Source organism: Vombatus ursinus, unplaced genomic scaffold (assembly GCF_900497805.2).
Source record: "Vombatus ursinus unplaced genomic scaffold, bare-nosed wombat genome assembly UNPS02014173.1, whole genome shotgun sequence".
NCBI lineage: Eukaryota > Metazoa > Chordata > Mammalia > Diprotodontia > Vombatidae > Vombatus > Vombatus ursinus.
This window is the reverse complement of record NW_020953951.1, coordinates 1973820-2045908: the sequence shown is the minus strand read 5'-3', so window position 1 is coordinate 2045908 and position 72089 is coordinate 1973820. Positions and strand designations below refer to the sequence as shown.

The window sequence follows — 72089 nt, the reverse complement described above, 5'->3', positions numbered from 1 at the left end:
ACCGAGGCACACCCCACTCGAGGCGCAGACCACCACCCCAACCACAAGCAGAGGGGCCGGATCTCACACCTCCAGAAACAGAGAGCCCTGGGGCCACCCTTACACTCACAGAGTCCAGGTCCAGGGAGGCCCACCCCTTCCCCACCCCATCCCCGCTCAAGCCACAGGGGTCAAACCTCCTCAACCACATATTCCATAACCAGAAGGAGACTCCCACCAAAACCGGAGGGGCCTCTTCCCTCCCAAGACAGACAGACCCCAGAACCAAGACCCCTCACCCACCCAGAGGGGGCCAGCCCAAACACACATACACCCCAGAACCAGAACCCCCCACCAGACCCAGAGAGGCCCAGCCCCCCACACATACACGCCAGAACCAGGACCACCACCACCCGAACCAAAGCGACTCCCCACATTAACCCTAGAACCAGAACATCCTTCACCAGACCCAGAGGGGCCCAGCCCCTCACACAGAGCCTAGAACCACGACCCTTCACCAGAACCTGAGGGTCCCACACACACACCCTAGAACCAGGGCCTCCCCCCAGACCCAGACGAGTCCAGCCCACCCCCACACACACCTTAGACCCAGAACCCTCCTATCAGAACCAGAGGTGCCCAGCCCTCCCACATTCGCCCTAAAACCAGGACCCTGCACGAGAAGCAGAGAGCTCACATACACACACCCTAGAACCAGGACCCCCAAGCCCCAGGGGCCCAGCCCCCCACACACACCCTAAAATCCGGGCGCCCCACCAGAAGCAGAACCGGCCCAACCCCCCCACACACACCTCAGAACCAGAGCAAACCCCCTCCCCGGATCTCCCCCCGAAGCCCCCGCCCCAATGCCGAAGCCGGGGGTCGTCCCCGCCACAGCGCAGCGGCCGCCGGCGCGGGGCTCCTACCTCTCCGCCATCTTCCTCCCCGGGCGCTCGCTCTCACAGGGCCGGCGGGGCGCGAGCCGCGGGGGCGGCGGCGGCGGCGGCGCGGACGGAGTCCCTCATCTCGGCCCGGCCCGGCTCGGCTCGCCCCGGCCCGGCCCGGCCCGGCCCGGCCCAGCCCGCGCCGCACAATGCTCCTGCGGCTGCAGCTGCAGCGGCTGCGGCTCCGGCTGCTGCTGCACGCTGCTTGACTACGCTACCCGGCCGCTGCCGCCGTCGCCGCCGCCGCTGCTGCTGCTGCCTCCAGATCCTGCGCGGAGCACGGAGCCCGCGCGCGTCCTCCCGTCACCAAGCGCAACCCCCCGCCCTCCTACTCCGCCTCTTGCTCACGCCTCACGCCTCCTCCCCGCAGCCGACTCCGTCCACCGCCAGCCACCGGGCGGCGCCAGGAAAAAGTGGAGCAGAGAGTGGAGGAGCGAGGAGAGAACGCGACGGCGTGAGCCCTCTCTGCTGGGGATGATGGGAAATGTAGTTCCAGCCTTTCTGACTGCCAAGGGACTGCGGAGGTCATTTGAGATGGAACAACTTAAACTTTAGATATCATCTAGTCCCAGGGGTTTTTAAACTGGGGTCCACGGGTCCGTGAGCTTGGATAGGAAAACTATTACAACTTTATTTCCACTAACCTCTAGTTTCCTTGCTAATTTCTATATATTTTATGCATTTACAAATATCCTGAGAAGGGATCCCTAGGTTTCGCCAGATTCCCGGGGGGTTCCAGGGCACAAAAATGGTTACGGGTGTTTGGACTCGGCCAGATCTAATCTTTTGGACGAATCCTATCATTGGAGAGATGAGGAAACTTAGGTCTTGGAAGAGAAAAGCACTTGCCCAAGGCCTAACAGCTAGTGAGGGGCAGAGCAGTCAGTACAAGAGGAGAAGGGGGACCGCAACATGATATAAAAGAGCACTGACTCCGAGGTCTAAGACATACGGTGCAGGGGACAGAGTTCTGGACCTAGAATCTGAAGACCTGAGTTTGAGTCACTTACCCTCTCTTAACCTCAGTTTCTTCATCTCTAAAATGAGGGTAATAATAGCACCTACCTTGCAGAGTTGTTGCGAGTGCCACCACATCACCTCAAGGTCGGTTAACCTTTTTGAGTCTCCAGTGTAGTCATTTATAAAATGAGGGTATTAGATTTGATGACCTCCAATGCCCTTCTAGCTCCATATCTTTGACCCTAAGAACCTCCATATTACACAACTGTCTATTTAGCCCCAACTTGGATGGTCACCATCCCACTTGGGATAGCTGTGATTATTAGGAGGCTTTTCCTTAGGATGAAATCTGTTTCTCTGTAATATCCATCCCTTGCTCCTATATCTGCCTTCTGAAGCCAAGAAAGATTAATCAAATCTCTCTTCCATGAGACAACTTTTAAAATCAATGAATAAGAAAAAGTTTTTATTAATCACTTGCCAAGCTCTAAGGATACAAATACAAAGGAGACAGATCCTGCCCACAGGGAGATTATATTATTTATTATAATTTAATTTTTAATATCTTTTGGTTTGTATATATCTCATGTATAGCACTTTTGAGGTAGTAAAGAATTGAAAATAAAACAAGTGCCCATCAACTGGACAATGGCTAAGCAAATTGTGGTGTACTAAGGTAATGAAATATTCCTCAGTCACTGCAAACAACAAATATTCAAGGAATTCAAAATCGTGGAATTCAAAGAAACGTGGGAAGACTTGTATAAAAAGATGCAAAGTGAAGTTAAGAACCATAAAAACAATAGGCACAGTGACTACAACAAAGTAAATGAAGAAAACAATAAAGGGAAATGGAATGCTATGCAGTTATAATAATTAATCTTGGCCCAAGAGAAGTAATGAGAAAATTCAACCCCATCTTTTCACTAGCAAGGTAGGGAACTAAGGAAGTGAAATACTGCATGTGTTGTTGGTTAGCGGTGATCTGTCCTTGGGTCTTGCTTAACTATTTTTTCTCTGCTACAAGGGAAGGTTCACTAGGAGAAGGAAGGAATGAAAATAATTGTGGCATTAAAAAGCATTAACCAAACTTTTTAAAATATTAAAAAATAGATATCATGTTCTCCATCCCACCCCCCCAAGCTTCACTCCCTTGCCAAGTCTTCTCCAGATTCTAGGCCTAACCACCTTGGAAAAGCAGCAGGAGGTGAAACAGATATTTAGTTTGTCAGGCAAGCTAGCCTAGTTTGGCAGTACCCCCCAAGCCACCAGACTTGCTTCCAGCCCAGCCCTTGCAGCCACCAATGAAGGAAGAAATCATTGTGGAGAAGGGACCTACTTTATTCATCCCTACCACCATCACCTTGATCAGCTTCCACCAACAGGCAGATTTGAACCTGAGCCCTGGGAGTGGCAGCACCCCAAAACCACCAGTCTTGCTCTCAGCCCAGCCTTCATATCCATTATCCAGGGAGGCAGCTTCTGTGGAGAACAGTCTAACCAACTCCACCAACCATGACCCACATAACAGGCAAGCCAGTCTAGCAAAACAGCAAGGTATCCTGAAGGAGGGAGAGGAAACAGCAAGTCCCAGGTAAATCAAGCCACCACCACCACCACCTTAACTACCATCACCCCTCAGACCCTGACAGAGATAGCCCAGGACCCTAAAACCAAGAGCCTTGGAAATAGCAATGCTTCTCCCCTGTGTCCTCAGCCATTACACTAGGAAACAACCCAAAGCAGCCACTACCACTGCAGGGGCTTTGGCCAATAGCTACTAAAGACCCAGAAAGGGAGTTCTTGCCACAAAAGTCCCTAGTGATATCATATAATTCAACATCAGAAATTGTTATGATTTTATCAATGGAAATGACATACAAGAGGCATTGCCATCTCCTTTGACATTGTACCCTAAGGACCATAAGACCTTTCCATCTAACTTGTAGCTGAAACTTTCCATATATGTTGACTCCTCCATTAAAATGTGAGCTCCTTGAGAGCAGGGAACCTCTCACTTTCTATATGTATCACCAGCACTTAGCACAATGGTTTACACACAGTAAGCACTTTTCATTCATTTACTCATTCATTCACATAGCAGGTAAGGGAAGGAACTCTAGTTTTTGTTACCTAGCACTCCCAACCATTCAAAGATAGGGCTTAGGATTATGGGATCATAGGATTTAGAGGTAAAGAACTCAGTTGACAGGCAGGGACTATATCCTAGTATCCAGAGCACCAAACAGTGTTTTGCACATAGAAGGCCTTTAATAAATGTTTCTTGAATCCAATCAAATAGAGTAAAGACATGGAGATAAGCAAGTTCGTTTGATTTTTTTCTGATGACTTCTTTTTATTTTCCTCAAATTCATATTTAATTTAACAAATATTTAGGCATCTATTTTGTGCAGAGCCTTGTGCTTGGTGAAAACATGTTTTTGTCCCTTATGGGGCTCATGATCTAGGAAGGAGAATAAGACATAAATACAATTAACTATAAACTCTTATGTTAGAGGCTTCATCCTGACACCAAAGGCCCAAGGATACTTTAGGGACTTTAACTTCTGTGGCGTGATGTCCTCATCCTGGTTAAAGCTGAGAAATTCCTTTTTTTCTGGGGGGCGGAGCCAAGATGGCTGAGTAAAAGCAGTGACTTGCTTAAGCTCTCCCCCAAACCCCTCCAAATACCTGTAAAAAATAGCTCTAAACAAATTCTAAAGCAACAAAACCCACAAAAAGATGAAGTGAAACAAATTTCCAGCCCAAGACAACCTGGATGGTTGATCAGAAAGGTATATCGCACCAGGTGGGGAGAGGAGCACAGTTCAGCATGGGCGTGCAGACAAAACCAGGCCTCAGCGAACCTGGAGCAGGCTTCAGAGGACTGAATCATGGGCAACTGTGGTGGTTTCCAGACTTCTCAAGTCACAAGCCAAAGACAACTTAGAAGGTCAGTGGGAAAAGTCTGACTGTGGTGAGAGAGAGAAGCTAGGTCTCGGCCGCAAGTCCCAAGTGCAGCCCAGGGCTGCGGCTGCCTCCTGAGCTTTCGGTCAACAGACTGAGGGAGAATCAGGGGGCTGATCAGAGGGGGATTGCAGGGATCTCTTTCCCAGGGCTGAAGGAGGAATCTCTTGCTTTGCCCATGCTTGGATCTGGGTCACAGTTCTGAGGGGCTGTCCTGGGGTGAGAAGGAGTGCTGGTGTGGTGGAGCTTGTTGTGGCGGTGCAGAGGAAACACCTCATGCCTTATCATACCACCTTGGAAGAACTGAAAATTTACAGGTCCCTAGAAGTAGCTCTGAAAACAGCTGTACAAACCCCCGAAGCTTGGGACAGTACATTCTCCACATTGGAAGCAGATTCTTACCTTAACAAAGAGTTTAAAACTCAAGTAATTGGCTGGGATCATGAGTAAGCAGCGCAAAAAGAGTCAGACTATATTATCTTACTTTGGTGACAAAGAAGATCAAAACATACAACCAGAAGAAGACAACAAAGTCGAAGCTCCTACATCCAAAGCCTCCAAGAAAAATATGAATCAGTCCCAGGCCTTGGAAGAGCTCAAAAGGGATTTTGAGAAGCAGGTAAGAGAAGTAGAGGAAAAACTGGGAAGAGAAATGACAGTGATGCAAGAAAATTATGAAAAACAAGTCAACAGCTTGCTAAAGAAGAAACCAAAAAAAAAATACTAAAGAAAATAACATCTTGAAAAATACCCTAACCCAAATGGCAAAAGAGGTCCAAAAAGTCAATGAGGAGAAGAATGCCCTATAAAGCAAAATTGGCCAAATGGAAAAGGTAGTCCAAAAGATTACTGAAGAAAATACTTCCTTAAAAATTAGAATAGAGCAATTGGAAGCTAGTGACTTTATGAGAAATCAAGACACTGTAAAACAAATTCAACAAAATGAAAAATTAGAAAACAATGTGAAATATCTCATTGGAAAAACAACTGACCTGGAAAATAGATCCAGGAGAGAGAATTTAAAAATTATTGGAGTATCTGAAAGTCATGATCAAGAAAAGGGCCTAGACATCATCTTTCAAGAAATTATCAAGGAAAACTGCCCTGATATTTTAGAATCAAAGGGCAAAATAGAAATGGAAAGAATCTACCGATCACCTCCTGAAAGAGATCCCCAAAGGAAAACTCCTAGGAATATTGTAGCCAAATTCCAGAGTTCCCAGGTCAAGGAGAAAATATTACAAGAAGCCGGAAAGAAACAATTCAAGTATTGTGGAAACACAATCAGGATAACACAAGATTTAGCAACTTCTATATTAAAGGACCGCAGGGCATGGAATATAATACTCCAGAGGGCAAAGGAGATAGGATTACAGCCAAGAATCACCTACCCAGCAAAACTGAGTATAATCCTTCTGGGGGGAAAAATGGTCATTCAGTGAAATAGAGGACTTTCAAGCATTCTTGATGAAAAGACCAGAGCTGAATAGAAAATTTGACTTTCAAATACAAGACTCAAGTGGAACATGAAGAGGTAAACAGGAAAAAGAAATCACAAGAGACTTATTAAGGTTGAACTGTTTACATTCCTGTATGGAAAGATGATATTTGTAACTCATGAGACCTTTGTCAGTATTAGGGTAGTTGGAGGGAACAAATTATATGTATGTATATAGATAGATAGAGGGCACAGGATGAGTTGAAGATGAAGGGATCATATCTGGAGAATAAAATTAAGGGGTGAGAGAGGATTATACTAGGAGAAGGAGAAAGGGAGAGGTAGAACGGGGTAAACTATCTCACAAAAAAAAAACAGAAAAGAAAAGGCTCTTACAGTAGAGGGGAAATGGGAGACGGAATGAGTGAATCTTATTCTCATAGGATTTGACTTAAGGAGGGAATAACATACACACTCAATTGGGTATGGAAATCTGTCTTACCCTACAGGAAAATAGGGGGGAAGGGGACAAGAGAGTAGGGGGATGATAGAGAGGAGGGCAGATTGGGAAAGGGGGTAATCAGAAGCAAATACTACTGAGGAGGGACAGGGTCAAAAGAAAGAATAGAATAAATGGGGGGGCAGGATAGGATTAAGGGAAATAGAGTTAGTTTTTCACAGCATGTCTACTATGGAAGTGTTTTGCATAACTGTACATGTATAACCTCTATTGACTTGCTTGCCTTTTCAATGAGGGTGGATGGGGAGGGAGGAAGGGAGAAAATTTGGAACCCAAAGTTTTAAAAACACGTTTAAAAAACTGTTTTCACATGCAACTGGGAAATAAGAAATACAGGAAATGGGGTACAAAAATCTATCCTGCCCTACAGGAAAATAGAAGGTGAAGAGGTTAAGAGAAGGGAGGGAGAGAGAGAAGGGAAGGCAGACTAGGGTAAAGGGTATTCAGAATGCATGCCATCTTGGGGTGGGGTGAGATGGGGTGAAAATTTGGAACTCAAAATCTTGTGGAAGTAAATGTTGAAAACTAAAAATAAATAAATTTATTAATTAAAAAAAAAAGCTGAGAAATTCCATATTTACAAGGGCAACCACAATCTCCCCTTACAAGCATCTTGATTCACAAGGCTTCAAAATGCAAAACAAGGTTTGGTTTTGGTTTTTAACAAAGTAAAAATCCTGCATATGAATCCATAGAAAGTCATTAGATTAAATGCAGACCAAGGGGTTACTCAAAAGACCTTTAATACCACCAAGGTAGCATGGTCTTCGTTGTGGGAGAGCAACCTAGGCATTTGCAGGCCTAATGCCCTCTTATGGCCAAAAGAGACATCTCAGCCTTTTAGGAAAGGGCTAAATAGGCTGCAATAGTTTAACACCACCTGGACAGGAGGCTCAAGTAGATCAATTCTCGGTGAGCAATTCAGATATTGCACTAAGTTAATTAACCTATTGGATAACTGATGTAGTAATTCATCTTTCCAGGGGCTTAAGGAAGTCACATACTGAAGCCATATAACAAAGGGACCAATGTCACAAATGTGATGGCCTTTTTTAGTTTTTCTTTGGATCTGGTATGTCTCTCCTTATCACCCTTGATCACCAAGTCTGCCTAAATTGGGTAAATTCTCTTCAGTATTTTTTGGGGGGGTGGGGGTCTCCTTTAGCAAGCTATTGACTAGTTTTTCATGATTTTCTTGCATCACTCTCATTTCTCTTCCCAGTTTTTCCTCTACTTCTCTTACTTGCTTCTCAACATCCTTTCTGAGCTCTCCCATGACCTGGGACTGATTCATATTTTTCTTGGAAGCTTTGGATGCAGGAGCTTTGACTTTGTTGTCTTCTTCTGGTCCTATGTTTTGATCTTCTTTGTCACCAAAGAAAAATTTGATGGTCTGACTTTTTTTGCACAGTTTGCTCATGATCCCAGCAAATCACTTGAGTTTTAAACTCTCCGTTAAGGTAGGGGTCTGCTTCTAGTATGGAGAATGTCCCAAGCTTTGTGGATTTTGTGCAGTTGTTTTCAGAGATACTTCTAGGGACTTGTAAATTTTCAGTTCTTCCAAAGTGCTATGATCAAGGGACAGGTGTTTACTCCTTTCCTGGCCTGTGCTCTGGTCTATGAGTGACTACAAGCACTTTTCTGCCTTGTAACTGTGCAAAGGATTCCCTCTTCACTGTCACTACAAGTTCCATCATGCCAGCACTCCTCCTTGCCCAGGACTACCACCCAGAACTGTGACCCAGATCCAAGCAAAGGTAAAGCAAGGGAATCCTCCCTCAGCACCAGCAAAGAGATCCCTGCAATACCCCTCTGATTAGCCACTCAATTCCCCCTCAGTTTGTGGACCAGAAGCTCCAGAAGTAGCCGCCACCCTGGGACAGCAGCCAGGAATGGGATTGGGATCGAGCTCCTTCCTCACCAAGGTCTGACAGACCTTTCCTACTGACCTTCTAAATTGTCTTTGGCATTTGTGGGTTTAGAAGTCTGGAAACCACCACAGCTGTCCTTGATTCAGTCCTCTGAGGTGTGCTCCAGGTATGCTGAGGCCTGGTTTTGCCTGCACGCCCACGCTGAACTGTGTTTCTCTCCCAGCCTGGTGCAATAGACCTTTCCAAACAACCATCCAGGTTGTCTTGGGCTAGAAATTTGTTTCACTCTGTCTTTCTGTGAGTTCTGCTGCTCTAGAATTTGTTTAGAGCCATTTTTTGCAGATATTTGGAGGGCTTTGGGGGAGAGCTCAAACAAGTCACTGCTTTTACTCTGCCATCTTGGCTCCGCCCCCCCTAAATTGGGTAAATTAAGGAAACATGTTTGTAACATTCACTGCTCATCACACAGATTCAGCTCTTGCTAGGCTTAGAACATTCAAATATTTAATTTGAAGCAGAGCATACACTGTGTCAATAAATGTATATGTGATAATATTTGAAAGGACCAGTTAAGTACTGCTACTGCCTTTGGGAAGACCATAAGAATTTAATTCCTCAAAGATATAACATGGTAAAGCAGTTCAGTCAGACCTGTATGACACCTAGCCTTGAAATCCAACCAATTTGAAGCTAACAATTATTTCAAAAACAAGTAAATAGAAATCTGGGGTGGCTATGAAGGAACCCTAGCTGAGGTTCATACAAGGGGCCACTAGCCCAGATGAGCGAGCCCCTTGGATGGTATTGTTTCAATGCCACATAAGCTTTTCAACACTTTATGAATGGTATTCATATTCAAGAATGCCTAATTCAGAAGGAGAGCTCTGGATTTGACACTTAGAGGATCTGGGTTGGAATCCCAGTTCTGCCACTAAATACCTTTCCCTAGTGAAGGATGCTTAAAGCTTTTTTAGTGCATAGTTGAAGGCTACCACACCCAGCCAAACAATCAATAATAGAAAAGCCCAGATTTTAAAAACTAGGTCTAAGTTCCTTTTTTTTTGATTGCCTTAGTCCTGGTGTTAATACCTGGCCTCTGGCCCCAGAAGAATCAGGATTAGAAAATTTCTTTATCTCCTGTAAAATCTCAGATTATCTTTCTATGGCCCTAAAAACCTATTTCTAGAAACCTACCCAATACTCACTCCAGTTAGATAGAGCACTGGGTCTGGAGTCAGGAAGACTGGTATTCAAAACCAACCTCAGACACTTACTAGCTATGTGATCCTAGGCAAGTCACTTAACCTCTGTCTGCCTCAGTTCCTTCATCTGTAAAATGAGGATAATAATAGCACTTACCTAATAGGGTTGTTGTGAGAAGCAAAAGAGATAAAATTTGTAAAACACTTAGCACAATACCTGGCACTCAGTAGGCTCTTAATAAACACATATTTCCTTTCTTCCATCTTTTCAAAACCTCACATGCACTCTGCATTATCTGGGGTAATAAAATCTGATTGATGTGCGAGGTGAAAACTGCAAAATCATCAGCCTTTATCCCTGTTCTACATTCCTACTTTTATCATTCTTATCTGCCAGCAACAAAATCATTAGTTTTGGGGCAGCATTCTGGTGAGCATAAAACCCTCTGGTCTCTGTGTACATGAGTAGTATAAACACACAGACGATATGCAGGTACATATGCACTTTTTCAAGTCACTAATAAATGCCTTGAGATTTGAAGGTGAAATGTGAACAGAAAAAAATTAAGAAAACAGTGTATGAGGGTGGAATTTAGATTTCTGAACCACAGCTTAAAGTATAAGAATTATAAGCCTATGGCCATACCAAACAAAGGGCTTGGGATCTTATGGATCTAATCAAAAGGAATTTGAACTGAAAAGGAAGATAGAAGGAGAAAAATCCATATGTGTACCCACTAAGCTAAATTCCATTGAGTATGACTATGTATTTACATCCCTGTGCCCCTCCCCAGTAGCAGCAGAGTTGCCAAGAAATTTACAGAAGACATAATCTAGGAAAGAAGTCAGCAATAAGGGGGCAGCTAGGTGGCGCAGTGGATAGAGCACCAGCCCTGAAGGCAGAAGGACCTGAGTACAAATCTGGCCTCAGACCAAACACTTGACAGTTATTAGCTGTATAACCCTGGGCAAGTCACTTAACCCCATTTGCCTAAAAAAAAAAAGTCAGCAATAAAACCCACAGTCTTTGATGTCTATATACAAATGTATAAAATATGTATAACAATCAAGATGAACTAGAACACCTAATTCATAGATATCAAAATGTTACTTTATGGATATCACTAAGATTTGGTGGGATGGGATCCATGATTGGAATATGGTTTTGGAAGTGTATGTGTTATTCAAAGTGAAGCTAAGTAGAGTGGGGCAGGGGAAGCATAAGTTTATGTCAAAAAGAGAAAGATCTATGAGGAAATGAAGGAAATAGAGCAAGCATGGGGGGGGAGAGCATTTGGGTGAAGATCAGTAGAGGCAGAGACAGAAACAAAAGGAATATGATCATTTGTGCATAATCCAGACCATATAAATAGAAAGGAAATAATTAAGTTCAAGAATCATATCAAAAGCCTATCAGAAAGGCATGAGAGTAGTGATCAGGAGCTTCAATTATCCAACATATGTTGTAGGACTCTCTGCTAAAAGCAAAGAAGCTAATAATTTCTTGACTTGCTTTAAGGATAATTCCATACTTCAAAAGATGAAACAACGAAGGGAATTTCTGTTTTGAACCTGATTCTCTTCAACAAAGAGAACTTGTTGATGAAAATGATGGAAACGTGAGGGGGAGCAGGGGGAAGCAACTATTATAGAATAGAATTTATAATGGAGAAGGAAAAGAAAGGTTTAATCAAACATGCAACCTAAATTGGGCAAGATAAGGCTTGCCAAATATTGTTACTGTCAGTCCTTCATTCTTTAAGAGAACCAATGACATTATGGGTGATTTCTTGACTTTCGAGTGAATTGGATTGAAGTGAGGCAGGATTGCACAGTCATCACTTTATCTTCCTGAAATCCAGTGGCAAGACAAAAGTTAAGATGACTTGATGATGTCCTGAGATGCAGTGGATGATCTTGGCCTCTCTGATGCCTGATCAAGCTCTAAGCACCCCCCAGCACCTGACAAGGTCGGAGAGTAAGCTTCTTCTCTGGGTGGAAATTAGATCACGGATTTTTTTTTACAGATGACTTGTTATTGCTGTATCTGTGAAGAAATTTTGACATGGTGGAGACAGGATTTTAGAGAACCATTCTGCTGGGGAAGTGAATGCGAGGCACCTGGGCAAATCTTCAGAACACCTGGTATGGTGTGCAGAGCTGGTAACCTCAAAACAATTTATTCATCTAGAGCTTCAAGGTTTAGTGTAAGTATTATTATACTGATTTTACAGATGAAGACACTGAGGATCAAAAAAGAGAAATAATTTGCCCCAGGTCACACAACTAATAAATGGCAGACAAATCTCTTGTCTCTTTGCATTAATATCCCATATTGTAGCATGAACACAGAATCCTAGTCTTAAAGTAAGGAAGATGTCTGACTACCTTCAGAATGGTGTGAGCCCCAATCAGGATTAAGATCTATACACAAAAGTGAATATGCCTATACCTGAATAAGCTGAGGTGTCATCTGGGGAATGACTGACTTCCTCTACTAGTAAAGATAACAACCCTTCTTGAGTTGTTTTGGCCGAAAAAAAATCATTCCCTCTGGAAAACCTTGTTTAAAAGCCTTTTGATATTTATCTAAACAAGTCCCCAGATGACAGCATCCATAGCTAGTTTTCCAAGCTTTTTCAGCTCAACAGAACCTGAGATAGCTTTTGATCTCCTGGGATAACTTTTGATAACCCAAGGTCATCATCATGCTCCCTGAGATACTGAAGTAAGATATGTATACAAGTAAACATAAAAATAATAGCTAGCATTTACATCATGCTTTAAGTTTTACCAAGCATAGTACATATTTTATCAATTTGATCCTCACAACAAACCTAGGAGCTAGGAACTATTATTTTTTTTTCTTTTTTACAGATGAGGAAACTTAGGCAGATAGAGGTTAAACTAGGGGTTCAGAACTTTCAGCCTGGAGGCCACTTGTGGCCCTCTAGGTCCTCAAGTGAGGCCCCTTAACTGAATCCAAACTTCAGAGAACAAATCCCTTTAATAAGACGATTTGTTCTGTAAAACTTGGATTCAGTCAAAAGGCGGAAGGTTCCCCACCCCTGTTAAGCTATTTGGTCAGGAATACAGCTAAGTGAGTGTCTGAGAAGGGAACTGAACTTGGGTTTCAAGCACTTTTAGCCACTGAGATGAGTGTACAAGGTGCTATGAGATCAAATGGGAATGTCACCTCCATCCATACACATTCAAAAAGGATGCTGGCATTGGAACTGGGCTCCAGTTCCAGTTATCTACATCCACCTCTTATTTCCTCAATTGGACAGGCAAATCTTCGTGCAAGATGCTAAAGATACAATGACAAATGCTCGTGCTCTCAAGGTGTTCATATTCTACTGGGGAAACAACAGATAAGAAAATACAAACAGATAAGAAAACACATAAGTAACATAAGAAAATACAAAATCTACACAAAGGAAATTTAAAGTAATTTTGGGGCAGGAGGGTAGCATTGATTGGATACAGAGGATAAGGGAGAATGAAGAGGTGAAGATGACTGATTACAAATTCAGGTGACTAGGAAGAATTGTGGTGCTCTCAAAAGAAATATGGAAGATAAAGAAGAGGGGCAGATTTAGGATAAATGATAATGAATTCTGGTTTGAACATATTGATTTTGAGATGGCAATGGGACATCTAAGCAGAGATATCCAATAGGCTGGTGGAAATTCGGGAGTATAGCTTAGAAAAGAAATGAAAGCTGTATATTTAGGTTTGTCCCACATCTACTTAAAAATGATAATAGATCCCACTGAAGATGAGGAGATCATCAGGACAGGGTAAAAGAGAAAAAAGCAGACGTAACAAAATTGAACCCAGGAGTCCAGGGCAGGACAGATGATTCAATAAAGGAAACTAGGAATTGGTTAAACAGAAGAATCAAGGTACAGCAGTGTAAAAACTTTTAAAAACAAAAAGCAGGAAAGAGAGCGTATCCAGAGGAGAAGTGGTCCACAGTCTCAAACGCTACAGGGGTCAAAAAGATGAAGATGAGGAGGGAAAAAAAAAACTACCTTTGGACCGAACAATTAGGAGATCCTTGGTAACCTTGGAGTTATTTCAGTTTCAGTAGAGTGACGGTATTAGAAGCCAGATTAGAGGGACTGAGAAGTAAGCAAGCAAAGAGGAGCTAGAGACAAACAGTGTAGACAGTTTCCCTTCTAAGTTTTTGATCGTGAACGGGAAAGGTATATAGGATGATTGCTAGGCAGCATTGTGGCCGGAGTGTTGGATTTGTAGTCAGGGAGCCCCGAATGCACATCCAGGGTCAGACCCTTACTACCTGGGTGACCCTAGGCCAGTTATTTAACCTCTCTCAGCTTGTTTCCTCACCTGTAAAACGAGCCGGATGAATAGCGCTACCTGACATGGTGGTTGGGGATCAAATGAGCTAATACACGTAAAGCACTTCGCAAACCTTAAAGTGCTATACAAAAGTTGAGCAGTTATCATTATTAGCTGAGGGTATGACAGGGCCGCGTTTTTTTAAGGGTAGGGGAGAGCCAGATATGTCTGTAGGTGGCAGGGAAAGTACCACGGGACGAAGAGAGCCTGGAGAGGAAAGAAGTGATCTTAGCCAGGTGGCTTCCCCTCGAATCCTAGCCAGAGCTCCGCGCTCCCGACGCTGCAGTAAAGGAGTGTCGAGTCAAAGAATGAGGAGTGGCTCTTGGTATTCGGGGTCACTAAGAAGCCGGGGAAGAGGGCAGGGTCCTGGGGAGGGACGGCCCGACAGGTGGAGAGAGGAGGAACGAGCTCCTAGTTCTCAAGGCTGGGGAGTCCTTGCAGCCACTCCAGGAAACTGCTCAGGCATCAGCGCCAGAAAAAGAAGCGTAGGGTCCTCCAAGAGCCCTAGAGCGTCCTTCGGATAGACCCGGGGGGCCCGATTTGGGCTGCACACCCAGTGAGTGCTTCCGGTCCTTGGCTGGGACCAGAGTCTGAGAGGCTGAGACGCGTCCGCCGCCGCCAGAGGCCCCGGGGGACCCCGAGCTCAGGGTGAGTTTAGGTCCCAGTTACTTTTAAATCCCCTTCAGCCAGCCAGCCCCGGGTCCCAGGGACTTGGCGTCGCGTGCACGTGAATGTGTGCTTGTGCGCGTGCGCGATCGGGCGCGTCCGTTGAGAAGGTGGGTCGCGTTCAGAGAGGTACTTGTTATCTCTGCCCCTCAAACCCATCTCTCTCCCAAACTCCTTTCCCCCTCCTCCCCACCTCTTGTGTCTCTCTCTGTCTCTCTCTCCCCACGAAGGTCCCCGACCTCGCCTTCTCCCGCCCTTCCCCGCAGTCCGTTGCCATGTATGGCCGGTTTCTCTCTTCCTCCGTCTCACGCCTACCCAGCTGTCCCCTTCATCACCTGCCCCATTGCAGGAGCCTCCTGGTGGGTCTCCCCATCTCGAGCGTCTCCCTTCGGCCGTCCATCCTCCAAGCAGCTGCCCAGTGGACGTTAATCAGTGATGAGTCTCAGCCACATCACTCGCCTGCTGTGCGAGCTCCAGGGGTGTACCCAGGCCCATGCATGGCATTGAACGGACCCAGTGGACCAAGAGCCTGAGAGCATCAGGCTGAGTGCGCGACAGCCTTGTAGCTGTCTGCCTGAAAAGCACCTCCAAACCTTGGAGAGCGACCCCAGCGGCAGAGCAAGCAAGGGAGGCAGAAGGGGCTTACATACCTTCCAGTCTTGGCTGGAGAATAACTTGGGGTTAGGCAGTTTCCCGTCCGGGCCACCAAAATGATGCGGTTTAGGGGTTCAGGGGTGCTGGGACCCCAAAATCACAACATACGGGTCCTGCCCAAAAGAATTTGACTCAAGCCTTCTTTCAGCCAAAGACAAGGTTCATTAGAACATCCGTAGCTATTCTAACTTTCCCTGTAACCTCCATGAAGGAGGATTCAGAGTTGCAGAGGGAAGGGAGCAAATAAACCTCATATTCTGGAGGTTTTGTGATTGATCATTAAGGAATTTTGAAACACCAGTACAACCTAGTCATTCCCTTCCCTTGAGTCAAGAGGGTATCTGTTAACCTCTCTCAGAGGAAAAGAGAGTTTTACCCTTTACCCCTCACCTTTGATTTTGCCCTCCCCCACCTGGGAAAGGAAGGAGGGGAGGGGAAGCAGCGTGAGCCCCCCTGGCAATGGCCTTGGGCTCTAGGGCAACCTTTGCCTGGAAGCATCACCCAGGTTCAGCACATCCAGCTCAAGGTAAAGAAGCTAGCCTTTGAACTTGGGTAAGAACCCCCTCAAGGCAGGGACAGCTCTATGCCCCTTGCCAGCAGGAAGCAGTTTCAGAAGCTGAGACCTTTGCCCCTTACTCCAAAAGAATTTGGGTCCCATTTGTTTGAGGGGGGAATGATGGGGTTGGGATCTGGGCCCCAGAAAGGAAAAACACTGGACTTTCCCACATGCCCAAATCTCTGTCAGAGAAGGGGTTTGAATCTAGACCTTCCTGATTCTGCAGCACTGTATCCATTAAACCATGCTGCCACTCATGGAGGCATCATAATCTCCACTGAAATGTGCTTCTAATAGGGAGCATTACAAAGATGAGTAAAACACAGCCCTTGTCCTTGAAAAACTAGAAAAGTTGGGGTAAGGGGGGAATGAGATATGGGCACATATAACTAAAATAGACAGGTGTGATAAAGGCCATAAGTCAAAGGGCCTCTTCCATAGGTGCTCTGACCCTAATTTTTATTTTAATCTGAGGTTTGGAGCCAGTTTCCTAAAATAATGATACGCAGAGAGTGAGAAAGGGAAGAGGAAGAAAGATGGAAATAGAGTTAGAAGAGAGCATCTCTACCTACTATGAAATGTGAGAACATTGAAGCCTTTTCTTTCTTCAAAGACTTGTATGGATCAGTGAGCTCATCAACATAGGTATTCCCTCCTGTGATAAAGATCAAAAACCATCCATGCCTGCCTGTTCTGTGCAATTCTCATCCATGCCCTTCCCAAAGTTTGCTACCGTAGGTGCCTGCCCCCCTTTCGGGGGGTGGGGCTTCTTAAATTTACTTTGATATCAGTAAGATAACATTGGAGATTTTGGATATTCTATTGTTCTCATGTTTTTACTCACACATTTCTTTGAAGATATACTTTACCTCTCTTCTTCATGCTTCCTTGTTTATAATTTGTCACAAGGGCAACTAGGTGGTGCAGTGGATAGAGTACTGGGACTAAAGTCTCAGCCTTATACGCCTAGCTTTGTGACCCTGGGCAAGTCATTTAACCTTTGTCTGCCTCAGTTTCTTCAACCAAAAAAATAGGGATAATAATATCACCTATATCCCAGGGTTGTTGTAAGGATCAAATGAGAGAATATTTGTAAAGCATTTAATGTAGTGCCCAGCACATAGTAGGTACTTTGTTAACAAAGGCGTACTCTCCATCTCTCTCTTCTCATGGCTTTCTTCTCCTCTCCAGTACCCTCTGGAAGATACTTACCCTCACTTCTTTGGAGACCTAATGTTCCATGACTCACAGTTATACAACACTGGTAGAATATTAGTATTAAAATTATGGGCCTTTGTTTCAGGAAGAAATTTAGAGTCATTAAAAGAACTTCAAAATTTCCAAAGGGCAATCAGTCCTACTCTTCTGCTTCTGTCCAATTCTGGGCCCAATTCATTGTCCATTTGAAGTGTCATATAAATGTGTGTATGTGTATACATATACATGTTTATAAATACATATTTGTATATCAACCATCCTATAAACTCATCTATCAGAAGATATATCTCAGTCATCATACAAACTCATCTAGGTATCTACTGATCGATCAATTTATAGTTGTTTATCTAACTACATATAAAGGTCTAGATAACAGGCATTCTTTATCCACTTTTTTTTTTTCTCTTGGGCAGATGTTTAATTCAAAATCTTTCAAGTCATTATGAATCTCATACAGGAAATTGCAATGTTCCAAGTCTTGATGCAACCAGCATAATATATTCTTCAAACAGGAGGACCTGGAAGATCTTACTATCTACAAGGAATTCTTCTAACTAAACTCTGTAACAGTGATAAGCACCTTTTGTGAGCATACATGTTTTATGCCTTGCCTAATCTTAATGATCAGAGGGTTGCTGAACAAAGTAATTTGCTCAACAACCATATCCTTCAAGCAATCTTGTATAATTTTAACATGTGTATGGGACACATCTTGTTGAAACACAGCCTTTAAGGCAATATTACAATGTTTTGTTCTACTGAATAAAATTTTTTCAAGTCAACAAACAATAAACATGTTGGTAACTTTTTTTTTGTCAGTTCTGTGATGGTACAAATGTGGTCTACTATAAAATAGTGTTTATGAAAGCTTACCAATACCCTCATTAAGTATGTCCTAGTTGCAGACTAGCTAAAGATTATTCTCTTAAAGAGGCATGGAAAGATTTATACGAACTGAAGCAAAGCAAAATGGAGCAAGCAGAACTTGGAAAATAATACACGCAAGGTAAAGGAAAGAGCAACAACACAACGATTGAAACTGAATGCTGCAAAATTACGATAACCAAATGTGGCCACAAAAAAGATGATAGGAGAAGATACCTCCCCCTCTTATTTGCAGAGGTGGGGGACCATAGTTGTGGAATACTGCATATTCCATCAGACTTTTTTTGACATGTTGGTTAATTTTGTGGAACTTTTTAACCTTTCTCTTTTTAAATTCTTTATTATAGGGGATGGCCTTCTGAGAGTTGGTAGAGAGAGGGATATAGTGCGAAATATAGGCAATATTGGTGATGATAATGGTATCCATTTGGAATCAAGCCAAAAAATGTCAATAACATTTTTAAAAGATTTTCTATATGATGTCATATAGCTGGAAAAATAGGCATATGAGTTGGTAGTTACTAATGTTCTCTTGGTACCCCTTTCTTTGGTAGTAATAAGGTTTGAGGTTTTCTCTGTGCCTTTGGCATCTTCCCCTCCTTCAGTCACCTTGAGACTTAGTCCTTCAGCATGCTCATAAGTGGGTCCCCACCTGCACAGATCTCTTGTATGTCTACTGGACCAGTCCACTGCCTTTTTCATCTTTGGTCTCTTCAGGACCTGTTTCATCTCCTCTATCAGCATATCCAGGACTATGATGTTGAAGTTGAGTGTGATGATTTCACTGTCTACAAAGAATTTGGCATAACAATCTTTGCTGATCTTTCCCCATTTCTTCTGTTTATTTCACACTTTTCAATTTCATCCTTAAATTCCCTTGGAATGAGTTTGAAATTGCTGTATGAAATTTTTTAATTGTTGCTGATGTCTTTTCCTCCATACATAGCCCATTTTTTTCAACATTAATAATTCATTTAAACACATCTGGTTAGAATTATTTTAATTTGTATATCATACCTTTTTCTGATTTTTATTCTCCTAGCTTTCTGTTAATTTTTACTTTTGCCTTAATAAGAAGGAAATAAGCATTTATATAGTGTGCCAGGCACTAAGCACTTTACAAATATTATCTCATTTGGTTCTCACGGCAGAACTGGGAAGTAAGTGCCTTTATTATCCCCATTTTATATTTCAGGAAACTGAGTCAAACAGAGGTGAAGTGACTTGCCCAGGGTCGCACAGCTAGTAAGCATCTGAGGTCAAATTTGAACTCAGATCTTTCTGACTCAGGCCCAATGCTCTATCTACTATGCACCTAGCAGCAGTTGTCTGACTATACACACAGTGCTGATTCAGGAATGATTCTCACATCAGTAATGAATCTTTCCTGACTTAAGATAATTCTGTTTCAATTTTTTGTTGCACTGTTAATGCTTGCCATATCCAGTACTTTCCAATGCTTCCAGTCTTTGGCCTCTCTCATTCTTTACTCTTGAACCATATTTTGCAATATATTTTTTACCATCCTCACCTATTCCCATCTTTACATTCACTGATGTCACTGAGTATCAGTGTATGTGTTGATTTAATTTGGATGGTCTTATTAATTTCAGCATAAAATGTCTCCATGTCTTCATCCTCTGCAAGAAATTTCAAGTCAACAAGCATGTATTAAGTGCCTACTATGTCCCAGGCATTATGCTACAATTATTTTCATTTTTATCTTTTTGCAAATACTTATCACAAACACTGTATAATACAAGACAAATATATATCCCACTTAATAATACTGTTACCTTTGTATACAGAATAAAGCACATTTTACCAGCTACCTTATTTATTTCTCCAACAGAACCTCTATGCTATTCCTCCCCCATTTAGATGTAACTTCATTCTGTCTTCTGGTTTCATTTATAGCAAGGATGTCAGGATTAATACAATTCAGTTCTTTCAATAGTATGTCTATTCTTTATTGGCTGGACCAAGTGCCAACAGCTAAGTGAATGTTTATAAACAGTCTAAAAACTGTGATTCCTCTAATGTTTTAATATTGCTCATATATGCCTTTCTCTCCACTCAGATGCCTGCTACCCTGGTACAGGTTCTCACTACCTCTTGCATGGACTATTGTAGCAGCCCTCTGGTTTAGAAAATGTGGGAACTTTCTTCATGTCCTTGAACATATACAGAGCAATGCGATATCTGGGTCAGAGGATATGGGACTTTCTTCATAGAATTCCAGTTTTCCTGAGAAGTTGGACCACTTCACAGCTTCATCAACAGTGTATTAATGTGCTGGTTTTCCCACAGTTCCTTCAGTATTTACTTTTTCCAACATTTATTATCTTTGCCAAGTTCCTGGGTATGAGTTGAAAACTCAGAATTGTTTTCATTTTCATTTCTTTTATTATTAGCGATTTGGAGCAATCTCTCATGTGGTTTATGATAGTTTGCAATTCTTTTTATATCCCTTGACCACTTATGTATTGGGGAATGCTGCTTTTCTCACATATTTGTGTTAATTCCTTATTTGGGCTATAAAAATTTTATCAGATATTTGCTGCAAAGATTTTTTTCCCCTCTTTAACTCATCTATCCCATTGTTGGGCATACGCTTAAGGATAGTATCTCTTCTTATCCTAATTGCACTGATTCGTTTATGTAAAAGTTTTTAATTTTATGTGGTTTTAGCTGCGTATTTTATTTCTTTTTTAGCATTTCCTCTAATCCTTGTTTAAGAATGATCCCTTCAGCAATAGTTGTGAAAGGTATTGCCTTCTATCTTTCTCTACTTTTTAAAAATGATGTGACAGTCTATATTTGGATTGCATATACATTTGGAACTCACTATAATAGATAGTGTAAAGTGCTTGAGTGAACCAGTGTTCTGCCAGACTGCTCTCCAACTTTCCCAGCGATTCTCAGTTAATAGGCAGACTTTCTCCAAGTAGTTTGTGATCTTGATTTTATTGAATTTGTGATCTTGGTTTTATTGAATACTGAGTTCCTGAATTCAATTGTTTCTGATTTCTTGATTAGCTAGACTCATTTCACCAATCTACTTTTCTATTTTTTAACCAATACCAAATAGTTTTGATAATCATTGCTTGATAGTATAGTTCGAGGTCTAGAAGTGTTATTTCCCTTCATTCATACTCCCTCACCCCATTATTTCCCTTGAGAATCTAGACTTTTTTGTTCCTTCAAATGAATTTCGTGCTATTTTGCTTAGATGTTTTGCAGTGAGCGAGTTCCCTCACCTCTCTGGGCTTCCATGAAGTGAGGAGATTGGATTAAATGACTTCTAATCCTCCTTTCCAGTTTTAATGCTGTGGCCCCATGATCTCGTGCTCCCCCTTGGTATTTTGATTGATATAACACTAAATATGTAAAGTAATTAGGTTGTGTCATCACTTTTACCATATTAGCATAGCCCAAGTATAAACTATGAATATTCTTCCAATTATTTGTCTTTCATAATTTCTGCAGCGTTTTTTGCAGTGTTTTTATTTATTTATTTTAAAATATTTATTTTTAGTTTTAAACATTGACTTTTATAAGATTTTGAGATATAAATTTTTGCCCCTCCCCCTCCCTGAGACAGCAAGCAATGTAATATAGGCTACAGATGTACAATCATATTAAATATATTTCTACATTAGTCATGTTGTGAAAGAATAATCAGAATAAAAAGGAAAAACTATGAGAAAAGAAAAAAAGAGAGAGAGAGAAAACAGTAAGCTTTCATCTGCATTCAGACTCCGTAGTTCTTTCTCTGGATGTAGATAGCATTTTACAGCATGAATCTTTTAGAATTGTCTTAGATCCTTGCATTGCTGAGAAGAGCTAAGTCTATCAAAGTTGGTCATCGTACAGTGTTTCTATTACTACGTACAGTGTTCTCCTGGTTCTGCTCACTTTACTCAGCATCACCTCATTAAGTCTTTCCAGGTTTTTCCTGAAATCTGCTTGCTCATCACTTCTGGTGGAACAATAGTATTCCATTACATTCATATACCACAACTTGTTCAGCCATTCCACAATTGATGGGCATCCCCTCAATTTCCAATTTTTTGTCACCACAAAAAGGGCTCTATAAATATTTTTGTACATGTGAATCTTTTCCCCTTTTTATGATGTCTTTGAGATATAGACCTAGTAGTGGTATTGCTGGATCAAAGGGTATGTACGGTTTTATAGCCCTTTGGGCATAGTTCCAGATTGCTCTCCAGAATGGTTGGATCAGTTCACAACTCCACCAACAGTGCATTAGTGTTCCAATTTTCTCACATCTTCTCTAACATTTATCATTTTCCTGTTTTGTCTATTTCTGCAAAGAGTATTTTATAATTGTATTTATGTCTGAAGTATGAATTGGTAAATTGACTTCCAGATACATTTTTCAAGGCAACACACATTTATTAAGTGCTTACTATGTGCAGCTCTTCTGATCTCTTCCTCCCAACCACTGGCCTAAGTGCTTGAGATATAAACACAAGCAGTAACTACCTTCAAGGAGTTTTCATTCTAATGGGGAAATATAAAACACAAAAGGGAGATGAAAAGTAAGATACCCTACTTGGTCCATGGTGTTGAAGTTCAGAAAGACAGAAGCACAGCCAGGAGGATAATGAAACTTGGTCAATGTGAGCCCCTCCCCAAAATAGAGGCCCTGGGAGGTACTCATCGAATGGGAGAGGTGGAAGAACATTCCAGGGTGAGAAGACCATAGATAGAGACACTGAAGGGTGAAGGGGCCCCAGGCGCTGATGGAAGTTCCATAGTGAGATCGCAGCTTAGCCATGGTATTGAAGTCCAAGAAGTTAGGAGTACAGACAGGAGGGGAATGAATTATGTAGTTATTTTGAATATGAATTTTCTTTAATTTTTTTCTATTATTTGCTCCTGATTTTTGTTATTGTTATATAGCAATGCCTTTGATTTTTTGTGGATTTATTCTGCATCCTGTTACTTTATTGATACTCTTAGTCATCCCAGTATCTTTGCTGATTTCTTTGGGATTTTCTAAATAAATTCATGTTTTCCGCAAATAGGGTTAATTTTATCTTTTTGCTGATCTTTGTGCCTTTAATTTTCTCTATGGACTTATTGTGATTGCTAGCATTTCTAAAACCATGTCAAATAATAGTAAGAACAGGGGGCTTCAGGCAGATACAGTTTTTACAATTCTTTGTTAAATGTACTTCATCCCTGTCCAGGAGTCTGTAATTCATACATTTTAAACCATGGTCCAGAAATCGAAATCTTATTCTCAGATACCACCTTCTTAGCCAGCTGCTTAATTCCCAAATCAGCTTTTATTTTCATCATTTGCCTTCAGAGAGCAGCTGTGATGGGGGAAAAAGAAAAACAAAAAAACAAGTGTCCCTTTGGTTTTCAGTTTCTTGCCCAAGACTTTGTGATCTTTGGCAGTGTTTCTGGGTTCCTTCTTGTAATATTTGTGGCCTCGTGAATCACCAGACATCGGTAGCCATCTGTTTAACAAGCCTTCAGAGGTTCTCTGTTAAGCATTGAGTATATGCTGTATAAAGACAGTATCCTCTCCTTTGCTATCAGGTCAACCAATAGGTACCTGAGTAACCCTGAGCAGAGAGTCACTAAGAACCACCACTCTTCTTCCTTTGATCCCTCCTCCAAGTCCTCCAAGAATAGGTAGGTGTTTCCTCTTTGTAAGACCCAGCTCTCTCCTCTTCAGGAAGGACCCCAAAATTTATTTTTGCTCCAGTTATATAATGGTCATTCTTTTTTCTTCCTCCCTGTGACATTTTTCTATTCTACAATTTCCTGACCTAGGTCAGGTTTTCCCATGTGCCATTTCAGATATTTTTTCTACTTTTTATTTCCACGTCTAGTTTTTTTGGGAACATTTAGTTGTCCCTGAAGTCATTTCTCATCTCTGAATCTCAGTTTCCTTACCTGTTAAATGGGGATTTAAAGTGTGTCATCTATCTATTAACAAAACAAAAAAATCACAAGTCCATGAGACAAACATTGCAACTGGATTTACTACACGAGAAATGAACATGCATGTCGAGCTCCAGGTGCAAGGAGTTCACAATCCTAACAGAAGTCTGCATATATGTGAAATTGCAAGAAAGGGAGGAGGAGGAACCGCAATCTCCTCCAAATGGGAGTGGCTTAGGAGAAGGGAAGGAGCTGTAGAGGTTGGGAAAGGTATCTCCAAAAGAGATGTTGTATAGAACTGAATTGAATTAAAGCCCCAACGTAGAATGGGTTGATCTGGAGAAATGGTCAGTTTCCTATTATTAGAAGTCTTCAAGCTAAGGCTGTACAGGGAATTACTGTTCAGGTACGAGTTGTATTAAATTACCTGAGATCTCATGGAAATCTGAGATTCGGAAGATTCTCTCTCTTCACTGGTGAGTACACTGCATGGGTTTGGTGTGGGGACTAGGCTAGGGTAAAAAGAGGGAGAATAGATACTGTAAGGAAATCACAGAAATATATTTTATTATTATATTAAAAATATTATGAGAATTATTGGTAGCATGAAACCCTCAACAAGGACATGGGAATTGAAGCCTCAGAGGAGAATTTCATAGTAATAATAGCTCACATTTATGCAGTGTTTTATATTTTTACAAACGCCTTTTCTCATTATAGGCCTTTTATATAGATAGTACAAAGATTATTATCCCCATATTACAGATGGGGAAACTGAGGATAGGAGAGGTGAAGTGACTTGTCCAAGGTTTCACTGCTAATCATCAAGCCTAGGTCTTCTAACTCTGAGTCCAGTGCTCTTGACACCATAAAAGTTATGTTATTGAGGAGTCTACAGCCTGGATAGAAATTATTTACTTACTGATGGTTGAGCTCCATTAGACTGTAAGGAACTGTCTTTTGCCTTGTTTTATATCCTCAACACTTTGCATGGTGCCTGGCACATAGTAGGTACTTAATAAATGTTTATTGAATTGAACCCAGTAACCCTCCTATGAGTTCCAAAGATGGATTATATGATGCCATATTGGAAGAGGATGACTTCAGAGCCTGGGTCATGTTTCAGTGTGGGAGACATTCCCAGCAGTAAGGTAAGCAGAGGTCTATGTGGAAGGCTGACTAACTGACTGGAAATTTCAAGAGAATATGGTGGAGGTGATATACAAGTCTCTCTAAGTTTCAGGATGGGAAGAGCTCCCACAAAACTCAACCACTTTCTGTAGGCTTTAAATCCTGGAAGGCTGACAAAATTTTTTAAAAAAATCAATGACTGGTGTGTCCCTTTTTCTTTGGATGCTTTTCTTTGGCCCTGTGGGCCATGTCTTCTCTGAACTTCCAATCTTCTCCCAGCATTAAGCCCAAGGCTCTGAGTAGAGTGGGTATATGCATAAATTGGTATGAGGGAAAAATGGGTTTAGGGTTGGCCTAGGTTGCTCCTGGGTGAAGAGTTTCATCGATATTGTTGTTGTTTGGTTATTTTTCAGTCCCGTCCGACTTTTCATGAGCCTGTTTGGAGTTTTCTTGGCTAGATAGTGGAGTGGTTTGCCATTTCCTTCTCCAGATCATTTTATAGATGAGGAAACTGAGGCAAATAGGGTTAAGTGACTTGCCCTGGGTCACACAGCTGGTAAGTATCTGAGGCTAGATTTGACCTTATTTTCCTGAGTTCAGGACTCTATCCACTGTGCCAGCTAGCCTGTGATAGTTTTGCTTTAAAGTATATTTTGAAATCTGGTAGAATGAGTTCTTTTTCATCTGTTCCCTTTGTCATAATTCTTGATATTTTTGCCCATCTGCTCTTCTATAAGAATTTGTTATGCCTTTAATTCTACAAATTAAGGAAAAGATTTTGGTAGGTTTTTTTTTTAGCATTTCATCTGTGAATTAATTTGAGAAATAATAACATCTTTACTATATTTGGTCTTAGCTTTCAGTGCTCAATTCAGATAGATGCTATATCATCCCTGTGAGCTAAAGGAATGAACACAAGAAAGCTGTTCCAGGAACAGCGCACTGGGTACAGTGAGCATACACCCATCATTATTCCCCTTCCATATATTTATAGGCATTTGTGTGTGTATTTATATATGTATATGCACATATATATTATGTATATATATGTGTATGTATATATCTCAAACATTCATATATATGTATACATAAATATTGTCAAGGAGATCAATGTCCTGATTAAAATATCTCTCAGCCCTTATTTCTCCTTGATTCTCACCTTAGGTTGACTGAAGGCCAATTCAAGTTGTTTTATCCTTGTCCTTCAGCCTATATCTATCTATCTATCTATCTATCTATCTATATTCATTTATTCATTTTTGGTGAGGCAATTGGGGTTAAGTAACTTGCCCAGGGTCACACAGCTAGTAAGTACCATGTGTCTGAGGCCAGATTTGAACTCAGGTCCTCCTGACTCCAGGGCCTGTGCTCTAGTCACTGTGTTACCTAGTTGCCCCTAGCCATTATATATTATAAGCTTCTTGAGAGCAGCATCTGTGTTATTTATCTTTGTATTTCCAATGTTGAGCACTGGACCTTGCATGCAGTGAGGGTTTAAAAAATAATGGTTGATTTGAATGTGCAATGACTCATATCAGGAATTGTGGGAGCTATAATAATGAGTAAGACAGAAATCTAGCTCCCTAGGAGTTTACAATTTAGCATGTTGTCTTAGATACTGTCTGTACTCCTAAAACGATCTCTTTGAATAGAAAAATTATTTTTATACCTTACACCTACCCTTCCCCTGTACTCTGTAATTCAGTGACACTGGCCTCCTTGCAGTTCCTCAAACAAGATCCCAAGATACTCTAACTCCTGATTTCTGGTATTTTCACTGGCTGTTCCCTGTACCTACAATCCTATCCTTCCTCATCTCTGCCTCCTGGTTTCCCTAACTTTCTTCAAGTCCCAGCTAAAATCCCACCTTTTACAGGAAGATTTTCCCAATCCCCCTTCTTACCTATCCAGTCTTCTTACATATCAATCCATTCTAAACACACTACTATCCCACTACACAGACCCACTTGGTGTTCCTCAGACACATTACTACATCTCCCATGCATTTTCAATGCTGTTCCCCCCAGGCCTGGAAGGTTCTCTCTCTTCTTCCTCTTAACTTCTTTGGCTTCTTCTGGGCTCAGCTCACATCCCACATTCTGAAGGAGGCTTTCCTCATTTCTCCCCATCTGCTCCCCAGAACCTCCTGCTAGTGCCTTCCCTCAGATCTTACCTACCATTTATACTGTATATATCTTTTATGTTCATTGTTATTTATATGTTGTTTTCCCCATTAAGATGTGAGTTTCTTAAGGGCAACGGTCCTGCCTTTTTTTTGTATCCCCTTCACTTAGAACTGTGGCATGTAATAAGTGCTTCATAAATTCTTGTTAACTGACTCACTGAACTTCCTCTCCTCCCTTTTAATTATAAGGAATGGCTCTCTGGGAGGGGGAGGGAAGTGAGATACATTGGAAAATATATATGATGTAAAAAAATCAATAAAATTTTATTTAAAAATGTTTATAAGAGATCATTGATAACTTTGGAGAAAGCAGTTTCAGTTCATTGTTGAATTTAGAAGACAGACTTGAGACTATTGATGGATATGCAAAAGGAGAGGAAGTGTCTACAATGAACATAGGTAGCTTTTTCCAGGAGTTCAACTAAGAAAGGAAAGAGAGATATAGGAGGATAGCTGGAAGGGATGGTAGGGTTTGGTGAAGCTTTTAAAAGAATGAAGTAGATTTGATCATATTTGAAGGCAGCAGAGAGAGAATAATCAGGTTGACGATTAGAGTCAGGGATGATTGAGAGATCAATCTTTTGGAGAAAATGGGAGGGAATGGGATCAAGGACATATATAAAGGAGTTGGCCTTGGAAAGGGAAAGGGCCACTTTGTTATTCAAAACTAGAAGAAAGAGTAAGATATGATGTCATTGGATTTTGAGGTGAGAATTGGAGAAGAGAGAGTTCAGTGTAGATTGGTCTCAATTTTCTTAGTAACATAAGAGACTAGGGACTCAGATGAGGCCTGAGAGGGTAGGAGAAAAGGGATAATAGTGCTTTAGAAGGCTTGAGGAAAGAAGAGAAGGTATGAAATAATTTCTGTAAGGAGTGAGATAGAGAATCAAATTAAATATGCTTTATTTCATTATATCATTACTTTATCACTCTGTTATTCTCTTCTCCCTGTTCCCATTACCAGTCATTATATTTAAAAGCTGCCATTTTCTGTGCATTCCTTTTGACCCAGCAATACCACTTCTAGGTTTGTATCCTAAAGAGATCATAAAAATGGGAAAAGGACCCACCTGTACAAAAATATTTATAACAGCTGTTTTTGTGATGGCCAAGAATTGGAAATTGAGGGGATGCCCATCAGTTGGGGAATGGCTGAACAAGTTGTGGTATAAGAATGTACTGGAATACAAGCAGGCAGACTTCAGAAAAACCTGGAAAGACTTATATGAACTGATGCTGAGTGAAATGAGCAGAACCAGGAGAATGTTGTACACAGTAACAGCCACATTGCGAGATGACTAACTTTCATAGACTTGGCTCTTCTCAGCAATGCAAGGATCTAAGATCTAAGACAACTCCAAAAGACTCAAGATGGAAAATGCTGTCCACATCCAGAGAATGAACTATGGAGTCTGAATGCAGATTGAAGCATGCTATTTGCTCTCTTTTGTTATTGTTGTTGTTATTTTGTTTTGTTCCTTCTTTCTCCTGGTTCCTCCCATTGGTTCTAATTCTTTACAACATGACTAATGTGAAATTTTTTTTTAAAAAGCTGCCATTTTTTGATGCCCCAGGTGCTAGATTTAGAAGATGTTCTTTCCTAGGCATTTAAAATTCTGTAGCACAGCAAATCCACCAAAGATGTATTTTTTTTTTTTTTGCTTGGTATAGGTACAGTGGCTTGGATATTGTTTTGGGTTCTTGAAACTTGGGCCAGCAAAGAAAATTTCTGGCAACATTACTAAACTAAAAAGGCTTTGAGTTCAGGCCCAGAGATGGGCAGTGTGCTTATCATTCAAAGACAAGTCTAAGTGAAGAGAGGCACATTACCAGAAGGCTGGACACCCAGTGAAGAATTTTTTTGGGCCATAGTAACACAGGAATCTATTTAAGGTGTTGAGGAACGGCAAACTTTGTCAGTAGTAGGATCCACATAGGCTAAATCACAGATCCTTGCAGTGTTAAATAAGTGTGGTCATATTCTTCCAACCAAAAATAATTTGGCAAAGTAATGAGAGTATTATTAGAAGCCACACTCAGATTATATACTGTAAAAGCCACATATGAGGTGGTAAATGCAGCCAATATCTTATAGACCAATGTTGAGTAGGCTACATTGTCCAATCATGAAAAAAAGTGGGAAGCCTTCACTAGTAAAATCAAACCACTTTCTAGAAAAACTATTTCAGCTCTCTAAGTAGTGAACAGGCATGGTAAGCATTTGATTTGTCACAGCAATCAGCCACATGGGTTAGGAGGGTTACCAAAAAGATGAAGGAATGAGGTTTTGTCCTTTAGCAATATGGAGGGCAAGGAGAAATTTCCAGTGCAATGTGGAGACTTTGTTATGTTTGACCACATAGCATCTGTGTGTGCACAAAATGCGAGTTGGTGTTTATCCTGAGATAAAGAAGCCTAGAGAAATATATGTCTTTGATTTTTCAAGTTATCTGGGAGAATAAATCATTCCCTGAAAGAATGGAAGAAATATTTTAAGGAGGAAAGAAGAATGAATAGAATTTGAAGAGACTAAAGACAAAAAAAAAAGTATGTCCCAGAAGAGAAAGAGAGAAGGAACGCTGAATATTTGGATCTGAGTAATAGGAATGAGGCTCTTCCTGTTGATGGGAAAGATGGACCATCTTAGGAAGTGGGTTTTTGTGCTCCAACTAAAGATGACATAAACACAAGTGACCTTAGTTGAGAGAAATGATGAAAGAAAGTTTTTTTCACTAAACTCCTTGGCACTGTCAAATGGATCAACATCAGAAATTGATTGGATTTTGTCAGTGGAAATGATATTTGAGAAGCATGACCATCTGCATGACCACCACAACCCAAGAACCATGAGACTTTTCCACCTGATTTGCAGCTGAAATGTTCCGTATGTGTTGTCTCCTCGATATATCGTGAGCTTCTTGAGAGCAGTGAGTGTCTTACTGTACTGTTTCTATCCCCAATGCTTTGCACCCAGGAAGCACTTAATAAATGTTATTCATTTATTTGCTGAAAGAAGAAGATAGAAGTAATGCTATCTGTTGAATTGCTGCTACCTCCCAGGGTTGTTGTGAGAATAAAATGAAATAATATTTGTAAAGTGCTTTGTAAATCTTAAAGCATTATGTAAGTGCTAGCCATATTATTATTATTCATAATAAATCCCTTCTGAGGAATATTGAGGTAGCTGTTATTGACCTAACATGGAGAGATTTTCTGTCTCCCTGGGATTGCTAAGAATTATAAAGTCCTTGGCAAAATCTGAAGACCAGGGGATCATAGGTGTTGTTTTCATTACTACTGACAACTGAAGGTATGGGATTCAGAACAGAAAGAAATATTTGGGAAGGGAACATTAATTACGTGTTAAAAACTGGATGCACTAGAAATCCTAATGCAAAAAAGGCAGTGTTATTGAGTAGATAGTGCACTAGACTTGGAAACAGGGTTCAAATTCTGCCTTTGACACCATGGATAAGTCACTTAACCTCTCCAAGCCTCAGTTTCCTCATCTGTAAAATGAAAGGGTTCAGAGCTGATGGTCTTTAAGACCTTTCCAGCCCTAAGTCTATGATCCTGTGAGGCAAATTTGACCTTATAGAGTTACCCAATCTTGATGGGAAACTACACATGACTAGACTATAGCTCTGAAAGGGTATAGATCTTAGTCAAAAGGAATGAAATAAAGGGAGCAATAAAGCAGCATTTATATTAAGATAAGCACACATGAGAAAATCTGAGTTCTCAGGGGTGAAATCAGGATAGAGGGCGTTTAGATACAAGTCAGTGGAGATAGGAACATAAATGATATTGTCTTAGAAAATACTATAGACCACCTGAAGGAGTTAAATGAAGAGTTTAGAAAATTATGGGAATGTGACATTCCTGGAATGAGACTTCTGCCTGTTTCTGCAATTTAAAATCTGCTCCCTCTGATACCCAGGTCTCCTGTTGTGAGACTTCTGCAGTGCTTTGCTAGTTTGTGACTTAGGGACCAAGATTTCCTCATCTCTTTTTGGCCCAGAAATAGTTAACACACTCTTGCTCCCTGGCCTCAGCCTTGGGGAAATTGGATAGTTTCTTTGAGTTGTCCTAGAGACTGTTTCTCCCAACACCCCAGTGCCAGTGTCCCTAAAGTTTTCTTACTGGCAGGGAGAGACCTAAATAGCTAATAATTTAGAATCCATCCTTTTTACCTAGATGTCTCCCCTATAACCTACCTCCCCCCATCCATTCCTTCCTGCTCTTCCATCAGAGAGCTTATCCACTCCCTCACAGCCAGACCTCTAGAACACTTTAACTTCTTGACTTTACCTGTTCCTATAGACTGAAGACTAGGACTGAGCTGTGATACAGCACCAGGTTTCCGGCATAAACCAACACATCTTTTGTCCTTCAATTTAATTCAACAAATATGTATTTCATATATACTATGTAAAAAGCAGTCTCTGTACTCAGTACCTGGGAATGCAAATCCAGCCTTGAGGCACTGACGCTGGGCACACAGGGCCTGAGGTTCTGCAGCACTTCCTGTTTTGTGGTCTATGTAGTTTGGACATTCTGTGGAGCACTCTCTCAGTGCCCCTAAACATTTCCAGGGATGTAGTTTGGACCAGGTTCAGTCCTGGGGAACATGACCTTTGGTGAGAAGGGGCTCTCTTTTTTCACACTTATTATCTCCTTAAGTCCTCCTCCCCAAGGACAATTTTTTAATTGTAGCAAATTAAATTTGGGGTCATAAGTCTAGGAGTTCCTCAAAGGGAAGCAAAAGAAATACTCAATATACAATATAAATCAGGTTTGGAATAGGTAATTTATTCCTGTTCACATAAGAAAAACTAAATAAAAATATCCCCCCTCACAAGTGTCCTTTGACAGAGCAGGATTTAGTAATTTGACTTGTAACTACTATTACAATCCGCTAGGAGGTTAATGTTTTAACCTCATCAATATATAAAACAGTTTTTTTAAGGCTGTTCATGGGGCATTTTATATCTCACCCCAGCTTAGCACTATCACTTCATTCCAAGCCCAGACTCGACTGCTTCCACAATCCACTGCTCTGCCCCTACCAATGGTTCCGCCAGACATTGCTGTTGGTGCGCCAGCAGCCCTCCAGCCCTGTCAAACTCTCAAGGTCTGTTCCAAGGCTAGACATTTCCAGTCCTCCATCTTGGGAAATAAGATCAGGAAAGAACAAATACAAAAGGGGCAGAGGCAGCCAAGACCCTTCGTACAAGCCCTCCTAATTTTAAATCCGTGTTCCATGTGGAGAGCAGTAGCAGGATAGCCGTGATACCTATCCTTCTCTATTTCCTTGTTGTTGTTCAGCCATTTCACTCACGTCCTACTCTTCGTGACCTTGTTTGGACTTTTCTTGGCAAAGACACTGGAGTGGTTCGCCATTTCCTTCTCCAGCTCATTTGACAGATGAAGAAACTGAGACAAACAAGGTTAAGTGACTTGTCCAGGGTCACACAGCTAGTAAGTATCTGAGGCTGGATTTGAATCAGGTCTTCCTGACTCCAGGCCCAGTGCTCTATCCACTGCATCACCTAGCTGCCCTTCTCTACTTCTGTGGGTCAAGCCAGAAGCTATTTTTTTTTAACAGATTCAGCACCCTGTTCCCCTATTTCAGTTATGGGGAGTAGTTTACCACATCCTTCTAAAATGGCAAAGTCCTTTCCATTGGGCCACCACATGACTAGAAGCAGCCAGGAAGTTCACCGTCCCCAATAGGCCCAAATGATGAGTCACCATGTCCTTGGAATCCCTGGAAATGTTTAGGGACACTGAGAGTGTGTTCCATGGAATGGCCCAGAAACAGTTACAACATGGACCTTGCTTTCAAGGAGCTTACAAGCTAATGGATGGGGACAACACAAATGTGTTAATAATTGAGACAAAGAAGAGTGAGATAAGTGCAAATGAGATTTCTGAGAAAAATACCAGGAGAAATCTGAGAAGTGAGAGATCACTTTTACTTGGTGAGAGTATCCTTTTTGGATGAGATGGCACCTGCATTGGACCTTGAAGGAAGGAAAGAACTACAGCAGATAAAGGTGTCCATTCCAGGGATGGAAGCAGTATGAATAAAGTGGTTAGAGTGGTAGATCTGGAGTCAGGAAGACCAGAGTTCAAATCTGTCCTTAGATACTTGTTTAGCTGTGTGGCCTTGAGCAAGTCACTTAACCCCTGTTTGCCTCATCTGTAAAACAGACATAATAATAGCACCTACCTCCCAAGGTTGTTGTGAAAATCAAATGAAATCATAATTGTAAAGCATTTAGCATAGTTCCTGGAACATAGTAAGCTCATTCTTTCTCCATATACATACACACATATGTACATATACAAATACATATATATATATATACATATATATGTAAGCTATGATTATTGTTATGGGAGAAGGCAGGACAAGAACAGGGAAATAGAGAATATGAAATACACAAAGAACAGTATTAATACTGGGAAAGATTTGAAGGCAAAAATCAAGAATTTATATGTAAGAGTGGATTTAAAAACACCCCACCCCATTTTGTTATTGTTGTTGAGTTGTTTCACTCACGTCCTACTCTTAGTGACCGCATTTGGGATTTTCTTGGCAAAGACACTGGAGTGGTTTGCCATTTTCTTCTCCAGCTCATTTTACAGATGAGGAAACCGAGGCAAACAGGGTGAAGTGCCTTGCCCAAGATTACATAGCTAGTAAGTGTCTTCTTGATTCCCAGCTCAGTCCCCTATCTACTGCCCCACCCCATTTTAGTCATGATATATTAATTAGAGAACATGTCTCGATCAATCAACCAATCATAGAACTTAGACTAAATATAAAAGTACTTGAAAACTATCAGACAAGAATTCTGTTCCAAAGGGCTGAGGAAATTCAAGTGGTTGGAGCAAGTGTGGTTTTCCAGTAAAACCCCTGAAGAGGAACTGCTGGGAGGAAAGGGGGAAGAAGGGAGACAGAAGGAGAGGCCTCTGCAGTGGCCTTGGCCAGGTTCCCCTCCCACTTTGTCAGGACAGGGACCTTTTGGGGTCAAGAGATCCAGAGACCAATTTCGACCTCTGAGTCATACTGTCTGTATGGCACTGGGCAGGTTCCCCACCCTTGTCCTAACCTCTCAGTACAACTGTCTGGAGATTTTAATCACAGAGCAGTCACAACTTCCCTGTTTGAGGGCCTCTCTAGACGCACACAATCACCCATCAGACTGTACCTATAACAGCATCCTAAGCATCCACATATATTTACTATATGCTTTTAAAACTGAAGGTAAAAGGTGCAACTAGGTGGCGCAGTGTATAGAGCACTGGCCCTAGAGTCAGGAGGACCTGAGCTCAAATCCAGCCTCAGACACATGATACTCACTAGCTGTGTGACCCTGGGCAAGTCACTTAACCCTGATTACCTCACCAAAAAAATAAAATAATAATAATAAAAATAAAACAAAAACTGAATGTAAGAGACCTCAGGGACCATTTGGTGCAACCCTCTCATTTTACAAATAGGAAACTACTGAATAAAAAGGTCAAGTGAATTGCCTAGCAGGGGTGGGGAACCTGCAGCCTCGAGACCACATGTGGCCCTCTAGGTCCTCAATCAAAGTGTAGATTCAGTCAAATGGCCACACTTGAGCACCTAGAGGGCCACATGTGGCCTCGAGGCCGCAGGTTCCCCACCCTTGGTAAGGTCACATGGAAAATCAATGACAGAATTGAGATTGGAACCTAAATTGCTTGACTCTCAGAACAGCATTCTTTCTACCATATCATATTGTCTCCTTAAGCAACCCAAGGAGCCTGTGTCACCTAGGCCAGGAAGAATCAAGACTGAGCGAGAGAAACCACTTCAGTCTCCTGTTGACTTTTCCTCCTTTCATTTCCGGCTATTCAACACCAATTCTGCAGATATCAAAACTACATACTTTTTAAAAATAACTATTACTCCCTCAACCTCACCATTTTTATTAATAATAGCCATTTCCCTTGCCATTAACAACAACAACAAATAAGATGTTAAGCAAAACCAACTGACACAGGTACTGTCAACAACATATATAATATTTTGCTTCTGTAGTCCCCATTTCTCTACCAAAAAGAGGAAAATGTATTTCATCATCTGTTTTCTTTTTTTCTTTTATTTATTTTTAGTTTTCAACATTCATTTCCATAAGATTTTGAGTTCCAAATTTTCTCCCCATTTCTGCCTTTCCCCTACCCCAAGACATCATGCAATTTGATATAGGCTCTACATATACATTCATATTGAACCTATTTTCACATTAGTCATGTTGTAAAGAAGAATTGGAGCCAATGGGAGAAACCACAAGAAAGAAGAAACAAAAAAAAAAAGAAAAAAAGAGAGCAAATAATATGCTTTGATCTGCATTCAGACTCCATAGGTCTTTTTCTGGATGTGGATAACATTTTCCATCTCAAGTCCTTTGGAGTCGTCTTGGATTCTTGCATTGCTGAGAAGAGCCAAGTCTATAAAAGTTAGTCATCACACAATGTGGCTGTTACCGTGTACAATGTTCTCCTGGTTCTGCTCATTTCACTCAGCATAAGTTCATTCAAGTCTTTCCAGGTTTTTCTGAAGTCTGCCTACTCATCATTTCTTTCTTCTTTTTTTTTTTTTTGGTGAGGTAATCAGGGTTAAGTGACTTGCCCAGGGTCACACAGCTAGTAAATGTCATGTGTCTGAGGCCGGATTTGAACTCAGGTCCTCCTGACTTCAGGGCCGGTGCTCTATCCACTGCGCCACCTAGCTGCCCCTCATCATTTCTTTTAGCACAATAGTATTCCATTACATTCATATACCACAACTTGTTCAGCCATTCCCCAAATGATGGGCATCCCCTCAATTTCCAGTTCATGGCCACCACAAAAAGAGCTGCTATAAATATTTTTGTACTGTGGGTCCTTTCCCCATTTGCATGATCTCTTTGGGATACGGACCGAGAAGTGGTATTGCTGGGTCAAAGGGAATGCGTATTTTTATAGCCCTTTCAGCATATTCCAAATTGCCCTCTAGAATGGTTGGATCAGTTCACAACTCCACCAACAATGCATTAGTGTTCCAATTTTCCCACATTTTCTCTAGCATTTATCATTTTCCTGCTTTGTCATGTTAGCCAATCTGATAGGTATGATGTGGTACCTCAGAGTTGTTTTGATTTGCATTTCTCTAATCAATAGTGATTTAGAGCATTTTTTTTATATGACTATAAATAACTTTAACTTCTTCATCTGAAAACTGCCTGTTCATATCCTTTGACCATTTATCAGTTGAGGAATGACTTATATTCTTTTAACTTTGACTCAGTTCTCTATATATTTTAGAAATGAGGTCTTTATCAGAGATACTGGTTGTAAAAATTGTTTCCCAGTTTTCTGCTTCCCTACTAATCTTGGTTGCATTGGCTTTGTTTGTGCAAAAACTTTTCAATTTAATGTAATCAAAATTATCCATTTTGCATTTCATAATGTTTTCTATCCCCTGTTTGGCCATAAATTCTTCCCTTCTCCATAAATTTGACAGGCAAACTATTCCTTGCTCTCCCAGATGACTTATAGTATCAGCCTTTACATCTAACTCGTGTACCCATTTTGATTTTATTTTGGTATACAGTATAAAATGTTTCTGCCATATTTTTTTCCAGTTTTCCCAGCAATTTTTGTCAAATAGCGAGTTCTTATCCCAGAAGCCGGAGTCTTTGAGTTTATCAAATAGTAGATTACTATAGTCATTGACTACTATGTCTTATGTACCTAACCTATTCCACTGATCCACCACTCTATTTCTTAGCCAGTATCAAGTAGTTTTGATGATTGCTGCTTTATAATACAACTTAAGACCTGGTATGGCTAGGCCACCTCATCATCTATTTTGTGAGACCGATATTAGTCACTGCAATTAATCTGAGTCCAACTGCCTTTTAGTGTTCCTTGTGTTTAAATTATTATAGTCATTTTGTACATCATTCTGGTTTTTCTCATTTCACTCTATATCAGTTCATACAAGTTTTCTTGTGGTTTATTGAATTTCTTGTATTTGTCATTTTTTATGGGGTAATAATATTCTATGACATTCATATACTGCAATTTGTTCAACCATTCACTAATCAATGGGAACACCATTTTGTCCCAGTGTTTTTGGTACCATAAAAAAATGCTGCTACAAATATTTTGGCGTATATGAGACCTTCCTGTCTTTGATGTTTTTAGGATTTATGCACAGTGGTAAGGCTACTAGGTCAGAGGATATGAACAGGTTAATGACTTGTATAATTCCAAATTATTAACCGTTACTTTTTATGGTGATTTTTATCCACTTCAGCAACTTCCTTTATTCTATCATAGGAATCGCATGAAAGTTTACATTTTCTTTTTATCTTTGCAGATTCTGAAATAGTTGCTGAAAATAAGCAGTCCACTCCAAAGTGGGAATTTATGAAGAAATAGGACTTCAGAGGATGATATCACAAAGACACTAAAGAGGTGATCCCATGGCATATAAGTTTGGGGATCCTTGTGCACATGAAGGCATATTAAAGAGAAAGCAAGAAGATCCACCTGGGCAGAAACTGAGGAAATTCCTTTCTCAGGATGGAGATTTCCCAGAAATGACCATTGTCCACAGGAAAAACTCCTTGGTAGAGAGAGCCAAAGAATGTAATGAATTTGGTAGAAACTTAAAGCTGAACTCAAACTTCATAACACAACAGAAAAAAACTATAGAAGAGAAAGTCCATAAATGTGACATTTGTGGCAAAAATTTCAAATATAACTCAGATTTAATTGTACATAAGAGAATTCATACTGGGGAGAAACCTTATGAATGTGATAAATGTGGGAAAACATTTAGCCAGAGCTCACATCTTAGTAGACATAATCAAATTCATACTGGTGAGGAAGCCCATAAGTGTGATACATGTGAAAGAAATTTCAAATACAATTCAGACTTAATTATTCATAAGAGAATTCATACGGGCGAGAAACCTTATAAATGCGATGAATGTGGGAAAACCTTTCGCCAGAGCTCACACCTTAATAGACATCATCGAATTCATACTGGAGAAAAACCCTATGAGTGTGATGAATGTGGAGAAGCTTTTGGACTCAAATCACACCTTTTTTTACATGAGAGAATTCACACTGGAGAGAAACCTTATAAATGTAATGAATGTGGAAAGACCTTTAGCCGAAGCTCAACCCTTATTCAGCATCAACAAATTCATACTGGAGAGAAACCTTATCAGTGTAAGGAATGTGGAAAAGCTTTTGGATTAAAATCACATCTTATTTTGCATCAGAGAATTCACACTGGGGAGAAACCTTATAAATGCAATGAATGTGGGAGAGCTTTTAGTCGGGCCTCAACACTTATTCAGCATCAAATAATCCATACAGGAGAGAAGCCTTATAAATGTAATGAATGTGGGAAAGCCTTCAGTCAAAGCTCACCATTAACTCAACATCAAAAGATTCATACAGGAGAGAAGTTCCATGATTTTTTTCGATGTAATAAAGCCTTCAGTCTAAGTTCAAGCCTTATTCAACATCAGTGAATTCACACTGGAGAAAAAAAAAAACCATGAACATACAAATGTGCTGAAGTTGGCAAAGCTTTTGGTTTCAACTCTTACCTTACTTAACTTCAGAAATTCATACCCAATAAACAACTTAAAGTATTATAAATGGGGGACATCCTTTAACTGGAGTTCAACCTTTACTTAACATCAATCAATTTATGTGGGAGAGAAATCCCAGTATAATTAATGTAGTTAAGCTTTTAATCAGAACTTATAATTTAGCCTACATCAAAGAATTTATATTGGAGAGAAAACTCATGAATGTAATGCATGTGGGGAAATCTTTTAATCAATTATTCAAAAAGCTTTATTAATTGCCTACCATGTTCCAGGCACCTTGCTGGGTGCTGGCAGTACAAATAGAAAAGTGAGATAGTCCTTACCTTCCAGGAGATCTTCATACAGCACTGTAAAATTTACACTGGAAAGAATCCTCTGAAGTGCAACAAATGTGAGAATACCTTTGTTCACAGCTCAAGCCTTATAGACCAGCAAGTTTGCAATGGAGAGATACCTTGTGTATAGTGAATATGGAAAAGCTTTTAGTTATAATTCAAATATTCTCCATTGGAGAATTTACACTGGAGAGAAACTCTATGAACATAATGAGTGTAGGAAAGCCTCAAGCTTCTTCCTCACCATACTGAAGACCATAAAATTCATAGTGGAGAAAAACTCTATAAATGTAATAAATTTTCAGAAAGCCTTCAGTTGGGTTTCAGATAAACATGTTGGAGAAAAGTTCTGTCATTGTAAAGAACGTAAAAAAAGCATTTAATCAATGCTCACAGCTTATATTCCATCAGAAAATTCATACTGGCTAGAATTCCCATAAATATGTGAAAAATATATCATTTGGACATTGTTTTATTTGATAACATGAAATTTATATTGAATGAGATGAAAAGGCATTTAAGTACTTACTATGTGACAAGCTACTGTGCTATAAATACTGATGATATAAAAGCAAAGACAATCCTTGACCTCAAGGAACTTACACTCTAAAAGAGAAGGACAATACACATTGGGGAGTAGAGGTTAAGATGGAGCACTTTGGCTCTCAATGTGTGTGCAAGGGGGGGGGGCATTAGGGAGTAGATTGGCACACACACCTCTTTCAGTATCAAGGGCAGAGTTGATTTGATTGTGATTCCAGAAATGGAGCAAAGGTGGAGTACATGTAGGGTGTCAAGGGTGCTAAAGGCTGTTGAAAAGATGGCTGGGGAATATGGAATGAAGTGAAGCATGGCTGGGGTTTTCCTGAACTACTGAAGAGACTATGAACATAATGAATGTGAGAAAGGTTTCAGTGGTACAAGTGTCTCTGATTTACATACACCAGACTCAAGAATGTGCTTTACATATAGATGGCCACCTAGGAATCCTACTTCAGCCCTATCTTTTCTCACCTTCCCTAAGGAAGTCTAGGATAGGTGGCAGAATCAGTATTGAGAAAGGTGAACCCTACTGCATTTCACCTTTCTTCCCAACATTGGTGGAGTCAGTTCAATTCCACAAATATTTATTATGTGTCTACGATGTGCATTATGTTAGTTTCTGGTGATATAAAGTTGAAAAATGACATGGGCTCTGACTATAGTCTCATGGTGGGGAGAGTAGACAGTTATGATATGTACACAGATAAGTAAGTATGATGCAATGTAGAATATGTTAAGGACAAAAGAGATATCCAAAGTTCCATAAGAGATGTGAAGAACAAGAAAGTTTTCAACTATGATGAAATAAGAAGGGCTTTGTGAAAAGCCTAGGGATTGAATAATTAGCATCCCCAGTTGCATTTGCTAATCCTGCCCTGGTCCGCATTCTGCTCTCTTCTTCAGAGCTTTACCCCTTTATATAGTTCCCAAGATCACCTGAGTCTGACTTTTCCTTTGAAATATAAATGAATCATCAATCCTTCCTCCCCTTAGAGATCGAGACTTTGTAGGGGAAAAAAAAATTAGAAAAGCAGATTTGGGAGTGGCCTGAGGCAGATTTTTCCTCTGTATCTATTTTTATTCAAGAAAAATTCATAAACCCTAATTGGGCTATGTGTTTGCTTCAAGGACAGAAGAGCAGGGTTTGTGTTACAGGACTCTTCTGTAGTGAATGAAGGAAGAAAACAACTGCAAATAGGCAGATAAATCCGTGGGACCCACAAATAAAAGGAAAAAAGTCAATGAGAACTGGAAATGGCAAGAAATTTCCTTGGGAATAGGGAGTTCCACCACCAATAGGGAGTCCCCCCATCTCCTCCCCCTTAAAACTGCCCCAACTCATTCCCTACCTCACCCTCTGGTTCCAATACTTTTTCTCCCCCTTACCTCCACCAATGCTGCAATGCTTGCTCTGGGCCACAGGAGCTATCACCAGTGACTTCAAGTTTGGTGAATTCCATTAAAACAAGGTTAACCATTATGATTATATTCTGAAGAAGTGGAAGAGTTCCCAGTCCCATTGTAGTGGATGAAAATGTGCTTCTGGTGTTCAACTTGGGACTCGACACATTGTCCATAAACACATGATTACATGTGTCAATTAAATTCTGTGGAACCATCAATACTATACTTCAGGAGCTTTATGAGCATTGGAGCTCTATGAACTTTAACTACCATTAATAATGTTGATTTAATGGGAAAATGCATTCCAAGTTTGAAAGACTCAAATTTTTATTTGAGGTTTACAAAGTATTTTTACTAGCTTCATTTTACAGATGACAAAAAAGGCTCAGAGGTATTAAATAATTTATTTGGGGTTATACAACTAGTGAGTATCAAAGTCAGGATTCAAACCTAGCCCTCCAGACCACTTTCTACTATATTGCTTTACCTTTCAACTGAAATAGTTCTGACTTTCTGTTCTAATTCAACTGAAGTGTAGCATGTGTGAAAGGGAATAATGTACAATATACCTGGAAAGGTAGGCTGGAGCCAGATTGTGAATGGATTGAAATGCAGAACAGTGGAATTTGTCATTTATCCCAGAGGCAATAGAGAATTGAGGCAGCTAGCTGGCACAGTGGATAGAGTGCCAGGTCTGGAGTCAAGAACACTCATCTTCCTGAGTTCAAATCCAGCCTCAGACACTTGCTAGCCATATAACCCTGGGCAAGTCACTTAGCACTGATTGCCTTAGTTTCCTCCTCTAGAAAATGAGCTGGAGAAGGAAATGGCAAACTACTCTGGTATCTTTGCAAAAAAAAAAAAACAACAACAAAAAACCAAAATATTAAATGGGGTCACAAAGAGTCTGAAATGACTGAACAACAATAGTTACTGACGGTTCTTGATCAGGGGATTTTGTTATATATTTAAAGTAAATAGCATTTTGTAAAAGCTAATTGATAGGTAGTTCAGTGGAACTGGGGCTCTAGCCCTTTGCCTCACCATCTATTTTTTTAGGAGGAGATTATTCTGGAGGTTTCTGCTTTCCTCTGTACTTTTTAAATGTTTCATTATTGCTGTTTTATTTTCTTTTGGGGGTGGGTATTGCTATCTCTAATCCCCCCATAACTCCTATTCTCCCCTCCAAAAAAGATCTCACCTGAACCATGTATAGTCATCTGCTCTATTTTTCCAGGAGAGATGTCTGACTGTTGTGCTCTAGGGTTCACTGCAACAAGTACCATGCTACTTGTGAACAGCAACATTTGCCCTGGTCAAGTTTTGCTGCTGACAGGGAATTTTTTTTTTTTTTTTTGATAGCTTCCATGATACTGGCAAACTACTGAACACATAACTCCTTGTGGGAACCAAAATCAATTTAACAGATGTTTATTGTTGTTTAACAGCTTGCTTAATGTTAATACTCAGTAAACTGTCAAAGTTATTTCCATAGTTCCATATGTCAGAGTCTTGTCTGATTTTGAACTATACAATGGGAACAATTTGTCTGAGAAGAGCCTTTAAGCCTTCAATTTTGCAGCCCAAAACCTCTTACGGCTAGCTGTACCAATACTAATTAATACTAAGCCTCAATTTCCTCAGGCTCAAATAGCAGATCCAATCCTCCCCTTCAGATCATATAGACTTTCTTTTTAAGTTCACTTTACCTTATGGGTCTCTCTTTTCATGCCTAGGGCAAGGGTTCTTAACCTGAGTTCCATAGATACCCATAGATTTTAGGGGATCCATGAGCTTAGAACTTCTAATATTTTGGTAACCATAATTCAATATAATTGTTTTCCTTTGTAATCCTATGTATTTTATTTTATGCACTTGAAAACATTATTCTAGAAAGGGTCCATCCATAGGTTTTACCAAACTGCTAAGGAGTCCATGACACAAAATCTTTTAAGGACCCCTGATCTATGAGACATAAAAGGTATGGGATTCACCCTCTTTTATTGGGTCCAGCTCCTATTCTCTCCCTCCTCCCCCAGAATGTCTCATATCCCTCTAAGGAATGGAATTCTCCATTTTTTCCCCTCTCAAATCATTATTCAATAACCAAGCCAGTTCAGGTTACTGGTCATTCAAGTGTTTTTATAACAAACTTAAATAGCAGAACTAGCAAAAATAAATAATTAGGAAATAATTCATCTAAAAGTTGCCTACATGGTGCTATAGCTTAAACTGAAAAAAAAATTGGCCTCATCTCTTCTTTCACTCCACTTATTCCACCAATTGATGGGGGTAGAAATGATAGGGATGAATTCAGACTGGTAAACAACAGGTGGCTTTTCTGGTCAGAATCAGAATGGGGCAAAGGTATTAGTGACCAGTTATATCCATCTCCCCTCCATGATCTAATGACACCACTTAAACCTCATCTCATCTTGACTGCACCTTTCTCCACTCCCATGCTTCAGGCTCTCTGCCCTCCACTAGAGTGTTGGGCAGTGGCCATTGGCCATAACTCAGCTCTCTGCTCCTACAGTCTAGGATGCAATCCTGGCCAGGGATGCATCCAGATCCCCAGTCTCTTCAAAATGGTTGTTCGTCTTCTTGGAAATATCCGCTTCAAACACATGGGAATCTGTGGAACTGAGTAAATATCTGTAGGCAAGTATTTTGAGTGCCTCAAATTTTCACCATAATATTTTTGGAATAAGGCAAGGCTAGAGTTACAGAAGACAAAAATTTTTCAGCTGTTCTGCTAACACTGAAGATAAATAAGATAGTAAGAAAGGACCTGGATGACTTCAGGTTACTAGGCCTACAAGTACAGCATGGTATGGTGGATAGAACGTTGCATTCGGAGTCAGGAAGACTTTCTGACTGATTTAGATTCAAATCCTGCTTCTGTTTATTCTGGAAAAATATAGCAAATGACTATACACATGTTTCAGGTGAGATTTTTTGGGGGGAGAAGATAGCAAAGGGGGGGGGATTAGTGACAACAATACCCCCCAAAAAGAAAAGAAAGAAAATAGCAATAATGAAACAGTAAAAAAATACAGAGGAAATCAGAAGCCTCCAGAATAATCCCACTTAACGTGGGACCAGAAGCAAGTCATTAAATCTCTCTAAGCATTAATTTCTTCATCTGTAAAATAACAGCACCTAGCTTAATGGGTTTTAAGGATCAAGTGAGATAAACTTTTATAAGTCTTAAAGGATTATGCTAATGCTAGATATTATTATTATTACCATTGTCATTATCATTGTTAAGAAGATGAACTACATTTTAGGACTGGAAGATGTGATTGCTGAGTCATTGATTTCTCAATGATTTGTAGCGAATGGGAGAGGCAATAGAGGACTGAAGGAAGTCAAATTCCTAATTTCAAAAAGGAAAGATGATGCGGTCTTCAAATTGTAGGGCAGTGAACTTCACTTAAATTCACTGCAAAATTCTGGAACTATCAAAGGGATGGTTAATATCTAGAAAAGAAAGTGATAATCACAAAGATCCAGCATGTCTTCATCAAAAGCAAGTCATTCCAAACTAATCTTATTTTTTTTTTTTTGCCAGAGTTACTAGATTGGTAGATCAGAGGAATCCTCTAGACATAGTTGACAAATTTTAGTGTCTCATTCTATTCTTGTAGGAAGTATAGAAAGGTATGACCTGGACAATGGCTAAATGGCTGAATCCAAAAATTTAAGTTTAGCATGGAGAAAGTTCTCCAATTTTTTTTTTTTTTGCAAGGGGTGGGGGGAGTGTTCCAGGTACTTGTATTCCTATACTATTTACATTTTCCTTTCAATGATCTAAATAAATACATAAAAAGCATATTTATTAAATTTGTAAATGATACAAAGCTAGGAAGGATGGCTGATGTATTAGATAATAGGATTTTAAAACATCTTCACTGGCTAGTACAATGAGCTGAAGCAAGTAAGATCAAATGAAATAGGAATAAATATAAAGTCTTACACTCGATTTCAAAAAATTGACTTCATATGTTCAAGGAAGGAGTGTGGAAGTACAGTTTAACAGTTCATCTGAAAAAGAACTAGTGGTTATATGATTTAACACTGCTAGAGTAATGTAGGATACATTAAAAGGCACAGTGTCCAGAACCAAGGAGATAAAAATTCCTCCATGACCAGATCACATCTATAGTATTATGTTCTGGAAACCACATTTTAAGGACATTGGTAAGCTGGAGAGTATCCAGAGGAGGGCAACTGAGATGGTGAAGGCCCTTGAGTTCATGTCATATGTAAAACAGTTAAAGGAACCGGGAATGCTTAGCCTGGAAAAGAGAAGGGGGTGGGTGGTGCATTTGCATGATAATTATATTCAAATATCTGAAGGACTGTCACATGGAAAAGGGAAAAAAAGCTCGTTCTGGTTGGCTCTAGGAAAAAAAAAAGTGAAAGTTGCAAAAAGGCTGGGTTAGGCTTAATTTGAGGAATATCTTTCTAACCCACCAGAGCTATTCACAAATGGTATAGGCTTCCTCAGGTAGCGGTGTCCTCCTCACGGGAGGACTTCAGGCAAAAGGTGGATGACCACTTTGGAAATGTAGACTGCAGAGGGAATTTCTTCTCTGCAATCTGTTGGACTTATAGCGTCTTCCTATGTTCAAATCTGTCCTCAGATACTTATTAACTGTGTGACCTTGGACAAGTCACTTAACTTGGTTTGCCTCAGTTTCCTCATCTGTAAAATGAGCCTGAGAAGGAAATGGCAAACCATTCCAGTATCTGCTAAGAAAACCTCAAATGGGATTCTAAAGAGTCAAACACAATGGACTGAACAAATAGGATCGGGCTACAGGCGATGAGAGTAGTTTGCAGCAGCTTTGATTGGATTAACTTGAATTTGAATTAAGTGGATGGTGGGTAAGGTTCCTGCATGAGGAATTTCCCTCTACCAATGTAGACTGGCACCTTTTCTTCAAGGAAAAATGGTAGCTAGGTGGCGCAGTGTGCATCCCATTGGTCCTGGAGTCAGGAAAACCTGAATTCAAATTCAGCCTCAGATACTTAGTAGAAATGGAACCTGAACTAACTGGAAGTAGTTCCAGTTCCAGTTGGGAAATGCTGCTATTTCCTCCTCTTCTCCTTCTGTCCACATAGGGAATCATACCCTTACATGTGGGTGCTCTGTCCAAAGGAATATAAATTTTGATCATATACTTCACAAGGTATCTTGGGGTCTGAGGACTAGATTTTTTTTTCTTCCCTACTTATTTATTCTATCGTTGGTTTTTGTTGGGGTTTTTTCCCACAGAAAAATGGGACAATTAACTCTTTTGTTTCATGTAGTTTTCATTCATAATTTCTTAAAATATAGCTCTGGAAAACCAAGTTTTGATAAAGCCTATTAGAATTCAAATGAAGCTACTTGATTATGCCTTTTAACTCCAATCACTCTGGCTTCCACAGATTGACCAATAATAAGTCTAAGCCCAAGCCTCACTTGCTCACAGTTTGGGTTTTGATGGCTCAGAGTGAGTGTAAATAGCAATTGTTTCTGTTCTGGCCAGAAGCTCTAAGGATCTTCTCCTTCCAGACTGATTCTTTTCTGAAGGCAAACTAGGCAGTCTTTTGCCTCAATTCTTACATAGTTTTAAATTACACCTCAAACTGAGACCTGGGAAAGACCTTAGCTTAAAAAGGCCAAGGTCTCCTATTACATCCAGGGCTCTCACCAGTCATCCTGTCCTATGTCTTGCAAGCCGACCCCATGACTCTGGAGGAGACAATGAGGCTGATGACTTTGCATAGCTCTGCCCCACTTAAAACCAATTCACTTGCGAGTCAAGATGCCACCCGCCTGATGTCATTGGTATTCTTTGAGAACCAAGATGAACAATAACAAAGCAGAGGCCCATACTTTAGTCAGTCAAGCAGATCCCTGTCACATCGATTTTTCTAACCTGTACCAAATATTCTTGACATGAATCAACCATGTATTACCATGGGTATGGAAAAGAAAAATAAATCACGTTTAATGCCCTGTACCAAGTTTCCCCAGTCAGCTTTTAATAGAGAAGATACTTCCAAACTTTTGTTACCAATTTTACAATTTTTCAAGAAGTTTACTAAAACAAGCAAAATATTTCACCTAAGCAGAAACACAAGACAATCACTGACAGGGAAAGAGAATTTTGGATAAACAGTCAAATTAACCCATTTGCAGCAAAATATGTGGAAGACTATCCCATATTCAGATTTAAAGTTTCCTTCCAGTGTGTTTACTAATGCTTTAAAAATTTTAAGTTTTAACTGAAGGTGCCTCATAATCATAATATTAATAAAGTTTCTCTTCATTGTGAATTCCCTGTTGCTCAATAAATTTCAGGCTCCGACTAAAGGCTTTCCCACACTCATTACCTTTATAGGGTTTCTCTCCAGTGTGGACTATCTGATGTTGAACAAGATTGGAGTTTCGAGTAAAGGTTTTCCCACAATAATTACATTCATAAGATTTCTCTCCAGTGTGAATTCTCTGGTGTTGAATAAGATGAGAACTCTAAATAAAGGCTTTCCAACAGTCATTACATTCAAAGGGTTTCTCTCCAGTATGAATACTTTGATGGAGAATAAGTTGTGAGCTCCAACTGAAGGCTTTCCCACATTCATTACACTGATAGGGCCTGTCTTCACTATGAATTCTCTGATGTAAAATAAGTTCTGTGTTCAAACTAAAGCCTTTTCCACACTCATTTTACTCATATGGTTTTTCTCCAGTGTGAGTTCTCTGATGTTAAATAAGGTATAAGTTCTGGCTGAAGGCTTTCTCACATCCATGACATTCATAGGGTTTTTCCCCATTATGAATTCTCTGATGGTGAATAAGATTTGTGCTCCTACTAAATGCTTTACCACACACATTACACGCATAGGGTTTCTCTCCAGTGTGAATTCTCTGGTATTGAATAAGGTGTGCACCATGACTGACCACTTTACCACATTCATCACACTCATAAGATTTCTCACCAATGTGAACTCTCTGGTGCTTAATAAGGTTTGAGCTCCTACTGAAGGTTTTTCCACATTCATTACATTAATATGGTTTCTCTCCAGTACGACCTCTTTGATGCAAAATAAGGTCTAAATTATATTTAAAGTTGTTGCCATATGTTTCAAATTTCTTATCTGTCAGACCTCTTGGATTTGTAAGAAGTTTTGCATTCACACTTAAGCTTCTTCTCAATTTAACATGTTACTTACCTTTGTCTGGTATAGGAGTTTCCATGTGAGTTGAAGTCACTTCCCTAAAATGTCTCACTAGAGGTAAGGATTTCTTCAACATCTCCTATTAAAACTTTTCCTGATAACTCTGAAAATTTCTTATAGGTTCAAAAAAAATCTGCAAACTTTGGTCCAAATGTTAATCCATATAATTCTACTTCTTCAAAAATGTCCTGATATAGAGTGGGTGGCTTGCTATCCTTTGCTATCTTGGGATCTGAAACAATAAAATCAACTCATTTAAGCACTTGAAATTTATAAACCACCTTCCTCCTTTCCTCATAACAATCCTTTGAAGTAGGTAGTACAAATATTATTATACTCATTTTACATATGAGGAAACTGAGGCTTAGGAAGGTTAAATGAGTTGTCCAAGGCCATAAAGCCTATGAGTTGAGGAACTGAAATTTAATTTCAGGGTTATTTTTGCAAACTCCAAGTTCAGTGTTCTTTTTGCCACATGATTCTGCCTCTCCAAAAGTTCAATTTTTATTTTACTACAAAGAATGAAAACTTCTGCTGTAGAAAAAAGGATCACCATGGAATCATGGAAGGCACAATGAGCAAATGTTTAGGACATCTGAGTTCTAAACCCACCTCTGCCACTATCTCAGGGGATCACTGATTTAGATTTGGAAGGGATGTCATAGGGGCTGATAGTGGGTGCAGTAGAGTGTATGGAGTGTATTAGGCCTGGAGTCAGGAAGACCTGTGTTCAAATACACCCTCAGATACCTCCCAGCTATGTGACCCAGGGAAAGCCAACCTCTGTTTGCCTCAGTTTTCTCATCTATAAAGTAGGGATGATAATAGCAGCTACTTCTCAGGGTTGTTGTGAAGATTTAATGAGATTATATTTGTAAAGCACTTAGCACAGTGCCTGGTACATAGCAGGTGTTATATAAATGATATCTATTTTTATTGTTAGAGACAGCTAGGTGGCATGGTGGATAGAGTGCTAGGCCTGGAGTCAGGAAGACTCTTCCTGAGCTCAAATCTGGTCTCACTTATTAGCTGTGGGACCCTTGGCAAGTCACTTAACCCTATTTGCCTCAGTTTCCTTATCTATAAAAAGAGTTGGAAAAGGAAAGGGCAAACCACTCCAATATCTTTGCCAAGATGGGGGTCACAATATCTTTGTCAAATGGGGTCACAAAGAGTCAGACATGAGAAAAATTTCTGAACAAAAATTATTATTATTATTATTATTATTATCATTTTACAAATGAGGAAACTGAAGCTGAGAGGTTAAATGACTTGCCCGAGGCTATACACATAGTAAAGTGCAGATCTGGGATTTGAATCCAGTGCTCTTTCCACTGTACTAGATTGCTTGGGGTACAGCACATCAATTCTCAGGACCTCAAGTTTCCCCGTGAAGATACTGAACTAGATGACTTTTAAGGTCTTTTCCAACTCAGAGAATCTGTGATTCTCTAATATCTAGGGAGATTCTCCATGTTTTGTAGCTCTCAACATTTAGCTATGGGTAAGAAAGGGAGGTAAGCAGAGGCCTGAACAGCTACACAAAGGATAATGGTGACACTGTAGAACTGGTAGCTAAAATGCATAACCTCTCAATATAAATGGCCCTCAACCTAGAAAACGGTCAAGTTATCAACCTGACCTTCGTCCATAAGAAGAGTCCTAAAATGGTCCTGGTTCATCAAAGCAAACACCTACCTCTTCCAAAGTCTCTTCCAATGACTCCCAATAAAGACAAACATACCTCTTCTTTATAAAGGCTTTCAGACTTTTAAAAAAATATAAGCATTCCCTATACTTGGGTTAAAAAAAGTCAAAGGTAGAAGTAAAGGATAAGGGAGGATGGTTAGAAAATAGTTTATATCTGAAAAGGAAAAAAAAGGCCTGGAGATTTTAGTGTATTTCTCAAATGGGTCAGAAGTGTGACATGGAAATTAAAAAAGCTAATGTGATCTTAGCCAAATTAATAGATGCATACTGCTCAGAATAACAAAGGTGATAGTCTTGCTATACACTGACCACATCTGGAACCTTGAATTCATTTGTGGATGTGACATTTTGAGAAGGATCCTGACAAACTGGAGTGCTTTCAGAGGAGGTCAACCAGGACAGTGAAGGGACTTGAGACTATGAAACAGAAATCAACTTGGAAGAATTACGTACACCTGGAGAAGAAAAGATTCCACAGGGACATGAGAGCTATTGTGGAAGACAAGAAGGATTAGATTTGTTCTGTTTGCTTCAAGATGGCAGAACTAAGAACATTTGAATGGAAGTTGAAGAATGGCAGGTTTTAGTTTGATATAAAGAAAATATCATTAAGAATTAGAACTGTACAACAATACAATCAGCTTCCTCATGAGGTAATAAGTTGCCCATCATTGGAAGTCTTCAAGTGATGATAAGCACTTATAAGGGATGGAGTAGAGAGGATTCTTGTTCAGGTACACCTTATAGTAAATAAATTTTGAGAGCTCTGCCAACTCTGAGATTATGATTATTTTTAATTTTGGCTTTGGTTCATATTGTCACTAAGGTTACCATAAATTTTGTAAAGTGGTTAATTAAGTTAAAAGAAGGATAATAGATGACATTTTTATAGAGCTCTTTAAGATTTACAGAGTTCTTTGTAAAGAAAATCTCTTCATAACAACCCTAGGTACTACTGGTATCATCATTTCTCATTTATCAATTGAGAAAACTGTGGGCAATAGAAATCAAATGACTTGCCCAAAGTCACAAATATAGTAAATGGAAGAGCCAGGTTCAGACCCAAATCCTCTGTCTCTGAATCCTTCCAGTAGACCACACTCTTGAAACTGAAAACCAGGTATCTCCAATTCCAAATTCAGTGTTCTTTCTACTGTTTATATGAGAGAGGTTATAGAAAAAATCCTTGAATAAAATATAGAGGACCATCAAAAAGTACAGGAGTGCAAGAATTTTTCTGCAATCATAGAAAGTACTTGCTTGAAACCTATATTGTAACATCCTATGCTTTGGAGAAACATTAAAAGTATTCCCATTAAAAACAAACAAAATAAAGTTATCCGTTTTCAATACTTCTTTTACTTGGTTTTAGAAATGCTAATTATTATCAAAATGGTATAAAAAGAAAATAAAAGGAATAATCATTAGTAATGAGGAGGTTAAACTATCCCTACTTGTAGATGGTATGACTGTGTAGCTAGAAAAATCTGAGGTATTTAACACATATTTCCCCAGCAGAATATAAGCAACTTGAGGAGCAGGACTGCTTTTTGTTTATGTATCTCTAGCATCTAATAGAGACACTCAATAAGTGCACAATTAAGTGACTGGAATGAATTAATAAAAAATGAATTGAGGGGCAGCTAGGTGACGCAGTGGATAGAGCACCAGCCCGCCCTGGAGTCAGGAGGACCTGAGTTCAAATCTGGCCTCAAACACTTGACACTTACTAGCTGTGTGACCCTGGGCAAGTCACTTAACCCCATTGCCCAACCAAAAAAAAAAAAAGAAAAGAAAAGAAAAAATGAATTGAGATACTAAACACATACATACACACATATAATCAATGAAACAGAGCAGAGATTCCAGAAATAGTACTATGTGTGTGTATATATATATATATATATATATATATATATATACACACACATAAATATGTATTTGCTAAACTCACAAATGTCCCTTAGTACTGAAGAAAGGAATCAAAATTCAAATACCGTGAAATTTGGGTAGCAATATGGTGGAATATAAATCCATAACTTATCCATACCATATTTACAGTATCCATATCCATACCATAATTAGAGTAAACTTACAACTAGATCAGTTAATTAAATATGCACTTTTAGAAAGGAATTATGTACTTAACTGTGTAGAGGGAACACATTTTTGTTTACAGAACAAAAAAAGTAATTAAGGATAAAGTAAATGGTTTAAATTATATAAAAACAATATAGCTAAAATGAAAAGTAACAAACTGGAAGAAGAATTTGTGATTTTTTAAATAATATGTCCCATAAAGCTTTGACCCCAGAATTTATAAGAGCATCATCCAATTTTTATTGGAAAGTCAAAGCACCTAAGCATGTACAAAACAAGAAGTATAACTTGTAAGGTTGTTTCAAACTTTCTATTTGGGAATGTAGTCTCTAAAAGCATCCCTTCATGCCCTTAGTTCCAGGTTATCTTCTGAGACCTCCTTCTTTCCTCTTTCTCCTCTTCCTTTTATAATCCCTTGACACAATTCCCCATCATTTCCTCCTTTACTCCTATCTTTGATAAAGAGGTGGCCTTCTTATCAAGGCCCACTTCCATACATTCACATTTGATCCTATCCCTTGCTCCCTTCTACAGTAGATTATCCCCACTCTCATCCTTCCCTCTTTAATCATTCCCTATCTACTGATTTCTTCCCTGATACCTACAAACATTCCGGTCTCCGCACACTTAAAAATCTGTAAAAATACCATGCCTGCTATGGATTATCCTGGATCTCTCCTCCCTTTCTCAGTTAACTTTCTAGAAAAAGCTATCTACATTTGTTGCCTCCACTTCCTCTACTCTTTCCCAGCCCTTTCCAATCTGGCTTCCAACCTCACCAGTCAATTGAAACTGATCTCTCCAAAGTCTCCAGTGATTTTTCAATTGGTAAATATGATGGTCTTTTGTCAGTCCTGATTCTTCTTGATCTCTGCTGCATCTGACACTGTCTACCCTCTTCTGCACACTTTCTTCTTTCTGGCTTTTGGGCTTTGGGTTCCTGTGACACCTCTCTCCATACATATGACTGCTATGTCCTAATCTCTCTCCTGAGCTCCAGTCCTGTATCATCAGTTATTTAGTGGTCATTTACACCTTGACTTTCCATAGGCATCTCAAGCTCAACATGCCAAAACAGAACTCATTATCTTTTCCCAAATTTCACTATTCCCATCAAGGGCATAACCATCCCTCCAGACGTACAGGTTGACAATCTAGGCATCAACCTACCCTTCTCACTTTCAATCAGCCCACATATCCAATCAATTACCAAATCTTATCATTCTTATCTCTGTGACATTTCTTGAGTATGTCCTCTCCTCGCTACTCACATAGCCATCACAGTACTTCAGGCCCTCATTACTTCTTGTCTAAACCATTGTAATAGCTTGCTCTTTGGTCCCCCTACATCAAGTCTCTCCCCACTTCACTCTCTCTTTCACACAGCTACTAAACTGATTTTCCTAAAGTGCAGGTCTAAGCATGTCATCCATCATTCAGCAAACTCTAGTGGCTCTCCTTCCTTCCTTCCTTCCTCCATTTTTTTTAAAAGGGGGAAAATTTTTTTAATATTTTGTTTTTTTTCCAATTACATATAAAAATTTTTTATCATTCTTTTTAAAATTTTTTTGAGTTCCAAATTCTCTCCTTCCCTCCATCCCTCCTCTTCCCACTCACTGAGAAGGCAAGCAATTTGATATAGGTTATATATGTGCAATCATGCAAAACATATTTCCATATGAGTCGTATTGTGAAAGAAAACACAACCAAAAAAGAAAATTCAAGAAGAAAAATAAAGTTAAAGAAAAGCATGCTTCGATCTGCATTCAGACTCTATCAATTATTTCTCTGGAGGTGGATAGCATTTTTTCATCATGAATATTAGGGAAAGATTTTATAAACCTTTGTTTCAAATTTTAATCCCAGGTTCCTTCAGTGTCGTAAGGCTGCAAAAAATGAATTGTGTAGAGACAACAAATTAAAAAGACTATAATGTTTAAGGTGTTTAAAAATATTAAGAGAGCTCATTCTTCAGATCCATAAAGAGAGAGAGAGAGAGAAAGAGAGAGAGAGAGAGAGGATAAATGGGGGAAAATAGGATAAAGGGAAATATACAGTGAGTAATCATAACTATGAAAAAAATTTTACAGCAAATTTCTCCGATAAAGACCTTATCTTTCAAATATATATAGAGTTGAGTCAAATTTATAAAAATAAGAGCCATTCTCGAAATGATAAATGGTTGACATTTGTTTTTTCTTAAAGTTTTGAGTTTCAAATTCCCCACTTCCTCCTTATTCCTCTTCCCTCCCTGAGACAGTAAGCAATCAGATATAGGTTATACATGTGCAATCATGTAAAACATTTCCATGTCATTTTGTACAAGAAGACTCAAATAAAAGAAAAAGAATGAAAGAAAGTAAAAAATAGCATTCTTCACTCTGTATTCAAACAATACCAATTCTTGCTCTGGAGGCAGATAGTATGCTTCACCATTAATCTTGTGGGATTGTCTTGGATTATTGTATTGCTAAGAATAGCTAAGTCATTCACAGTCCTTCATTGTACAACATTGTACAATATTGCTGTTACTGTATACAACATTCTCCTGGTTCTGCTCACTTCACTTTGCATCAGTTCATATAAATCTTTCTAGGTCTTTCTGAAATTTCCTGCTTGTTGCTTTTTATAGCACAATAATATTGTATCACAATCATATACCACAGCTTGTTTAGCTGTTCCCCAACTGATGGACATCCCTTCAATTTCCAATTTTTAGCCACCACAAAAAGAGCTGCTATAACTATTTTTGTACAAAAAGGTCCTTTTCTCTTTTTTTTCCTAAATCACTATTGATTAGAGAAATGCAAATTAAAACAACTCTGAGACACCACCCCACACCTATCAGATTAATATGACAGAAAAGAAAAATGAAAAATGTTGGAGGGGATGTGGGAAAATTGAGATTAATGCACTGTTGGTGGAGTTGGGTAGAGAAATTCATCTTACCCAAGGGAAGGAGGGGAGAGGACTACACAGGGGTGGGGACCCTGCAGCCTTGAGGCCACATGTGGCCTTCTAGGTCCTCGGGTGTGGCCTTTAGACCGAGTCCAAGTTTTACAGAATAAATTCTTTTATTAAGGGAATTTGTTATATGAAGTTTGGATTCAGTACACTTGAGGACCTAGAGGGCCACATGTGGCGTTGAGCCCGGGGGTTCTCCATTCCTGCCCTAGAACTTCTGCCACTTCCACCCTCTAATTCCCAACCCTAGGTCATAGTCACAAACCATTTTCTCCAATACTGGCCCAAAGATTTTGAATTGCTGGTGAAGGTCCTAAAACCCCATTATTTTGCCCATTAGATTTATGCTTCAGCTGAACCCTCATGGCTGCTTAGCAATTCTTTTAGATGACTTATCAATTTGCTATCACATCATCGAGTCTATTCCCAACCTTCCCTGCAAGCCCCCAATCATATTTCCATGATTCTTATACCTTCAGCAGATTACCCTACCTTCTATTTTGGGAGAAAAGATTCAGGTTGTCTGATGGGAGCTCCTTCAACGACTATGTCAAAACTTCTGAATAACTAGCCATCCTCATCTTCATCTCCTATCTCAAAAGAAAAGGTGTTTCTGAGGCTGGCTAACCCCTACACTCTTCAACCCACCTCCTACAGAATCTCAATTCCTCAATCATCCCTTTTCTTTGTCATCTTTAGCCTCTCCCGCTCCACTGGAGCCTTCTCTTTCCTTTGTGTCTCCCTTATCTTTAAAAGACAAATACTTCTCTCAATCTTAATACAACCCCAAGCTACTTTCCCTCTCTTCTTAGTCAAACTTCTAAACTATACTTATTGCCACCACCTCCACACTATCTACTCATTCTTCAACTCCCTGCAATCTGTTATCTGCCACCTCCATCATTCTTTGAAATTCCCTTCTCCAAGGTCACTAATTATCTCTTAATTGCCAAATCTAATAATCTTTTCTCAATCATCACCCTTGATTCTCTATAACAGTTGACATTGTTGACCTTCTCCTTCTTCCTACTATTGTCTTGACCTCTCCTTTTAGTCTCCTTTGCTAGTTCCTTTTTGTCCCCCTAAGAATGGGTTTCTTCCTTCGAAGATTCAGCTATAGCACCTTTGTCTTTTATCTTTCAACAATTCCTACTCTAGCAATCTCACTCATTCCCCTAATTTTAATTATTCCCTTTATTCAGATAACTCTCATGTCTTTGTCTCAAATCCCAACCTCTCATTTGAGTGTCAGTCTCACATTTCCAACTGTGTACTAGATGATCTCTTCCTAAGAGTGACCAGGAATGAGGGAACAGAAGGCCATGCTTTTTGAGGCCTGGTTGGATAATTGGGGATATTTAACCTGGGTAAGACTTAAGGGGAACATGAAAGCTATCTTCAAATACTTGAAGGGTTATCATGTGCAAAAGTGATTAGGGATTTTATGGTCCCAAAAGGTAAAACCAGGATAAATGGGTAAAAGTTACATTTAGCATAGCTCTGTTTAAGGAGAAACTGTCTAACAATTAGAGCTGTCTAAAAGTTAAATAGGCTGTCACTGGTTCCTTCTCACTGACAGTCATCAAGCAAAGAGCAGAGCATTACTTGTCATGGATGCTGGAAATGGAATTTCTGTTCAGCTATGGGATGGAGCAGATCCCTTTATTTACCTTCCAACCCTAAGTTTCTGTAATTCTATCAAAGTCCTACCAAAACCTCAAACTTTGCAAGTTCAAAACTAAACTTATCATCCTTTCTGCCAAACCTGCTCTTCTTAACTGATTTTATATTCTTATAATAGTAATGTTACCCTTCCAGCCTCATAAGCTCAGGATTGTCTTTGACTCCTCTCACTTCATGGTCCCACATGTTGGATCAGCCAAATTCTAACTATATAATATCTTTCTAACTCAACTACTTCTTTTCACTCTCACTGCGATTACCTTGGATAGGGCCTTCATTATCTATGACCTGTCTTTCCAGGCTCGTTTCACACTCTTCCTCCTTACATATTTTATATTTCAGTCAAATAGGATGGTCCACTATTCCCCAAACAGAATTCAGCACCCTTACTATTCCGTGCCTAGAATGCCTTCTTCACCTGTGGAAATGTTCTTATCCTTCAAGACAAATTTTGCATCCTCTATGAAGTTTTCCCTAATGCCCTTAGCAGGATGTGATTTTTCCCTTTTCTAATCTCATATCAATTTGTACTCTTTTGCACTTCTCACATTCAAATTCCTATTGCTTCTCTGTGTATATACCACCATCCCTACTAGACCATAAGTTTATTTGGAGGAGCTACCATGTGTTAATCTTTGTGTCTCCCTTAACACTTGGCATATTACATTATACATAGTACTCATTATCTATAATCAAACTTATCTGGCTCATCAGTAGGCATGTATACCTCAGCAGAGCTGACCTGGGCTCCTGACCACTTCCTCTTTCCCTCAGGTTTTCCAAGACCTATCTAGGACAAAGGAGCTTTCTTGGCGTGGGCTCCCAAGTAATTGGAGTAAGGTACCTAGCCATTCAAGCTGCCCAGGGGTAGGAGCTGGCATGGGAATTCTTCACCAGTTTGTGTGGAAGATGGCAACATATAGTTTAAATCCCTCCACCCAAACAAAATGGTTGGGAATCTATGTTGCTCCTTCTTATTTAGGGCTCCACATTGCATTCTCTGCCTGGCTCTGTGTTCCATAAAAATAATAATAACAATAACAATAGGTAGCATTTATAGCGTAACTTTAGGTTTGCAAAGAACTTTACCTTGTTTTATTCTTATAACCCAGGGAGATAGGTATCCACATTTTTATAGTTGAGAAAACTGAGGCTGAGAAAGGTTAAGTGATTTGTCCAGTGGGATTTGAACTCAGTTCTTTCTGACTTCTAAGTCCAGCTAGCTATCCCTTACACCAAAGATATAAAACCACCTGGAACCAAGTTAAAACGTAACTGGAAAATTTTTAACAAAACAAATACACAATACAGCACAATGTTGATTTGTGTTTTTTAAGTCAATATGTTGCCCACAGGAATCCCACTGCTGACAACACCAATGTTGACAACACTACTAGGAACAGAGTCAAGACCAACCAATAGTTACATTCCTATCCCCAAAAGGGGCCAAGGAGAAATCACTGGGAATTCCCATTTCTAGAATGGTTTACAAAAGTCCCAGGGCCTCTGAAACTTCTGTAATTTAACCTGGGCATCTTACCATGACCTTGAGGTCAAGTAGTACAAAAGTGAACTAATCAACTCCCTGCTCCCACATTAACTTTGCCTTCATATGATTCCGTCTCTGCCAGTACTATCATCATTCTTCTAGCCTCCAGAGTTAGGAACCTGATAGTCATCATCTATAACTCTTTTATTTCTACCCAGCCAAAAGATATTTATTGAGCATCTACTTTGTAGAATATCCTGTTCTAAACAGGGGCATAACAGCATTAAACTTGAAGTCAGAAAGACTTGGGTTCAAATCCTGCCTCTGGTACTTATTAGCTGTGTGACCATGGGCAAGTCACTTAACCAATCTTGGACTCAATTTCCTCATCTGCAAAATGAGGATGATACCTGTAGTAACTATCTCACAGGGTTGTTGTGAGGACCAAATGGGATAACGTATTCAAATTGTTTTGCAAATCATAAGGCACTCTAAAGGTCAGTTTTTACTTAAAAAGAGACATATAATAAATTCTTGTTCAAAAGAGGTTCTTTGGGGGCAGCTAGGTGGTGCAGTGGATAGAGCACCAGCCCTGAAGTCAGGAAGACCTGAGTTCAAATCTAGCCTCAGACCAAACACCTGACACTTACTAGTTGTGTGACCTCGGGCAAGTCACTTAACCCCAACTGCCTTTAAAACAGAAAAACAAAAAAAACCAAAAGAGGTTATTTGATCCCCTCTCTCCAATCCGTCACCAAATTCTGTTTTTCTTCTTTCAAAATGTTTATTTGTCCCTTTAATTCCCACAGCCACTCTATGCCTAATTACTGAAACAGTATCTAGTTGGTCTTTCTGCCTCCATTTCTCTCCTCCAATTACTCCTGCACACATTGCCTGACTGTGCTTCCTAAGGTACTCTGATTCTGTGCCGTCCCCATGCTCATGGACATACAACAATTCCTGGCTGCCTCTGCTTGACATTCACAGCCCTCTGAAATCTAATCCCTCCCTACACGGCCAAACTGATTTCTCACTGCTGCTCTACAAGCAGACTTTGGTCTAATCCCATGATCCTACCAACCTCATCAAGTACAACCCCTTTCCAAGGTTAAAAAAAAATTCACAGATGCTCCACAATGGTAGTTGTGCTATCGTTATCTAAATAAAACACATAATAAATTTTAATACTTTAAAATGAATTTGTATTTTATTAGTCACTCCAACATTTACATTTTTTGTTTAGTCCAGGCCTATGATATCATTGGTGAGGAAAACTTCTTGTGAGAAAACTCCCTCTGCAAATAAATGTTCTAAAGTTCAGATAGTAGGGATACTGAAGTAGAGTGACTTGTCCAAGGTCACATAGCCAATAAGAGGGCCCTGAACCCACATGATCATGAGTCTGAGGCTGGCCTTCTCTCCATCATGCCACACAGCCTCTCTGCACCTAAGCACAAATGAATGAGAGGGTTATGTAAAAAAAAGAGCAATAATAGCTAACAATATAGTGCTTTGACTATAACTTTACACATGTAATCTCACTTAATCCCATCAACCTTGTAAGTGTAAAATTGCATTTTACAGATAAGGAAACTGAGGCTGAGATTGAGTAACTTACTATAGAATTGATAAATGCATGAGGTAGGATTTTAGCTCAGATTTCCCTTACTCCAAGGCTAGCATTCTATTCCCTGTGCCTCCACAATGCAGAGTGACTACAGAAGGTATATTTTTTCACTTATGAATTCATAGATTGACTCAAGGGCTTTTCACAAAAGCTTCCGTGCACTCCGAAGAGTCCCTGACCAATAGGTTGGGAATCACTGATCTCATCTAAGTTTGTTGATTCATGGCCTCTGCAAAGACCATCTCTCCCCTGCCACTTACCTCAGTCTTCTCCATCCTTCAGTCCCATCTCCTCCACACAGCCCTCCCAAACACTCCAGCCCACAATGATTTGTCCCTCCTCAGAATTTCTTTTGTATGTAGTGTTGAGACCACGCAGATAAACTATTAGTTCTGATTCCTTCACACGTGTTTGTTGTGTTTCCTTAGCTAAATGTCAAGTTCACGCAGGACAGGGATAAGGTTTTATACTTTCTTTAGCCCTCAGTCCACAGCATGGTACGTTGCACATAGTAGGAGCTTATGAAATGTTTATTAAGAGACACAGACAACAACTGGGAAATACATATTTGTGAACTGAGCTGCCACTGTCCAGATAAGTGAGGGACAATGAGGAAAAGCCTGGGGAACTGGCCTTGATTTGGAGTCCCTCATCTACAAGGATGGTCCAAGCTCCTGGGAGAGATTTGGGCCAAAGTATTCTGAACAGGTGGAGAAGTTCAAGGTTGAGTCCGAGCTACAGGGACAGGACCTCAGGAAGGACTGCTCATCAGGGGACTGGCCCTCCTCAGAAACACAGTGGGCATCAGGTGAGCTCTCTCCACAGAAAGTCATCCATCTGGGAAGCACACAGGGGAGCTACAAGAGCAACTCTGGTCTTTGGATCCCCTCCTCTCTCCTCCTCCCCTTCTATCTCCCTTTCCCCCATCCCCTACAGAGTCTGAAAAGTCTTCAGGCAGAGGCCCCGTTTCTCTATTCCTACCTGTCACTAAACCACCACCTTTGTCCATGTCACATGAGCCTAAAGGTTGTCCATCTGGGGCATCACAGAACATGGCATTCTTCACATGGCTGGTGCTTATAACAGAGGGGCAGAACAAGGGAAGCCCTCAAGAAACTAATCTCTATAATTAAATTTTCGGTCCTATCTGGAAGAAAATCCTCATTGTCAAGTTTGCTCGCAGTCAGCTCCTACTCTGTAATCTGGCTGCTTTGGTGCATTTTGTTCACACATCAACTTTATGGGCACAAAAGGCAGGCAAAACTCAAACACCTAACAATCCAGTCAGCTCCAGGTCATGGCTGGCATTCGTTAGAGGGCAATTCCCCAACTAGAAGTCTGAAAAAAGTATTTCCAAAACAGTTGACCAGAATAGAAGCTAGGTGGAAAAAAGAGCGGAGTAATGGGGACACTTTCCAGGTTTCCCTGATTCAGGCCTTCACCATTATTGTTAACAACATTTTCTATTGCCCCTTAACATTTACAAAGTGTTTTCCTCACAAGAATGCTGGGACAAAGGTGGCACAAGTATTAATTATCCTCACCTTACATGTGGATGATAGGATCATGGCTCTGGAGCTCGAAGGAACCTCAAAGGTCACTGAGTTCAACTCCTTCATTTTACAGATGGAGAAACTGAGGCCCAGGGAGGTGATGTGATTCGCCCAAGGTGCTAGATGTCAGAGACATTTATACAGGCGGTAAACGACAGAGGCAGGGCTTGAACCCAGTCAAGAGGTTGAGTGACTTACTCAAGATTACCCAGCTAATAGTTGCAGAAGCAAAGATGCAAATTCAAGTCCCTCACTTCCAAATCAAGGGCTCTTTCTAGTCATGTTCCAAGACAAATACAGAAACAATTCCAAAGCCAAACAGATATGAGTACTGGATGATCCTGTGTTCTGAATTGCCTATGCTGAGACCTCACTCTAACCAATACGCCAGAAAGGGAAATAAAACTACATTGCACTTGTACAGCATGGTCTGCTTTTCACATCAGGATCACAGAATTTCTCTCTTATAGAACCACTGAGCCCCCACTAGTAGAGCCTAAACATTCCCTCATTTCTCTTTGCTGCCTCCAAACACACTTGGGTACTGATACAGGGAAAAGAGTTGGGGAGAGGTAGGACTTCATCACAGTGTGACCATACACTTTAAAAGGAACATCTGAGCACATTACCTTCAGACCAACACAGCCTCATTAAATGTTCATTTTCTTTTCCAGCCCTCAGGACTGTCCTGGAAAATCCAGGGTATTTGTCAAATTAGACCTAATTTGTCAAATACTGTCAAATTAGAAGGCTGAAAATGAGAAGACAAGTCTGAAAAAATTGGGAGGTGGGTCCAAGAGAGCTCAGGCAATTATTAAAGAAGATCCAGACCCTAGTTTTAATATGCAGCCTCGTGTAGTGAAGAAAGCATTGCAGTCAAAGTCAGTCCTGGCTCCCTCGTTTAGCAGTACTATGCAACCCTGGGCAAGACACATAGCTCTTCCAGGGCCCTGACAATAGCTGTTAAGAATTCTATCTCCCTCAATATCTGGCATAAGGCTTTGCACACAGAAAATGTTTAGTAAATATACATTTTGTTTGTCACTTCATTCTCAGGCCTGTTTTCTCATCCACCGAAGGGAGTTCTATGATAACATCAGCCCCACTTAGCTCCAAGGGCTTTGGTGAGGATCAGATGACGCAGGATGTGGATTATCTTTATAAACTAACTCTCATATAAGTGAAGGATTAGTGTTGTGCCTCACTGGAAATATTCATTTCCTTTGAAAGGGATGCAACTGCTGTCCTCAAATAAATGTGAAGCTGTCAAGTAGAAAGTGGATTCTGTTCAGACCTAATGGCAAATTTTGATTGAATATAAAGAAAAAGAATTCCTACAATTTAAAATTGCCCCAAAGTGAAACACACTACTTTGTGAGGCACTGAGTAGCTCATCACTTGAGGCAGGGACTGTATGATCACTTATTATGGATGTTGTAAAGGAAATTTCTGTTCAGGTATGAGTTGGATTAGATACCCCCAACAACAGCTCTTTCAACTCTTAAGATTCTGTGAAATAGGTTTTGGGAGGTCTCACAAGGCTATGAGGCATAAAAAGCTAAATCTCAATACTTGGACACCCAGAGTCAGGGCTGGATAGAGGAACAGTACCAGGACAACACACATCACAGAATCTAAGGGTTGGGAGGGTCCTCAGAAGTAATTGAGTTTTACTCCTTCCTGAATAAAAGTCCCTTCTATAAATTCCCTGAGAATTGGTCACCTTTCCATCACGGTTTGATGCCCTGTGATGCAGAATCCATTAACATCAAAGGCTGCCTGTTCCACTTTTGCTCCCATCATTCCAGTTGTTTTCACCTTTCCTAGACCATTCTTCCCAAAGATTCTTTTTGAACATAAAAGGGAGGGAAATTCCTAGGCCATCTGAAGAGTGGGAGAGAAAAAGATGACCTGCAGGGGAAGAATAATGAAGAGAAGAATTAACAGGTAAAGGTTGGGATAGCTGGGAATGAGGAAGAGAAGGATCGTGGAAGAAAAAAGATAAAATGGCTGGGGGAAAGGGAAGGAAAAGGAGGGAGAAATGAAAAGAAATGAGAGGCAAAAAAGAAGAGGGAGAAGGAAGATGAAAAAAATGGATGATAAGTAAAAGGCAGAGAAGGAAGAGGGTTGAAACTATGATAAGAATCTGGGGCAGGAATGAGGGAGGGGAGGGGAGGAGTGGATAAGAGGAAGACAACGAAGATGAGGAAGAGGGAGGGAGGGGCATTCTTCAGAGAGGTACAATTTCCAGGGACGGAGGAAGGGAAGGAAAGGCATGACGGAGAAAGAGGCAGACGAGGAATAGGGGAAAGATATCCGGGAGGAGGGAAGGGAGGACGGAGAGGAGGGAGGGGAGGACGAGGAAGAGGGAGGCGGTGACCAGGAAGAGGAGCACTAGAAAGGAGAAAGAAGTCTGAGAGGCCGTCAGGAAGAGGGATGGAAGAGAAAGGAATGTGTCGGTGGTCTCGCACTCTTCCTTCTTCCTGCAGGTCCCGGCTCACCGGCCCCTAGGCCGGGGTCTCCCGGACAGGCAAGGAAAGTGCGGCCGGGAATCAGCCGAGGAGAGCAGAAGACCGAGCCCTGTGCAGGGGAAAGGAAACCAGGACCGGAAACAAGTTTCCGGAATCCCGCTGCCTAGAGAAGCGCTAAGCCACGCTTCCAGAGCACTTCCGGGATGTTCTAGGCTAGCGGGAGGACTCGCTGTCTCTCTAGCTCTTTCACTCCCTGTCGGGCGGGGGTTGGGAAGGCGGGACCCTAACTAACTGGGAGAGGAAGTAGAGGAACTTCAAAGGCTTAGAAAGAATTCAGACTCAGACTCCTTTATTAAGGGGCAAAAGATGCAATCACGTCATTGCAGAATGTATAAATATTAAAATATAGGAGAGGTTTGTTAAGGGATTAGGCAATAGGGAAGGGGTCCCAGCCTTGGTGAAACTGTGCATGCGATTACCCAGGATGTATTCAGGAAAACCCCACCAGAGGGGTATGTATGTATGATAATGATATAATAAGCCTCTCTACATAAATTCATCTAAAGGACAGCTTTTGCTATTACTGCGTGGGCACTACTTAGGGAAAGTCCCTTCTGTTGTTTTGGGGTCCACATCCTGCTTGGGCAGTATGGTGCGACTTTCTGATTGGCTGTCTATTGTGGTCCTGTCTTAAGACTAAATGGATGTGGTTGACACACCTGTTCTAGTGAGGCATGTGGACACACCTGCTGTTTCTGTGAGGCAGTGAGGCATATGAGGAAGTTGAGATATTGGGGTGGAGGGCTAGTGGCTAAATTGGGGCGGGGGGCCTGTGGTGTGGTTACAGCCATATTGTATGGTCAAATCAGAACATGCCTGCTGTTCAGTTAGGTCCATAAGGAAGTTAGAATATTGGGGTGGGGGCAGCTTTATTAGGATTCCATCAATAAGGTTTTTCTCCTGTATGAATCTTCTGATGCTTAACAAGATTTGAACTTGCACTGAAGGGTTTACCACATTGTTTACATTCATAGAGCTTCTCTCCAGTATGAATTATTGGATGTTAAATAAGAGTTGAACTCTGACTGAAGGCTTTCCCACGTTCAATACATTTATAAGTTCTTCTTCAGTATGCATTCTCAGATGGTTAATCAAATGTGAGGTCTGACTGAAGCCTTTTCCATAATCATTACATTTATATGGTTTCTCTCCAGTATGAAGCCTCTGATGTTTAATAAGATTTGACCTCTGAGTGAATGTTTTCCTACATTGATAACATTCATAGGATTTCTCTTTATTGTGAATTAATTGATCTTAATAATGTCAGAGCTCCAACTGAATGCTTTTCCACAACCATTACCAATAAGAGTTCTCTCCTGAATGAATTCTCTGATGTTTAACAGGGTTTATTGTGTGTCTGAAAGTCTTTTCACATTCATTACACCTATAGGGTTTTTCTCCATTGTGAATTCTCTGGTGTTCAATCAGTTGTGAACTTTGATTGAAGACTTTTCTACTTTCCTTACATTTATAAATTCTAGTATGAATTCTCTAATGTCATGTAAGATATGAGTTCCAACAAAAAGATTTCCTGCATTTGTTACATTTATAGGGTTTTGAGTCATTGTGAATTTTCTTGTGTTTCTTTAATATTGAATTAAATTTAAAACTTTTCCCACATATATTACATTTACAGGCCCTCTCTCATGTCATGTATAATACAACTTGAGTTCAAACTGAATGTTCCACCCAATTTATTATATTCTTAAGTTCTTTCTTCTATTAAGAATTTCATGTAAGTGCCAATCACTTTTCTGAAACCTCTCTCTTGGAAGGGGGATTTCCCCCAAATCTTCCATGTGAAGTTTTCCAAATGCTTCTCAAAACTGTTCTCAGCTTCTCCAAACTCACATTCCGGGTGACTATTACTTGGGAATATTTCTTTTTTTTTCTTTTTTTTATTAATTTATTTTGATTTATCAGTAATCACTTCCATATGCTTTTGAGTTTAACATTTTTCTCCCCCTCCCTCCCCACCACCCTCCCTAAGACGGCACACAATCTGATATAGGCTATACATTTATATTCATATTAAACTTATTTTCACATTAGTGATGTTGTAAGTAAAAATTAAAACCAATAGGAGGAACCATCAGAAAGAGGAAACAAAACTCAACAGAAGAGAAAAAAAAATAGCAATTCAACTATCATAGTTCTTTCTTTGGATGTGGATAGCATTTTCCATCACAAGGCCTCTGGAGATGTCTTAGATCCTTGTATTGCCAGGAAGGGTTAAGTTTATCAAAATTAGTCATCACACAACGTGGCTGTTATTGTGTACAACGTTCTCTTGGTTCTGCTCACTTCACTCAACATCAGACCATACAAGTCTTTCCAGGTTTTTCTGAAGTCAGCCTGTTCATCATTTCTTATAGCACAATAGTATTCCATCACATTCATATACCACAACTTGCTCAGCCATTCCCCAAATGATGGGCATCCTCTCAATTTCCAATTCTTTGCCACAACAAAAAGAGCTGCTATGAGTATTTTTGTACATGTAGGTCCTTTTCCCATTTGTATGATCTCTTTGGGATATAGCCCTAGAAGTGCTATTGCTGGGTCAAAGGGTATGCACATTTTTATAGCCCTTTGGGCATAGTTCCAAATTGCTCTCCAAAATGATTGGATCATTTCACAAATCCACCAACAATGCATTAGTGTTCCAGTTTTCCCACATCTTCTCCAACATTTATCATTTTCCTGTTTTGTCATGTTGGCCATTCTGATAGGTATGATGTGGTTGTTTCGATTTGCATTTCCCTAATCAGTAGTGATTTAGAGCATTTTTTCATATGACTATAGATGGCTTTAATTTCTTCATCTGAGAACTGTCTGTTCATATCCTTTGACCATTTATCAATTGGGGAACTTGGGAATATTTCTGATGTTGATCTTTGCAATTCTACTTCAGAATTTCCTCCTTGGGAGTTGACTGGTTGGCCTCAGTTCCTAACTTAAAAGCTGAACCAATAAATAGAAAATGCAGATATTATTTATTTTCTATGATGGGAAAACAGGATGATAAATTTTGAAATAGAAAGTATCTTAGAAGCTATGTAGTATACCCTCTTCATTTTAGAGATGATGAAACTGAAACCTAGTAAGGGTGATTACTTAATATCACATAGGTATTAAGTAATAGAGAGAAAGGAAAGTGTTGCAGTACAATATTTTTTGAGTGATTAATTAATGGAGTGGGAACAGAGTATCAGATAATAATTCTTCATGTGGTGAGTAATAATTCCTCATATAGTGCTTTATGATTTTCAAAACATTTTCCCTAGAAGAACTCCATGAGGTCATACAAATATTACCTACCCCAATTTTGTAGATGAGGAAATTCAGAGAGAGGAAATAACCTGTTAGTGGCTACAGAGTAAGTAGGGGAGCTAGAATTTGAAGGCAGGTCTCCTGACTCCAAATTTAATCTGGGATTATCTAGGAGTATTAGTGACACTGATAGATCAAAAAATTGACCTTTAATTCTAGGTAGAGGAGCAAAGGCATGTAGGGCACTAACATGAAATAATAAAGCTCCCAAACTGGGGAAGGTAAGCACAGTAAATGGGATCAAGGAGGGTGGGTCCTGTCTCCATTATCTTATTCATTCCCATATTTTATTATGAATTCTCTTTCTCTACTTCCTTCTCCCATTTTAAAACAGTCATTCTCTTAATCTTCCCTTTCCTCAGCCTACAAACACACCTACAATATATCACATCTTTCCCTAGGAAAACAAAATCCTACCTAATAGGTTCTTCCTCATTTACTGATACAGATGCCTGCTTTGTAGTAGATCTTTTTGTGGCACCTAATATATCCAGAGCTCATGGTTCTTTTCTTCTGGGGGACTTGAAATTGAAAAACCTACTTGTAGTTTGTGTCTGGGGCAAGATTTTCACTCAAGTCTCTCTAACTTGAAGTCTAGCTCTCTTATCCACTGCACCACCTAGATGCTGCACCATCATCCAAATGCTTGGAGGGTCTACATAGAGTAGAGTTGGGTTTCCAGCAGAAAACTCAGGGTGATAGGAAAGATGGATAGAATTTAGGATGGCTAAGGACTTAAAAAGCTCGTTTAATTAAATTAAATTTGGATGATAAAACTGAGACTCAAAGAGGAGAAATGATGTATCCAAGAAATGATGTAAATGGCACAACTGGAATTTGAGCCCAGATTTGCTGACTTCAAAGCCAGTGATCTGTCTCAACATTACTTTCTTGTAGAGATCCTTCTGTTCTGGGTCCAGATCTTAGCCTTCAAGTGAGGAAGAGAGCTACTTCTTGAAACATCACTGACTCTTGAAACAACATGCTTCTGCCGATCCAGTCTACCTGTACGGATCGGCAGTTTCTGTAGTCAGGAAGATGTACGTCACTTCAGGGAGTAATCTGCCAGGTCTATGTCTGAGATGCAAAAAATCCTGAGAAGTGAGCCCAGGGTAGTGTGGGCCATAAAATTCCAATCTGTAACATAAGTCACCGAGAAGTCCAAGCAATCAATTTATTAGGGAGTCCTGAGGTTCCTAATTAATTGAATGCAAGATCTTCCTCATGATCAAGGACCCCTCGCCTTGGGTGCTAGCTACTTTTATACATTTGGGAGAGCACTAAAAATGGAAAGAGGTATTACAGTTCACTGATTGGTCAATTCCAGAAGTGGGGAAATCTTATGATCAGCTAAGGGAAGTGTCCATCCATCATAACCACTTTGTCAGCAGACCTTTCACAGGTCATGACACCTTCCACAGGTTGTCAACTCTAGGTCATCCCAGTAGGGACTTTCCAAAGGTCATAAGACTCTTTCAGAACCTTCCATAAGTCATAAGATCCTAGTGTTTGACCAGTAATGTCCTAGGGTTCGAGGAAGTTGTGGGTTTGAAGCAAAGGTGACAAGGCAGTGGACAGTAATGATTCATAGGGGTGAGAGGTATTGCATCAGCAAATGAACTTTATTAGAGTATGTTACAGAATGGGAGTAGGGGGTGGTAGTGCAGCAATTATATTCTTATTATATTTCTAACTAACAATATAAACCTAACTGATAAATGTAAGTAATGTAATCATCAATACATGGTGGGTTAATTATTCATAACTCTTATCCTAACAACATTAATATACATAACTAACTTAAACTTAATGTTATTCTGCTTAATTCACTAATACAATCACTGATATCCATCAAATCACAATAAACTGAGTAAATAAACACTGGTTAATTTGAGTAGGGGGTATCAAAATTATGGTCAAAATTTCCCCCTTTGTCCAAAGTTCTCATGATAGAAAATGCTATCCACATCCAGAGAAAGAACTGATGGAGTCTGAATGTAGATCAAAGCATACTATTTTAATTTTCTTTATCTTTTTCATGGTTTGTTTCTTATTTCACAACATGACTAATATGGAAATATTTTTACATGATTGCACATATATAATCTAAAGTTCTTACCTTTATGGGGGGGGAGGGAGGAAGAAAATTTAGAACTTAATTCTTAAAAATGAATGTTAAACATTTTCTTTACATGTAATTATGTTTTTTGGGTTTTTTTTTGTTTTGTTTTTGGTGAGGCAATCAGGGTTAAGTGACTTGCCTGGGGTCACACAGCTAGTAAGTGTCAAGTGTAGGAGGCCGCATTTGAACTCAGGTCCTTCTGACTCCAATGCTGGAACTTTATCCACTGCACCACCTAGCTGCTCCTCTTTACATGTAATTAGAAAAAATAAAATGTTATTTTAAAAAAGTGAATCAGAATGATACTCAAACCAAAAAAAAATACTACTGAGTGATGAGAGACAAAGAGAAACAATAGAATAGAGTGAAGACTGCAGACAGAGGAGACTGAGCTGATAAAGTGATTGATTAGCCTCATTAAATCTCAGCCTCCTAGACACTTAGGTGGCTGTGTTAGATTTATATTGAATAAAAATACAAAAACATAAAACAATTCCCCTTTTAATCCAAAAAAGACTTGAGGGCTTCTGTGGATTGCTAAAATGCATAGAGGCAATCTTCTATGGGCTATGCAAAATGAAAGGCAGTACAATCCCCTACTGAGACACAAGGGTGACAAAAATCCCTTAAGGGCAGTCCCTTGTTTTGTATCCTAGTAACCAACTCCCAATGTCCATTTAATATTTTAGTTGAGCCTCAGATTTCAGATGTCTTAGGTAGTTGTGTGGTCACTGGAAACAACTTCTCAAGCAGTGGCTTTTAGTTGATGGCAGCTCTAAAGGTGGGTCTTCACAGGTCTGGCCACCTGCAAAGGTTCTTTTAGGTATTTCTGCTATAACTTTTTTACAAAACAACTGTTAGGGGCAGGTAGGTGGTGCAGTGGATAGAGCACTGGCCCTGGAGTTAGGAGGACCTGAGTTCAAGTCTGGCTTCAGACACACAACACTCAGTAGCTGTGTGACTCTGAGCAAGTCACTTAACCTCAATTGCCTCACCAAAACAAACAAAAAACACAAAACTACTCTTGATACAACTTAGTATATGTTCATCTGGCTTTGTTATTTTCTCAACAAATCATCTCAGCTATTCACTGCAATTTAGTTATTCATTGTAGCTGCCCGTACTACTAAGGAGCTAATGAGCACATAAGTAACAACACTGTAAGTAGGTGACTTATTTGCCCAAGTTTAATGGCTACACATATGAATTTACCTTAGAGATTCTTATCTAACCACTTGCAAGAAAAGAATAATTAACCTAAGTAATATCTGGATGTCATGAGATAGACCATAAATTACTCTCCTCTAAGATAACTGATTATACTAAAATTTTCTTCTTTAATAGAAAATGCTTCTGATTTAACCTCACTAGACAATAGATTTATACCTTGGTCCCACAAACTGCTGAAACATTGTCTAGTTCTCATAATATTCTGAAATATTTTGAGGACCTTATAACAAGCCCAAATACTCATTTGTTTTGTAGTTTAGGATATGAAAAAAACTATAATTAATTTCATGTTGAATAGTTTAGATTATATACACCTGTATCTTATAGTAACTAAAATGTATTCTAGCATTAGCCTGTAGATAAAGATTTAATCTACTGACCACCTGTCATTCTTATGGAAATTTGCCATAGCAAGAGAAAAAAGGGACATAGCTATAGTTAGGGCAAAATGCTTCCCTAACTTAATTGTCAATTCCAGGTAAGGAGTCATATAGGCAGCCAATTGTACTGACAGAATGTCTTAGCTAGGCTTAAAATTTGAGTCAGGCAGGAAATTTTTCCATTCAATACAAAGTCAGACTGGGGAAATCAGGTAAGGAGAGTCCTACCTCAGCCCATGCCAAAAGTCACTCTCTCCACCTTTCCTTGAGACAAAATTCTACTTCAAGTATTTTGCAGATATTGTTCTCTTCTTTTTCACAAATTTGTTTTCTGATTAATTTTTTGTAGCTTAGTTTCTAATTAATTACTGTATCTGTCTTTCATCTTGGCAATTTCCAACATAGCCAGTGTTGGAAACAGAAAAGAGAGATTTGTCTTCTCTTAAGACTTTTGAAACTTTACTTTTTGCAGCCTGTTTCTTTTGGTTGATCAGACCAAAAGAAAAGACATGGGTAAAATACCTTCTGGCTGTCAGTTAGCACAAAGCACAGACAACATAGTATAGATAAAACAGACACTTATATAAGGAGCAGTGGACATGTCCCATATTTCTATGGCTATTCTCAGTTTCTCTAATGTGAAAAGAAAAGAGAAGTTACAGCTGCCAAGCTGACCTGTATGCTGGTGTTAAAAATTTTCTCCATTCCTTACCCTTTTCTTTA

General features: G+C 39.9%; 2 protein-coding genes across 2 annotated transcripts in view; one reads left to right on the top strand and one right to left on the bottom strand.

The window, feature by feature from the left end:
* The window catches only part of ARHGAP39 (Rho GTPase activating protein 39), a 362112-nt gene extending 361153 nt beyond the window's left edge, over nucleotides 1–959 (bottom strand). Inside the window, exon 1 of the mRNA XM_027859887.1 lies at nucleotides 906–959. The gene's annotated coding sequence lies outside the window, so the exon portion shown is untranslated. The remainder of the gene's footprint in view (nucleotides 1–905) is intronic.
* Nucleotides 960–14820: 13861 nt separating this feature from the next.
* Nucleotides 14821–41316, top strand: LOC114041418 (zinc finger protein 239-like). The gene is made up of 2 exons (XM_027859858.1): nucleotides 14821–14897; nucleotides 37875–41316. The coding sequence occupies exon 2, from the start codon at nucleotides 37981–37983 to the stop codon at nucleotides 39040–39042; it is 1062 nt and encodes a 353-aa protein (XP_027715659.1). The 5' UTR covers nucleotides 14821–14897; nucleotides 37875–37980; the 3' UTR covers nucleotides 39043–41316.
* The last annotated feature ends 30773 nt before the right edge of the window (nucleotides 41317–72089 follow it).

Excerpts from the sequence above, each read along its gene's own strand:
- LOC114041418 (XM_027859858.1), top strand. The coding sequence starts at position 37,981 with ATGGCATATAAGTTTGGGGATCCTTGTGCACATGAAGGCATATTAAAG.